This window comes from Melozone crissalis, unplaced genomic scaffold, assembly GCF_028551555.1.
Source record: "Melozone crissalis strain CALT ecotype California unplaced genomic scaffold, PUWL_Pcris_2 ptg000007l_1, whole genome shotgun sequence".
Classification (NCBI taxonomy): Eukaryota; Metazoa; Chordata; class Aves; order Passeriformes; family Passerellidae; genus Melozone; species Melozone crissalis.
The window spans coordinates 16,724,580-16,794,566 of record NW_026535785.1 but is presented as its reverse complement, the minus strand read 5'-3'; the positions used below and the strand labels follow the sequence as shown (position 1 = coordinate 16,794,566).

The 69,987-nt window shown below is 49.5% G+C and overlaps 2 protein-coding genes across 3 annotated transcripts; one reads left to right on the top strand and one right to left on the bottom strand.

The window, feature by feature from the left end:
* Nucleotides 1–27,502: 27,502 nt before the first annotated feature.
* LOC128932730 (peroxisomal coenzyme A diphosphatase NUDT7-like) lies at nucleotides 27,503–32,315 on the top strand. 2 transcript variants are annotated; one of them, XM_054269414.1, is made up of 4 exons: nucleotides 27,503–27,772; nucleotides 29,148–29,306; nucleotides 31,153–31,581; nucleotides 32,186–32,315. In XM_054269414.1, the coding sequence occupies exons 1-3, from the start codon at nucleotides 27,503–27,505 to the stop codon at nucleotides 31,534–31,536; spliced, it is 813 nt and encodes a 270-aa protein (XP_054125389.1). In that variant the 3' UTR covers nucleotides 31,537–31,581; nucleotides 32,186–32,315. The 2 variants fall into 2 exon arrangements, with proteins under 2 accessions (XP_054125389.1, XP_054125388.1); XM_054269413.1 differs by lacking the exon at nucleotides 32,186–32,315 and having other exon boundaries at nucleotides 31,153–31,869.
* Nucleotides 32,316–40,048: 7,733 nt separating this feature from the next.
* LOC128951051 (hydrocephalus-inducing protein homolog) lies at nucleotides 40,049–59,585 on the bottom strand. Its single transcript, XM_054296207.1, has 22 exons — nucleotides 59,517–59,585; nucleotides 58,293–58,418; nucleotides 57,921–58,040; nucleotides 57,652–57,786; nucleotides 57,262–57,461; nucleotides 55,290–55,414; nucleotides 54,518–54,719; nucleotides 53,924–54,107; nucleotides 53,468–53,567; nucleotides 52,855–52,973; nucleotides 51,594–51,817; nucleotides 50,790–50,857; nucleotides 49,835–50,070; nucleotides 48,994–49,094; nucleotides 47,708–47,843; nucleotides 47,096–47,260; nucleotides 44,751–44,903; nucleotides 42,655–42,893; nucleotides 42,054–42,309; nucleotides 40,920–41,063; nucleotides 40,609–40,752; nucleotides 40,049–40,066 (listed from the first exon to the last, which is right to left on the bottom strand). The coding sequence occupies exons 1-22, from the start codon at nucleotides 59,583–59,585 to the stop codon at nucleotides 40,049–40,051; spliced, it is 3,264 nt and encodes a 1,087-aa protein (XP_054152182.1).
* Nucleotides 59,586–69,987: the final 10,402 nt, after the last annotated feature.

Below are 69,987 nucleotides of genomic sequence, written 5' to 3'. Positions count from 1 at the left end.
GGGAAGGGGAAGGCCACGCGGCCTGGGAGAGGTGGGCCTGACCCTGAGGGGCCCAAGGGTGGAAGCATGGAAGAACTACTGAGAGGTATTCCCCTCCACACACTTCTGGGAGGCAGAGAGAGAAACAGAGCCGTGCCTGACAGTTACCCTGAAACTTGATAAACATGTGTGGCAGCACGGCTGAGAAGGAGGAAAGGCGAGGGAGGAGCCAGCGATGTGTCCAGCTGCTTGTGGGAGCTTCTAACCCCTTTGTGGACAATGAAAACTTTACAGAACATTAACCCTTCCTAGAAGAGTGATGAAGGTCTGGGCAGAGAGAGAGATGTTGGAAGAATGGAGAAGATGTAGTGGCATTTTTTGCTGGACTCTTTTTTTTGTATAGCCATGGACTGTTTCCTTGTGATACAGAGACTGCTTCCAGGGGGGGCAATGCCTCAGAACCAGGAGGGATCAGTGTGGGTACCCCTCGGCACCAGGGGGTGCAAAAAACATGGGGGGCACAGATGTCCCTAAGTTGAGACTGTGCCTTTTTGGAAAGAGACAAGGCATCCTTAAAAGGAACCCCAGAAGCAGCCCTGGTCCATGCACAGTGGTGAGAGCACTGGGCATGGAAGGAAGATGTCATGATGGCAAAGGATCTCCGGGCGGTGCCACGTGTGACAAGAAGTCCATGGCACAAAGAAGGACTCCTTCTCATCTTGATGAACTGCGGATTGAGTATTCTAAAGGGTGGTGCCGGACCAAGAGTTGGTGATTTGGGGGAATGTATCGTATTGGAATTTGGTGGGAGGAGGAGGAAAATGTTGGCCTCAGGCTCAAGGAATGAAGTGCAGGGCCAGCCAGGACTGGTGACTCTCAGCGATATTTTCTGTTTTGTTTGCTGAAGGGAGCTGAAGCGGCTGGCTCAAAAGCTTCAGGAGGAGGCAAAAGCCTTAGAGAGGCGGAAGGAGGAAAAGAAGGGTGTCTCCGTGCAGAAGCAACCTCCAAAACCAGCGAAGGAAGAAACCAGATCACCTGAGGGGAAGGAAGCCCCAGAGAAGGGGGAAACCAAAGCCCCTGAGACCGGAGAAACCAAAGCCCCAGAGAAATGGGAAACCAAAGCTGCAGGGATGGGGGAAACCGAAATTCCAGAGGACCCAGCTGAGATGGAGAACTTGATCCTGAGGTTTCAGATTTATGATTCATCACAGCAGAATGTTGCACAGGTTTTCTCCTGCTGGGACAGGGTTCAGGGTACCGTGCAGTTACCTGTGATCCAAAAGGGAAAGTCTCCAGCTGAAAACAAAGGTCAGAAGACCAATAAGCCTCAGGAGAAGGTGGAGAAGAAGCCTGAACAAAAAAGTGGAGACCAAAGGAGTCTTCAGTCATCTCAGCTGGGGACGCGAAGCGAAGCTGCCGAAGGAGCAGTCGGAGACGAGCACATTGGGGTGCCGTGCCTGGACATTGAGGTCTCAGATCCAAAGGCCATGATTGGGCAGATCCTGAGGGATGGGAAGCTGCCAACGGAAGACCAGGTAAAACCTTGCAAGGCTCAGATCTTGAGCTTGCTGTGGTCTTGGGCCCCGGAGCATTGCGTTCCCCCAGGTGATAATGGCACAGAGCCATGTCCAGGTCCCTGATGGTATTCCACAAAGACTCTATCATCCGTGTGGATGGGGAGGTTGTCACCATCCCTCAGATGGGCAGGAAGTGGGAGGGCTCTGTGTACAAGTATCCCATCTGTTCAGAGTTTCCCATCCTGGAAATCATAAACCCTCCCAGGACATGGCCATTGTTTTCTTCAGCTGAGTCACTCTCCCAGTCCTGCTTGTAGCTCTTGTGTCTGCTCTGGAGCCTGCTCACTCCACTGGGCATAACAAAGCACTCGTATTTCATGTAAATTAAAAACCCCATTGCCAAAAGCTCAGTGCCTTCACAGAAGGAGTTGTGAGGATGAAGGTGGCAGAAATATAAACAGGATTTTCTCTTCTGTTTTAGCTGCTGAAACATCTGGGACTGCATCCTGATGGCCCCCCCCTTCCCCCTGCTGCTGTGCTCTCCATAGTCGAGTACCCAGAGGAGAGACTGGGCTCTGCAGAGCGTGTGGAGCCCTTCAGCATTGTGGCACCAGAAGGTGCTGCTATAGAAGAGGATCTGGTGGGTGCTCCAGTGGTGCTGGCACTGAAGGTGCCAGGGCAGGGACCAGGCTAGACGGGGACAGGCGGGACAGGTTGAATGGAAAGGGAGCATTGTGGAGTGGCAGTGAAGATGTGATGGGGTCCCTTGTCTGCAGGTCTCCTTTCTGTCAGGGATCACAGAATCACAGAATCACAGAAATTCAAGGCTGGAAGAGACCTATAAGATCATCAAGTCCAACCCATGTTCTAACTATTCAACTAGATCATGGCAGCAAGTGCCACATCCAGTCTTTTTTTGAACTCCTCGAGGGATGATGACTCCACCACCTCACTGGGTAGATGATTCCAGTATCTGACCACTCTTTCTGTAAAATACTTCCTTCTTAATTCTAACTTGCATCTCCCTTGACACAGCTTGAGACTGTGTCCTCTTGTTCTATCTGTTGTTGCCCGGAGAAAGAGACCGACCCCCAACTCACCACAGCCACCCTTCAGGAAGTTGTAGAGAGTGATGAGGTCGCCCCTTAGTCTCCTTTTCTCCAGGCTAAACAACCCCAGCTCCCTCAGTCGTTCTTCATATGGCTTGTGCTCCAAGCCCCTTACCAGCCTCGTTGCCCTCCTCTGGACACGCTCAAGCATCTCAACGTCCCTCCTAAAGTGAGGGGCCCAGAACTGGATGCAATACTCCAAGTGAGGCCTCACCAGTGCCGAGTACAGGGGAAGAATGACCTCCCTGCTCCTGCTGGCCACACCGTTCCTGATACTGGCCAGGATGCCATTGGCCCTCTTGGCCACCTGGGCACACTGCTGGCTCATATTCAATCGACTGTCAACCAGCACCCCCAGGTCCCTTTCCACCTGAGCACTGTCCAGCCACACCGTCCCCAGCTTATATCGGTGCAGGGGGTTATTGTGGCCGAAGTGCAGTACTCGGCACTTGGACTTATTGAAGATCATCCCGTTTGATTCTGCCCATGCATCCAACCGTTCCAAATCTTTCTGCAGAGCCCTACGTCCCTCTAGCAGATCTACACACGTTCCCAATTTAGTATCATCAGCAAATTTACTAATAAAAGACTCTAAGCCCTCATGCATATCGTCAATAAAAATATTGAACAGAACTGGCCCCAACACAGACCCCTGAGGGACACCACTGGTGACTGGTCATCAGCTGGATGCAACACCATTCACCACCACTCTCTGGGCCTGGCCATCCAGCCAGTTCTGAATCCAGCAAAGGGTATTCCTGTCCAGACCACGGCCTGCGAGTTTGTCTAGGAGTAAGCTATGGGAGACAGTGTCAAAGGCCTTGCTGAAATCCAAGTAAACAACATCTACAGCCTTCCCTGCATCCACTAGCCTGGTTACCTGGTCATAAAAGGTGACCAGGTTAGTCAGACATGATCTACCCCTCCTAAATCCATGCTGGCTGGGTCTGATACCCTGGCCATCCTGCAAATTTTGCATGATGGTGCATAATATAAACTGTTCCATTATTTTGCCAGGTATAGAGGTCAGGCTGACTGGTCTATAATTGCCAGGATCTTCCTTTACACCTTTTTTGTGAATGGGTATCACATTGGCCAGCTTCCAGTCATCCGGAACCTCACCAGTAAGCCATGACTGTTGGTAAATGATGGAGAGTGGCTTTGCAAATTCATTTGCCAGCTCTCTCATTACCCTGGGGTGGATCCCGTCTGGTCCCATAGATTTATGAATATCCAAGCATTTCAATAGTTCTATGACAGCCTCCTCTTGGATAATGTGGGGACCATTCTGCTCCCTAAAACCATCAACCAGCCCAGGCGGGCGGGTGTCTTGAGGGCAAGTCATTTTCCCATTAAAAACTGAGGCAAAATAGGCATTAAACACTTCTGCCTTCTCCTCATCTGCAAATACTAACTTCCCACCTTTGCCCAATAAAGAACAAAGGCTGGTCTTACCTTTCTTCCTACCATTAATATATTTATAAAAACATTTTTTATTATCCTTAACAGTAGTCACCATTCTGAGTTCAAACTGAGCTTTGGCCTCCCTAATTTTTTTTCTGCATACTCTAGCAGCCCTCTTGAATACCTCCTTAGAGACCTGACCCTTCTTCCAACGCTGATACATCCTCTTTTTATTCTTGAGTTCCTCCAAGACCTCCTTTCCCAACCAGACTGGACGTTTACCCCGTTGACTGATCTTTCGGGATACAGGGATGGTCTGTTCCTGCGCCCTCAAGATCTCTGTTTTGAAGTAAGCCCACCCTTCCTGAACTCCTTTGTTTTTAAGGGCTGCTTCCCAAGGGACGCTCTGAATGAGTCTCCTGAACAGGCCAAAGTCCGCCCTCCGGAAGTCCAGTGCAAGAGTTTTACTGGTGCTCTTCCTGACTTCACCAAGTATTGAGAACTCTATTATTTCATGATCACTCTGCCCCAAACGACCTCCAACCACCACATCTCCCACCAGCCCATCTCTATTTGTAAATAGCAGATCTAACATAGTCCCTCCCCTGGTGGGTTCATCCACCAGCTGCAACAAAAAATTGTCCTCCATACATTCTAAGAATTTCCTGGACTGCTTCTTTACTGCTGTATTAAGTTCCCAGCAGATATCTGGTAGGTTGAAATCACCCACAAGAACGAGGGTTGATGATCTTGAAACAGTGCCTAACTGCTTATAAAATAATTCATCTACTTCTTCTTCCTGATCGGGTCGACGATAACAGACTCCCAATATGGTGTCGGCCTTGTTGGCCTTCCCCTTAATTCTTATCCATAGACATTCAACTCCTCCTTCCTTTGTTTCAATTTCGATGACGTCAAAAGTTTGCTTAATATAAAGTGCCACCCCACCTCTTCTTCTTCCTTTCCTATCTCTTCTGAAAAGTTTGTATCCATCCAGTGTAGTACTCCAGTTATGTGAGTCATCCCACCACGTTTCCGTGATGGCAACTACATCATAGCTTTGCAGTTGCACCATGGCCTCCAGCTCTTCTTGTTTATTGCCCACACTGCGTGCATTGGTATACATGCACCTCATCTGGGCAACTGAGTTCACCCCTATCTTAGCCTTGCCATTCTTGGGCCTGTTTCCAGATAGCTCAGCTGGTTCCCCTTCCCCCTTCAAACTTAGTTTAAAGCTCTCTCAATGAGGTCTGCCAGTTCGTGAGCTAAAATCCTTTTGCCCTTAACAGAGAGGTGTACCCCATCTGGTTCCAACAGAGAAGATGCTGTAAAAGTTTCACCATGATCAAAGAATCCAAAATTTTGCCTGTGGCACCAACCCTTAAGCCACTTATTGATGATACGGATTCTTCTGTTTCTTTCATCATTTTCCTCCGCCACCATTGGGACTGAGCAGAACACTACCTGTGCTCCTGCCCTGTCAATTACCTGACCCAGTACCTTAAAGTCCTTTCTAATTGCCTTGACACTCCTCTTCTCAATCTCATCACTACCAGCCTGGAGTATCAGCAGTGGGTAATAATCAGAGGGCTGAATCAGTCTAGGAAGTCTCTCAGTGATATTTTGTACCCGGGCCCCAGGGAGGCTACAGACTTCCCTGTGGAATGGGTCTGGTTGACATATAGGGCCTTCAGTTCCCTTCAGGAGGGAATCACCTACGACGATTACCCTTCTTTTCTTCTTGGTGCTTGAGGTAGTGATTCGTGTTGCAGGTGAATCATAATTGGGGGGTTCACTAGGAAGACAATTCACTCCTAAATCATCTAATTGTATCTCTAGATCCAGAATGTCATACCTATTCTGAAGTGGTACTTGGCTGGATGATGGTGGGAGGGGAGGTCTTTTCATTTTTACCACCCCGCACAGGGACCCGTTTCGACTCCTCTTCATCCACCAATTGCCCTTTTGTTGCCTGAGAGTGGGAGGCATATAAGTCCTCAGTCTCTTGATTAGTAACCTCCCTTAAAGATGGTAGGGCTGAACTCCACCAGTCTATTTCCCTTTCACTTTCCCTAATACTCCTTAACCTTTCAACTTCCTCCCTAAGCTCAGCCACCAGTGAAAGGAGGTCATTCACTTGTTCACAGCGCAGGCAGGTTTCCTCCACAACACTCCCTGATGCCACCGATAAGCTCAAACACTCTGGGCACGGATGGGTCTGTACACTCACGTCCTTTTTGGAGGGCCCAGCTTGGTCACTTGTACCAGCCACAGCTTTTGACCGTGTAGAAACCATTATTAACAAACACCTCAAAAACAACCAGACAGCAGGGGATTCAAAATCCAGAGGTTCGGGAATCCGGGGATTCAAGAAATCCGAGGGTTTAGAAATCCAAGGATTCCAAATTCCGGGGTTACAGGAATCCAGGGGTTCAAGAATGCGGAGATTTGGAAATTCTGGGATTTGGAAATCCGGGGTTTCAGAGTTCCAGGAATTCTCCAGCAGCAGGTCGGCGCTGCAGGGCTACTAAGGAGGTAGCAGAGGCTCTGCGAGGGATGCAGAATGCGGGGAAGGGAGGAGCAAAGCACAGCTCCGCGGCACAGCTCCGCGGCACAGCTCAGTGCAGGGACACAGTCTTGTCCATCACATAAGGCTTCTTAATTCCGCCATCTTAAAAAAAAAAAAAAGAAAAAGAAAAAAAAAAAAAAGATGGGACAAAAGAGACTGTTCTGCTGGAGACAGAGCAGTTCTGTAAGACAAGAGGGGGAAAAAGCACTTAAAACCATGAACTTCCTTTGAGGAGAGGGTCCTGAGTGAGCAGGGGTGTCCTAGGCAAAACAAACACCAATAAGGGAGACCAAGTCCATGGGCAGGTGGACTTATTTATTTTTTCTCTCTTCCGTTGGTGAACAAACCCCCCTTTTGCTTTCCAGGATGGGGATGTCTCAGGGCTCACCTCTCTCTCCCTCTTCTCTCTCTCCTTAGCCCAAGGCCCCAGATCCAGATGTGAAGGGCAGTTCTTCCAAGGGCCATCCAAAGACAGGTAAAGCAACCAGCAGAGACAGCTCTGCCAAGGAGAAGCATATCTCCACACAGAGAGCAGAAAGTCCCCGGGATTCCTCTGCAACAGGATCCAAAAGTACAGTGGGAAGTGCCTCAGTCCCCACAGAATTCCTCAGGTGAGCTGCACGGGAGGAGGTGATGCCTCTGCTTCTTGGTCCTCTTGCCAAACAAGGTCCATCGTCCCCAGCTCCACAGTGACCCCATGCCAGTGCTGGGGGATGGCGAGTGCACCCTCCTTGTTCTGTTGGCTCCTCAGCAATGTCTGAAGCCTCCTCTTAAATTGCCAGGCTGAAACGGTACCGGTGGATAGTGCCTGCCCACGGTGAGGTGGAACTGAAGGTCAACTTCTCTGCCAAAAAGCCAGGGAGGTTTGAGCAGACACTGAGGTTTGAGCTCGTGCAGTCAAAGCGCCAGTACGAGCTGCCCTGCTGTGGCACCGGCCTGTACCCCAGCATCAGCCAGAACCCACGGTAAGGCTGGGCCCTGGCAGCCTCCCACAGCACAGCTGCCCTGAACTCACAGCCAGGCTGCCCCTTGGGGCTTCTGGCCTGGGCAGACCGTGCTGCCTGAGGCTGCCCAGCCCCTCTTCCTGTGCTGGGAGCTGGGAAGGCAGATGGTACCTCAGCCACCAGGAAGGGTTATGGCTTTCTGACTGCATTTCCTACTTGGAGCATCTCATAGCTCCTCCTTCCCCACTTTCTCTGCCCAGGGTGGTGTTTCCACAGTGCAGGAAAACCATGAAGGAAGACGAAGTCATCTTCAAGGAATACGTTGAGAGCACAAAGCAATTCCACTTTGGACCGCTGCTGTGTGGGAAATCAAGAGAGTGGTATGTGCTCCCTGCCGGGCCTTGTACTTTTCTGGACGTGCCTGGAGAGACATGCTGTCCTGGTGGCACAATCCCATCAGAGTCCTGGGTTTGAAGGACCAAAGACACGTGGGCTTGAAGACACATGGGTTTGAAGGACCACAGATGTGTGAACTTGAGCAGATAAGAGGCAAATGAGCCTTGGAGGAGCTGCTCTGCCTACCCAGTGGGTGCCTTGGTGGCCGCCTTGGTGGCCAGAGCCGCGTGCTGCTGCGAGTCCAAAGGTGACTTGGGGGGCAACTTTTGTGTCCCCCCACATGTCAGCTTCAACCCATAGGAAATGAACTTTATGGTGGTTTTTGAAGTGCTTTGAGCTCTGCAGGTAGCCTGATCTAGCAATTATTCTGTAGATGGTTTTGTAAACCTTTCATTAATCTCTAATTATTAATAAGATTTTATGGTTGACCTGCCAATAGGTGTCGAGGGGAACACACTGCAGGAATTACATTTTCCTGCAATGACATTGCGTGCTCACTGCTGGATAAAATCTGCATAAACACACTGTCATTGAAGCTATTGTGTACTTCTACTTTTACTGTCACTTAAAAAAAAATAAAAATTTAACATTAAGTTCTTATCTCCATGGGAGATCTGGAGGGCTAGGTCTCTTTTGACAGCCCAAGGAAATGAAATTGAAATACATACAATCTTTTGCCAGGTTGATGGATGGTCTGGGATCTCTCTTTGCCTCTTTAACCCTTTCTCCAAATTCTTCTCTCTAACTTTCACTCCAAAGTCATTTCCACACCTAAGAGAAGGATCATTTGTTATCTTTTTGCATTCCTCTTAGGAACTGATGCTTTATATTTATTTCTCAGACTCTGAGCTAACCCATGAAATCCAAAGTACCTTCATGACTTTTATGAAAGAGATTAGCTAAACTCCTTTTCCAAAGGCCTTTCCTTGTACCCTGCAGGGAAGGCATCCCAAGAAAGAGGGGGGAAAAACCCATGTGTCTGGTGTGCTGTTATTTTTCTAGGCACCCTTGAATTAACGTTTTGTTAAAAACTCTTGAAGTGGCCTGAGCATGATCAGCCTTCTGGGCTGGAGGCACCAAGTCCAGGGGAAGGCATCAGAGTTAGGCAGGGATGAGTACACGCCCATGCCCCTGACTGGGATCCATTTCCCTCACTTGTCTGTTAGAGCAGGGTCTCCCAGCACCACTTCCTCGGGTGCATACGGTGCTCTCCTCGGTGTGTGGCAAAGGCAACAGTCTCCTCTGCAGCCTTTTCCTCTTTTGTGGACAGGTACAAGGCCCTGAACTGTCCCGGCAACTTGGAGAAGCTAACCATCCTCAACATCTCCCCCATGGTCATAGAGGTCCACTTCTCCTTTGAGAATGATGGGGAAGCAGAAACATTCCTTCTGGACCCTCCCAGCCTAACCCTGAAACCAAAGGAGAAGCAGGTAGGAGAAGGGCAGGTAGAGCAGGCACTGTAGAAGTGCCCAGGGGCTGCTCCTCCTGCTCACACTCAGAGCTCCTTTAATTTCTTCCTGTGGGGCCATGTCCAGGAGCTGACCATTTGGGCATACCCCACTTCCCTTGGCTTCCTGGAAGACAAGCTCATCTGCAGCATTGAGAAGAACCCGGAGCCAGTGGTCTTCAGCCTGTGCTGCTATGGGGTGCATGTGAAGCTGGAGGTCAGCCCCCCAGAGCTCTCTTTTGACAAGCTGCTTCTGCACAGGTCAGTGATCCCACAAGCACTCCGAGACTTGTGACAAAGAGAAAACGTTTGACTCTGGTTTCTGGGGCATGGATGGAGCTGCTCCAAGTTGCATTCAGTGGCGAGGCTGGTGTGACCATCCAGCAACTGATGCCAAGTGCCTTCCCTTCCTCTCTCTGCAGGACTGACAGCAGGACCTTGGTCCTGAAAAACAACAGCCTGCTGCCCATGGCCTGGCAGCTCAATGGGCTGGATTACCTTGCTGAGAACTTCTCCTTGTCACAAGATAATGGCATCCTTGATCCCCACTCAGAGTTGGAAGTGACAGTGCATTTCAAGGCTGAGCAGATTGGCATAATGGAGAAGATCCTCCGACTAGAGGTGAGAGGAACTGTGCTCTGCCTGGCAGAGCAGGGCACAGTGAGCAGCCATGTGCTCCTAGGGACAGAGTCACGAAGAGCTGCACCTGCCAGACACGAGGGTGCTGTGACCCCAACTTCTGCCTCTGCACAGCATTTGCCAGAACATGCAGTGCATCCACATCCCCCCAGATAGCAGACACTGCATCCTGAGCCTCTACCACAACCACCTTGTCCCTGTGAATGGCTGAAGGCTGTTGTCTGGTTGTACAGACTGTAGCGTGATCTCTACATTCCTCCTGGACTTTGTCTGAAGCCCTTGCATTGTGCAACAAACTCTCCCCCTGGGATTTTGTTCCCCATGGTTTAGGGGCTGCATTTCAGACAGGGTGCTAGGTGATTGGAGAGGGTTGTCAATGCCACCTGCTCTGAGACACCTCACACTTTTTGTGGTTGTTCTTACCCCCCTGTGCCTCTCAAGGAGGCTTTAGCAGCAGCATTCCCTGCTGCAGGAGTGCAGAGTTGGGCTGATAGGGTTTTTTACTGCAGCAGAATCTCACTGGGGCAGCCCCTGAGAGGAACAGGTTAGCAAAGCTTGGGAGTCCACCAACGCTTGTGAAGCCAGGGAGGCCATAGGGGAAGCAGCCAGCAGAGACAAGGACTTTTCAAAAGAATAATCTGAACAGTGTTTGTTTCTTGCTGCCTCAGGTTTCAGATATAGAAAATGTCCTAGGGGTTGTCCACACTGAAAACATCGAAATCTCTGCAGAGGTCTACGATGTTTCTCTGACCATTGACTTCATACCTGAAGGTCAGTGGATGCCTCCTAAACAAAGCAGTCCAGGTGCACTGTATTACCTTGGGAGGTGGGCAGCCAAAGCACTGGGATGGGATGGGATGAGATGGGATACAAGGATGGCATGGACACATAAAGCATGTACCCTGCAACCTGCATGAAATAAAGGGCTCTGACAGCCTTAAGTCTCTCCCCTCTGAACTTTGAAGTGTGCAGCTTCATGTGCAGACTGGATTTGGGGGCTTTGAAACAACAGCGACATGAACCGGCAGTTGGCAATGCCCACAGGCGTGGCACAGCAAATAAAGTAATTGGATTTGTGCTTGGGAGCGAGGAAATGGAAGGCGAGCTCTTTAGCTACTAAGCCTGCAGATATTTTAAGTGTGAAGAGAAAGGGCAGCTGGAAACACTTTCAGGAACAGAAACTTGCTGGAAGGGGGTTTGCACCAAGACCTCTATGTAGCTTGTGGCCTGTTGTATTCTGCAGCAGCTCACAAATACCATGTTTGATCCCACTCTGTGGGTTTTCTGCAGGTCCAGAAGGAAGCTTGGAATTTGGAACCGTTAATGTCCTGGATAATGTGAAGAAAGTCCTAAGTTTAAACAACAAAGGGGTATACAACATTGAGTACAGGTAAGTCCTGCTGCCTGGTAGGGAGCATTTCCTTGGGTTCCCAGGCCTGCATGCTCTGTCAATGGCTAGAACCATTTCCATGCTGGCTACCTCATGGTAAATACAAAACCTGGACTCTCTAATCTCCATTATTCTACCAGAGAATCCAGCCACAAACCAGCAGTTCTTCACAGCTCAGCAGGAACCCAAAGGAGAGCCCCAGAAATTTCAGCCACTGGAATGCTGAGATTCATTGCCTTTCTTTGATGGTCACCTCCTTTCCCTTTCTGAGACTCTGTAAGGAAGGGAATGAAAAATGTTGGTGTCAAGGTTTCTTGCAGTAACCTCATGATTGTCTGCACTCTCTGTCAAGATCCAAGATTCCTGAGCAGAGCTGGACTCTCCCTTTTTTTTCTGGTCCTACGCAAAGTCCTGGCTGTGCTGGTGGCACCTGTACTTTTAGCTGCAGAGATCTCCATTCCTTCCCTTTCTCCCCAGGTTCATGCTGAAGGGTGCAGGTCCCAGGATGCGAGACGCGGCATCCCACTTCACTGTTGCGCCTCAGTCGGGCGTGCTGATTGCCTCCCAGCCTGCTGTGAATGTTGAGATGCTCTTCCACCCCACCAGTGAAATGCTCCTCAAGAACAGACCCATCCTGTACTGCCAGGTGAGCTGCCTGGGCCAGGCTGTGTTTTCACACGGTGCTTTGGGAGTGTAAACAGGATAGATGTCTAATGGAAGGAGGCCTTTAACTGGAGAATCCTCTCTCCTACATGCACAAAGTCTTTCGACACCATTTGGGAGGCTTCCTAAGTGGAGCTGAGAATGTGACTCTGGAGGAGGTGCTAAACAGGGAGGGGTAAACTGGAGGCTGGGGAGGGAGCCTGGGGACTGGGGTAGAGGCTGGCCTCTTTGCATTGTTTACCTGCCCTTCCTGTGGACACAGGTGACAGATGCCAGATTAGGTCAAGGAGGCCAGGTTGTGGCTGACATCCCACTGAAGGTGTCGGCCAAAGCCGTGTACAGCAAGTACAGCATTGAGCCTGCCTCACCCATCAACTTTGGGGCCATGATCAAGGGCACCAAGAAGAGCCAGACTGTGGTGCTGGAGAACAAAGGCATGCTCCACTTCAAATTCTGCATCCGCCAACCACCCGAGGATGCATCTACATCAGAAAGGAAAAGGTACGAGCAGCCCTGACCACCTTTCCTGTCTGAGGAGGCACCACCCCACGGCTGGTATGTGGCAGGCAGCCAGGGGACCTGGGCTGTTGTGGCTGATGTGCATTTGCATCCCTGGCTTGAGGAGAGGGAGCAAAAAAAGGCCTGGGTATCCACATGTGTAGTATGAAGCTGGTGGTAGAGCTGCTCAGTCCAGCAGGTGCTCTCAATGGGTGCTGCTGGCTGCTCTCTGGGAGCCAGCAGGAGCACAAGGCTTTCCTCTGTGAGCAGGAAGGCCAGCTTCGGCCTCAGAGAAAGGCAGGGGAGCTCAGATGACAGATACCTCTGCTTTCTCCTCTCAGCTCAAAGGAAGGGGAATCTGCTCCATTGGCTGCTAGGCTCTCAACAGCAAGGAAATCAAGCTCCTTCACACAGGTGGGTGACTCCTGCTGCCCAGCAGTGCTGCTGCAGGGGATGTGAGAAGATGCTGCTGTGCCCAGGCTACGGCTCACTGCAAGACCAGTATCTGCTCAGTCCCACTGACAGTCCTGTAGTCTGGCTCTGACCTGGAGTTGTGGGGTCAACAGAGGGGAGCAGGTCCTGTGTTTGGTAGCTGCAAGCCAGCATAGGTCTGTGAACACCTCAGAAGCAAAAACATCCCCCACTGAACTCCCAGTCCACAGAGCTCAGACAACATTGCTTTTTCTTCTTTGCAGTCCCCTACCTCTCTCCCATCATTTCTCAGAGGTAGTTCTGCTCTCCTCTGTTACCTCTGGAGATTGAAGGAGCACAGCTACCACCTTAATTCTTTACACTTAAATTCCTTTCTCTCTGCCCCCTGGGACAGATTTGTAGCTCTTCTTGGCTTGTTGCTCCCAGCCTGGGGCTGCCTTTGGGCCATGAAGTCATCCTTCCCTGCCCTGGGACTGGACATACTCTTTGGTGGGGTGCTCAAGGCACAGCTATCAGCCATCAACCTCTCCTGGAACTGTTTCTGCAGAGTCACCTCAATCTTGGCATGTTCACGGTGTCCCCCTGCTCCGGCTCCATCGGTCCGTGGGGCCAGCAGAAGATCACAGTGGACTGCTTCGCGGGGCAGGAGGGGAAATGTGAGGAGCAGCTCTACATTGACATCCCGGGCAGAGACCCCAAGGAGAATCCCCTGGGCATTCCCTTCACCCTGATTGCCGAGTCCTGCCTCCCAGGTACCTACTGGCCACAGTGCCCTTGGTCACACCTGCTGCTGAGCAGCACCTCAGTGCCACAGTGCCGGATTATTCCAACCAGCGCCCGGCACCGACAGCACGGGTGGGCTGCCCCAGAAAGCTGCCCAATCCGGGCTGCAGCTGCAGGGCACGGCCGCTCTACGGCTGCCATGGACTGCAGACTGTGCCAGGGTAGGGACAAGGATCAGGGAGAGGCCCTCTGTATGGTTCCCAAAGAAGTTGACTCCCGCAGGTTCAGTGACAGAAAGGGCAAACTCAAATGCGTACATCAGATGATAAGGGGGAGGAGGTCTCAGGGGAGCATACAATCTTAGACCAATAGGGAGAAATTGGGGGTGGAACACAAGGCGGGGAATACAGTGTTTAAACCAATAAGGGGCTGCAGGGGAGGAGAATAATTTAAACAAATCAGTGGGGTTTCAAAGGATGCAAGATTGATAGGGAAGTGTCTAGAGAAAGAGGCAGGCTTGGGGAGGGATAGACATTCAATAGGAGGAGGAAGAGGGAACAGAGGGGCAGATCTTTGGAGAGATGGGCAGCCAGGGCAAACCCAATAACACAGGGCAGAAAGGAACAATCCATCAAGAATAAAATATGCTATGACAGTACAAATTAAGAAAGATTACAAAACTGACTGCTAGAAATGCATTACAATTAAAAAACACAATGCTACACCTCAACTTGCTGCTTGGATAGAGAGGCATGCTAGCCCTGGTGTCCCACCTTAAAATCCTCAGAGGTTCCAGCCCTCTTCAAGTCCACCAGTGGACTCACGCCTCCCAGGCTGAGAGGGATGCATGGAAGGATAAAAGGAAAGCAATGTTCTCTAAGACTGAGGTGGACTGAGCTCCATCCTCACAGCCAGTTCCCCCAGCCAAGGCTGGGCTTAGCAGTCACCCGGGCAGAAAGGGCTTATCAAGCCTTCTGAGAGGCCAGCAGGGTCCAGATAAACTCATCAGGGAGGCTTCTCCATGTTCATCCCTCTGGTGTGTCCCCAGGACTTGCTGAGGACGTGCTGTTAATCTTTGAGGAGTACCTGATCTGCAGCAGCACCAACCTCGACCGCAAGATGCAGTTGGTGAAAGGCACGGGCCTGTTCGTCAGAGATGAGAACAGGTTCATCTTCAACAAGGTTCTGGTTGGCCAAGAGGCAGAAGCTCATTTCAGTATCTACAGTGCAAGCAGCCTGCCGTGTGATGTGGTCCTTTCCATCAAACCCCTGCCTGGAGAGGTAAGAGCAGGAGGCCAAGGTGGTGGTTGCCCTCTAAGGGCCGGGTGAGAGCCTCTTTTGTTCTCCAGGTGCATTGCTTCCTGTGGCCCAGACTAGTCTTGATCAGTGCAGGTCAAACTGCAGGGGAGAGCAGCAGAGGCAGGGAACAGTTGTGTGGAATTCTGCATGTCTCGGGCAAGGTTTTGGCTCACACCTCTGGGTCTTCAGAGGGAGAAGTGAATCCTTCGGAACCTCTCCTGGAAGCACACGCAGAGAGGGGCTCTTATGAGCTGACATGCCAGGGCTCAAAGCACAGCATTTCCTCAGGCTCCCTGGCTTTTCCTTCTCTTTGAAGGCCAGTTCTGGGTTAGTTGCAGGATCTTCCATGCAGTGCCCATCTCCCATATAGGCTGGGGCAGCTGCCAGCACTCCAAATACACAATGCTTTAGCACAAGGTCAGGGAAGGAGGGAGGAAGACACAATGTCTGGGGCTGTTCTCAGTAATGCATTTATGTATAAAACTGTGTCATCTTGAAAGGTGTTTTCTCCTAACACTGCTCTCTGGATTCCCCCAAGGAACAAATCCCTATCAACAACGTTTTCAAGTTGGATCCAGTCAAGATGTCCATTCCTGGCTCATCCTATGCTGTTGCTACAGTGACCTTCACCCCGCCAGATGAGCAGAACTACAACTGCACCTTCAAGGCTTCCCTTGTCATCCCCAAAGGGTAACTGACCCTGTGAAATATTCGGGAGGCCTCACTGATAGCTGCCTCTCCCCTGGAAAGGCACAGACCTCTTGTTAGCTCTAATGCTTTCAGTAGCCTCAGGAAGAATACTTGGCATGAGATGATCTGGGAGGCAGTAACTCTTAGATAGAGCAGAAAAATGAGGCTGATGGTTTAGCCTGTATGAGGAACTAAGAAGACAGGCAAATATTAGGTAGCCAACTGGAAGTTACTGAGATGTGCTGCAGCTGAGCTGGGGGTTCCAAGGACAAAGGCTTGGATGAAGCAGTTTCTGTACCAGCAAGTCAGCAGTCACACTTTCCTCTTTGTTTCTGCAAAATTAGGTGATCCTCTGTGATTCCCTGGCATTCATTAAGCTGTTTTATGTGAGTGATTGGAGCTGGTATGAAAGAGGAGTCTGGTTCCTCTGCTCTGGGACCTGTGTACTGGGGCTTTGGCCTGCTCTTCCTCAACCCTTTAGTGGCTGAATTGGAACAAGAGAAGTCTAATTGCTAATAAGCAACTGCTTTTTTACTGTTCATGGAAATGATATTTACTGATGGTGATGATGATGTGTTTTTGCCTTCTTGCTTTTGTACTGCTTTCATGCTGTGCTTTTGATTGTTGCATAAGTTCATCTCAGTGCAGCCAGGGGATTTGCCATATCTCATCTGGTGCCTCATTATTTACCTGCTGTACTGCATGATTCAATTAAATGAAATTATTTTTAACTGTTATTGTGGAAGGCTCTGGCTCTTTGGAGCAGATTCCTCTTGTGAATGGCCCTGAATGGATTGGGAGGAAGCTGGTGGGGGGCCGTGTTGTGGGGTACAGGAGCACCAGGCAGGGAAAACGCTGTGGCCTGCCTAGTGAGAAATGCGTTAGTGCCAGCCGAAATTGTTTCTGTGCCTCTTCTGCAGCCCTGTGAAAATTAAACCCCAAACCGTGACCTTCACCATCAGTGGGAAGGCGCACGAGGCGCAGCTGACGGTCGTGTGCCCCAGCGCTCGCAGCAAGAGGGGAACGGCCGTGCTGCGCTTCAAGAGGCACCGCGTGGGGACATCCCAGAAGCTGCCCCTGGTCGTCCGGAACGATGGCATCATACCTCTCAAGGTGGGGAGGACCTGCTCAAGGAATGGTCTGGTGTGGGAACGAGCGCTTGTGGCACAGGGGAAGGGTCCCAGAAAACACGGCAGACCTGGGAAGAGGTGTCAGAAATTCTTTTGAAGCAAGTGACTGACATCTGTTCTCCAAGAAGGGAATTCTTGGAAATTTTCCATCCAGTCTTTCTTCTTTAAGTTGAACACAAGAAAGGTTGTGGAGTATTTTCCCCCCGTCTCTCAGGTCACCTTTTGTTCTCATGGACATGTGTGATTTTCTAGTTCCATTAGATTGTATTTGATCCCAGTTTACTACATTTGAAGTAGACTTAGATGTGGTTTAATTACATTCTGCTCATTACTTTCTGTCCTGTTTGGTTCTCTGTCAGTTCTACCCAGATGCCTCTGAACGCCCTTTTTTCTTGTCTGGTTTGACTTCACTTTTGTGCTAAGTGCTGTTAGTAGTGGGAGAGGTGCTGGGCTGCCATGTGGGACCAGCAGCACTGTGGTGTCAGTCCCTGTGCCACCCTGTACTCACACCAGCATCATTGTGCTCTGGTTTCCCTTTTCTCAGTTTATGTTACGCCTGGAGCACGAGTACGGAGCGTTCTTCTTGAAGGGCAGGGCCTCCACACTCGAGGTATTCCGCACTGAAGATGAGGACTCCCTCATAAATGGTAAATTCATTACCCGTGAAATGTGATCATGCAAAGAGGGAAAACTCAGCCAAGCCTGCTCTTGGCTTCTCCGAGCAGCAGCCAGATGTTAGGCACAGTTTTGTTCCTTGGGCTCTCTGTCCCCCAAGCTTTTCTTGGGGCCTTTTTGCAGGGTTTCCTCCTAGCAAGTTGTAGGAAGTTCTTCTGTTCTAGATGTGGGGCGTTGAGTTGTGGGGGACTGTCACTACCACAGTGGACCCTCTGAGGTATTTGCTGCATGTAGGAAGGTACCAACCTGAACAGACACAGCCCTTGAGCACACAGCCAGCCAGCAGAAGCCAAAAGCACTCTTTGGCTCAGCTTTGCATATGGCTGGAGCTGGCTGGAAGCAGATGGAATGAGGGCTGGGCATCAGCCTGAGGTTAAGCTGCTTAAGTGGTGATGTGTCTGGAGGTGGCATAGGCACAAGGTGTCTTGTGAACATAGGAAGAAGGTCTGGAACTACTGGGGGTAGAACCTGTGCTTAGAAGGCAGCTGGCTTCAACCTCTTATTCCTCATATCTCCTATGGAAATATTTCCTCTGTACAGCTGTATCACCTAACTCTGATTTCCATTGCTGTGCAGGGAGCAAGCCCACAAAGCCTTTCTTCCTTCTGCGTCACGGGGAATCAGCAGAGTTTGATGTCATTTTCAAACCCACCCTGGCTCAACGTCTGGAAGGGGAGATTCATCTGTTGGTGGCGGACGCCTGCTCTAACAAGATCCTAGTAGAGCTGGTGGGTGAAGGCCACAGAGACAGATTCACCTTCAGAGGACTAAAGGAAGACACAGAGGAAAGGGATGCTAAGAGCAGCCTGAATAAAGACATCATTGATGGTAAGAGAGGAGAGGCTGCCAAGGTGGAGCAAGGAGGAGGACAATGTCTGATCATGTGTGTCCTCCCTCTAGCCAGGCCTGGGCTGTCACCCACGGGACTTGGTGGCCTGTGGGCGTGGCAGCCATGCATGCAGAGCAGTGTGTGCTGTGCTGCCCGTTGCTGGCTTAAGGATGTGTCAGGGTGTTTCCCTGGAAGTGGTGGGATGGGGAACTCCCTCCAGAGGGAGGAAGGCTTGGAGCAAGGAAGCACTGAACGTGCAGGTGTCTGTGCACGTGAGGGGGTGTGTGGAGCTCCCTGCATGCTGAGATCTCTTGCTCTCCTCCTTTACAGCTATCAGAGTGAATCACATGGACTTTGGGCACTGTCCTGTCGGGAAGTGCTGCCGCAGGACCTTCGCCATCAGGAACCGCACCCGGCACCAGTTCCTGCGCTTTGAGTGGGAGGCAGACGGCCCATTCCACATCTCCCCCAAGGTGAGCGTGGACTGCTCTGCCTTTCCCCACTGCTCAGGCCCTGCCCTGGTGTTCCCAGGAGCTGGCAGGGAGTCCTCACATGCCACTGATAGCCTGTTCCAGTGCCATGTAGGAGATGCAGTCCCTGGCTTGGCTGGGCCAAGGCTGCCAGCCTTGCAGCAAAGGCTTCATGTTATGGCAGGTGGCACCTTCTGTTCACACTTTTGTCTATCAGACTTTGCATAAATCCACTCTGAGGTGCAGATTCCTGGCACAGCTGCTTACCACATCAGTTCCTTTTGCTGGCAGTCCTGCCCTTGGCAGTGCTTCAAGTTTGGTCTTGACTCCCTGATTCCCCCTAGGTGGGACACCTCCGTCCTCGCCGTTCCAAGGAGATCAGAGTGTCCTTCAAATCAAATGTCCCAGTCACCTACAGGAGGCACCTTGTGAAATGTAAGGTGACCAAGATCGAGTTTCAGCTGCCACCAAGGAAGGTTCCGGACTGGGATGACCAACAGTGCATTGTCACGTGGAAGAGTACCCCCAGGAAAGACCCAGGAGACAAATTCTATAAAATGCAGAAGGTAAGAAGCAAAATGGCAAAAAAAGCCAACCCAGCTTTTACAAAAAGAACCACCATAACACCATCACTGCTGGCTGTGCAGCTCCTGCTTCCTCTGACATCAGACAGCTGTGAGGTTCACCAGCAGTGCAGTCCAGGGGAGAGGTGGATGCACAGTGACTGGATGCACTCACACAAGAGGGGAAGCCTTTGGACCAGAGACCTTTAGCTACACAAACCATCAGTCTGTGCCACAAGCACAAGTGTTGCAGCCCATGTTGAAGGGGGGCAATGTTTTATGATTTTATCCCATTTTATGGTGTTAGAAATGTCTTCATCTCATTTGGTGCCTTTTCACCAACAAGGACTTAAGTCTGCTGCACTCTGTCTCTTCTTTTGAAGCAGAGAGAAATCCACTTCTCCTGCATATGCTGGTGAAGTCCAAGTTTTGTCTGCATGGATACCAGAGAATTTGGTTGTAGTCTCTGTATTGTGTGGGATATCTCATCATGGAGTAGCTCAGGCACTGTGTGACAGTATGGAGGAGTCCAGAGAAGGATCATCTCCAGAGACTCCAGGTTTTATTTTCATTATTGCCACGCAAACTCATCTTGGGCGAAGGTTCATTCTGAGTTTCTGGACCATTTTAAGGCTTCTAAACCATCCTCTTTTCTATCAGAACATCTGCAGTTGGAGACTTTCCTAGTGAGATCTCTCACATCCCAAAATGCCCATCCCCAGCTCCCAGCAGTGTGGCTGTTGCTCCACACAAGAAATCTGGAAAGCACTTTCTCCTAAGATAAGGAAAAGGTGCTTTCTAGAACTCTTCAGTCCTGGGGTTCTTCATCTACAGAGCTCCAGCAGGGGAACTTAAACCAAATTTTGAGACCTGCTGGATTTATAGGGGACAGGAAGAGAGTCAGTCCCTCTACAAGGTTGAAGTACAGGGACTGGAACACAGCTATAGTCTCCGTGGGGATATTAACAGCTGTGGTAGTGACTGCTTGGATCAGTGGGTAGAAACAACTACTGTAGCAGAGCAGTCCCAATTTTGTCATCTTTCCAGGGAAGTAAAAGTGAATGGTCCTTTCTAGTCCCGCTATGAGGCTGACCTTGGAGGCCAGAAGATTCCCTTCCAGGCCTGACCTTCTGGGCTCTGCTCAGTGACCCCTCCCTCCTGTGTTTGCAGGTGGTCGAGCCAGTCCCAGAAACGGATCACACTGAGGTGGAGGGTAGCACCCAGGAGGCCGAGGTGCGCCTCAGTGCTGCTGTGGCCTACACCCAGCTGAAGACGAACACCATCGTGGTTCAGTTCAAGAACACCTTGCCCTTCCACACAAGGACAGCCACGTGAGTGCTGGAGGCCAGGCACTGCTCCTCCTGGGAGCAGGAGCTGCCTTTGCCCAGGGCTGGCCCAGTGCCTGCTTGCCACAACTCTGCCCCAGCCCCAACCAGCACAGGCCCATTGTCGTGCACACAAGGCCAAGCAGGAGATGGTGGTCAGGAGAGCCTCAGTGCTGCCAGACCTTTCTGCTGAGAGCAGCCATGGGTTTGCTCTCACTGCATGTCACCTGTCCTCATCTGCTCAGGAATAAGTTTGCAGTCAAACCAAGACCTAAAGTCCAGAGTAAGCCCCTTAGCTTCCATGTCCTGGGCACCATGTTGGCCCTTTCCTCTTAAAGATCCAGACTTGGAAATACTGTTTAGGGCCACCCAGGACAGCAGTCTGAGCAGCAGGGTTGCCTGGGGAAGAAGGTGCTCCTCAGCAGAAAGTGATACCAGGAGTTCCTCAGACAATGTTACTGTACTAATTGCTTTATATTTATTGGACATTTTTTTTTATTCCTCCTTCTTGCTTTTCAGTTTCAGAATTCACAACACAGGGAAGGTACCTCTGGAATACTACTGGGAGGAACCTACAGCTAGTAAACCAGTGAAGAAGGGATACTCGGTCGCTCTGATGCGTAAGGGCATTTCACCCCAAAACATGAATTGCTTTTTCATCCTTGTCCACACGTCCACTTTCATCAGCATCTTCCCAGCCGCAGCTGGAGAGTTTTCACCTTGTCCCTCTCTGCCTTTCAGCCTTTTCTGTTCTTGCTCTGCCCCTTCTGCTCTGCAAAGGAGCTGAGCCAGGCTCTGGGGAGAGCCACGTGCTGGGTCAGGACTGGGAAGGGGGACATCAGGTCATCTCTTTGAGAAGTCTGAGACTGGGAAAAGCAGTGATGTAACAAGTGACCTGCCCTGGAGCCACTGTCTGTGTGCAGTTCCTCACTCCAGGGCAAATGCAAAGTCACTGTCTAAAAGCAACTCTCCTGCTTTGGCACAGGAATGTGTGCTGCAGGCAGAGACCCTGCTCCCAGACACTATTTCCTGCTAGAATAAAGGACTTGGCCAGAGATGCTCCAAGTGCATCCCAGCTCTCTTCCACCTACGTGCAGCAGGAGGCGGAGTTGCTGGGAACACAGGTCTTTGAAAGGTGTTCTCTTGCTCCCTTGCAGGTCGGCTCCTCTCTTCTAAAATTATAAAGCATCGCAGAAAGCTGCTGCGTCGTTACTGGCGGCGGCTGGCCCGTCCTCCTAAAGTGCGGCGGTGGCCTGACAAGAAGCAGCAGCATTCCAAGTGGTGGCAGCAGCAGCAGCAGCAGCAGCAGCAGCCCGAGCAGCCAGCCCCTTCCAAGAAGAAGAAAAAGACAAAGCACGTCTCTCTACAGCATAGCAGTTCCTCCATGGAAATCTTCCCAGATCTGACCGATGAAACACCGGCGGCACTGTTCTCCATCGACCCCTACCGCGGCACCCTCGCTCCTGGCCAGATGCAGACCTTCCACGTGCGCTTCGCCCCGAAGGCTGTGGGCAAGTTTAAGACCATCATGGTGTGCAGGTGGGAAACGTCTCCACCAACTCACGCTACCGATGGGTGTCACTGAATCACAGGGTGGGACAGAGTGGAAGGGACCACAGTAGGTCATCTGGTCCCACTTCCCTGCTCAGGTGGGGTCGTCGCTGAGCACAGGGTTGTGTCCAGAGGGCTCTGGAATAATTCCAGTGAGGGACACTCCACACTCTCTCTGGGCAAGCTGTCACCTACACAGGAAAGAAGTTCTTCCTCAAGTTCAGGTGGAATTTCCTGTTCAGGTGCTGCCATTGCCTCTTGTCCTATTGCTGGGCATCACCAAGCACAGCCTGGTTCATCCCCCCTAACACCCTCCCTTCAGTCCCTCTGACTGGGATGGGGAGGTGGGCATGGAGTCAGGCAGCCCCAGAGAGGCAGCAGAAACACCCACAGGAGCACAGAAAGATCTGTGGAAGGCCAGATCATCTGGCCTTGGAAGGGAGGCACTGGGAAAAGACACCGTATGAAACATCACGCTCCCGGAAGGTTGCAAAATCTGGAATGAGAGATCTGGGCACCAGCCAGTCCCTAGCTCTGGTTCCTTTGGGGACAAGCAAGGCCTGCTTCTCTACATGGAACCCTGTGTGCTGTAGGTGGTTCCCAGGCACTTAACAGGTCATGGTCCTGCCCTTGCACCTCTGTGCAGTGAGTGCAGTTATTTAATGTGCTGCTCACTGCTTGCACAGAGAGAGGATGCAACACTGTGTGCTTTGCAAGGAGGCAGAAAAGCAGCTGGCTGGAAATGTTCCTCTGGCTAACACCAGTCCCCTTCTTCCTAGGATTCCTAAGCTGAGGCCAAGTCAGAAGAAGGTGCGGCTGATTTTGAGAGGCAGGGCCCGGGACAAGAAGAAGATGAGGTTTGGTAAACCCAAACGCTCGGCGTTACGGCAGGCAGAGGAGAGCCCGAAGCCCAAGAAGAAGGTGCACTGGAAACTGCCCCCTGAGTGAGAGCGTTTGTGTCAGCTGGAGCCTCCACAGGAGCCAGCAGCACCGTGCCTTCTGCTGCTGGTGGTCTCCCACCCTTCACCAGAGACCTCCGCAGCTACCCTTCCAGTGAACGCCTCTAGCTTATCTTTTAGTTACCTAAGTTAATTCACTAACTGTTGTTTAATTGTTGATTAAACAACTGGCAATAAATCGTTAGTTGTCAGCTTGTCTTGGTTGGAAAGACAGGTGTCTGCAGGACCTCTCTGGAATGGAAAATGTGACCCCCTTCCCTCCAAATTATTGTAACTGAAATTAAGGGGCTTTCAGGCAAAGATATGGGAAAAGGAGTAACAGTTCTTTACTAGCGTGTAAGGCAAACAAAAACAACACTGGTAGCAACAACAAACAGAACCAGATACCCAACCACGGCCTTCCCTTCGCTGCAGGCACTTCCCCTTTGCTGTAGTTCTGGTCACAGCTGGGCAGGGAAGGGAGGCAGCTAATGAATAAAGCAATTACTGAAGAAATTTTAATTAAGCTACACCAAGGAATACGCTGGCGAGCTCAAGCACTGTGTGATCAATTCGGAAGAACTTATTGCTGTGAGGGAGTCTATACAGGAATCAAACAGAGACTGAACAATGCTCAATTTGTTAAAAGGTAAATAAGAAAGTGATGAGAAAACACCCTGGTGAGGGAAGAGCCCTAGCCCTTAGATCCTTTCAAAATATGCAAATAAATTACACTGAGTTCCCCAGAATACAGAGGTGGAAATACCTTCTTGTAATAGTTGATCACCTCACCCACGGGGTAGAAGCCTTTCCCACCTCACCTGCAACTGCCTCCAAAGTGGCTAAGATGCTATTAGAACAAACCATTCCCAGATATGGCATAGTGAAAGAATAGACTCAGATAAGGGAACACACTTGAGAAATTTTACATTCTATATGTGTGGAATTAGACATAAATTGGAGATTTCATACCCCGTGGCACCCTCAAGGCTCTGGATGTGTGCAGAGAATGAATGCTATCCTTAAGAACCATATTACCAAATTAATGGTTGAAAGCAGATTAGCATTATTAGAGATCAGAACTGCTCCAAGAAAGGGCAGAGGAGTTTCTCCCAGTGAAATGTTACTTGGGTTACCTTATCTGGGAAGGGAGGAGGGGTTGCCAATGGCTGAAACTAATGACTCGGCTCTCAGAAATTATTTGCAGGCAATTGTACTCTCTCTCATGGATCTTAGAAGAAAAGAGTTGTTACCCCAAACATCACCTCTAGACTTTCACATACACCAGGTAAAACCAGGAGATTGGGTTCTAATAAACTTGGAATGATGATGCCTTAACAGCAGCATGGGAAGGTCCCTTTCAGGTACTTTTAACAACTGAAACAATTACCAGGACTGCAGAAAAGCTCTCACGCCTCTCAAGTCAAAGGGCCAGTGGAAGCTCCTCCCCAAACTTGCGCAGTGGTACAAGGAAGTGACCCTTAAAAGTTAATCTTCAAAAGATGATTTAATAGTGAACAGTCAAGGGCAAGACTGGACTGACCTCTGTATTTGCCACCTGAGAGCCTTTTGCTCCTCTGTGGGCTGCAACCCCTTGGGCGTTGAGCAGTGGGAATATAAGGCAAACCAGACTTTGACAAAAGAGGAATAGGAGATTATGTTCTAAGCCTCTGCAAATTGCTGGATGGAGTGTCATGGCTTCTATGCTTCACCTCTACATCCCTGCAGTGTGCTGTTCTAGTGCACAGAGCTCAGGAAACAGGTATGGATACCGAGGAAGGCAACCTTTGGTGCTACAGTCACCATCTGAGGTTTGCATCATCCCAGCAAGCACAGATGGAACTGCTGATGGCAGACACTGCACACAAGCGTATCTACATCCTGCTTTGCTTGAGTTGGAGGAGAACTATGGACAGCAACCAGAACTGACAAATCAGGAACTTTTAAATAGACTGAATTTAACACTGACCTCAGAAAAGACTAATCTTATTTATAACTGCTTCACAAAAGGAGCCAGTTAGTGCTGACCAGACAGGGTAATTAAATCAAGGGGTTCAGCAATAAAAGGATAATAAAAGGAAAGGGTGGATTGTGAGAGATGAGGTGAGATTTTGCTGAAGCCAGAAGGTTCTTAGGTTAAAGAATGAAAGGTGTTGGTTCTATGTGGTGTTGTTTGGATTTGTTCTGGTTGGTTTGTTGAGTGTTTGTGAGCTGGGAGGGGGGCGGAGTTGGAGACCTAAACAGAAGTAGGATGAGAGGGGAGGGGACCGTAAATTTGCAGATAACAGCAAGGTGGGAGCATGTGTCAACTTATTGGAGGGTAGGAGGGCTCTGCAGAGGGACCTGAACAGGCTGGATAGATGGGCCAAGTCCAACAACATGAAGTTTAACAAGTCCAACTGCCGAGTGCTGCACCTTGGCCACAACACCCCCTGCAGCGCTACAGGCTGGGGACAGAGTGGCTGGGCAGCGGCCAGGCACAAAGGGACCTTGGGCACTGGTCAGCAGCCAACTGAGCATGAGCCAGCTGTGTGTCCTGGTGGCCAAGAAGCCAGTGGCTCCTGGCCTGGATCAGGAATGGTGTGGCCAGCAGGAGCAGGGAGATCATCCTTCCCCTGTGCTCAGCACTGCTGAGGCCACACCTCGAGTGCTGTGTCCAGTCTGGGCCCTCAGTCTGGGAAGGATCTTGGGATGTTTGAGCATGTCCAGAGGGGGCAACGAGGATGGAGAGGGGCTGGGAACACAAACCCTGTGAGGAACCCCTGAGGGAGCTGGGGGTGCTCAGCCCGGAGAAAAGGAGACTCAGGAGACTTTATCACTGTCTACAACTCCCTGAAAGGTGGTTGTGGTCAGGTGGGGCCCGGTCTGCTCCCAGGCAACAAGTGACAGAAGGAGAGGGCACAGTCTTAAGCTGTGCCAGGGGAAGTTTAGATTAGATGTTAGAAAAAAAATTCTTCACTGAAAGAGTGACGGCACACTGGAATCGCCTGCCCAGGGAGGTGGTGGCGTTGCCAACCCTGGACATGTTTAAAAAAGAGTAGATGTGGCACTCAGTGCCATGGTTTAGTTGATGAGGAGGTGTTAGGTCATGGGTTGAAGTAGATGACCTTAAAGGTCTTTTCCAATCTAATTCATTCTGTGATTCTGTGAAAAGTTGGCAGTCGGGAGAGAATGGAAGTTCCTGAGTACCCATCCAATGGCAAAGGGGATAGGGACAGCCCCGACCAGGAAAGGCTACAAAAAGAAGCCATTTCCTCAGGGGGGGCAGTCTTGGTCTGTCAGGCAAGGGCAGCACACACCTGGCTCATTACTAATAGAGTATTCTTTTGCTTCCACCATTTGTCCCCACTGAATTGCATCTAAAGGTCCGTGCATTTCCAACACCATGGAGGTGGAATAAGGTGATCATTAAGGTCCCATCCACATTCTGTGGAAGGGACCTCCTGTGGTTCCTCCTCTCCCAACTATGGTTCTGTGACTGGTCACAAATGCAGCCCTTTCACGGTCCTTCTCCCACTGGGAGCTGCTCCAGTGCCGGAGTTCAGGCGGGACTGGACGGAATCCACGGAGCCTCCGCACATCTGGGGCAGCGCGGCCCCGCAGCTCCCGGCACAGGGACAGCCCGGAGGGGGAAAGGGAAAAAGGGAACTGTGGAAAACGCCAATAATTTGTTTTTAAAATTTTAAAAGTTTAATAGTAATACAATGGTTATAAAAATAGCAATACAATTAGAGTAATAATAATTTGGACACTTTGAATTAGGACAATATGAGACAATAGAGACAAAGAGTTATGGACGTCTGGGTACCTTTTTCTGGGAAGCACAAGCTCGAAAAAGGACACCCGTTAACAAAGGATTAACCCTTAAAAGCAATAATAGCCTGTTGCATATTCATATATTTCATACATGATGCATAAATTCCATTCAAACACAGGATTCTGTCTGGTCAGTGCCACCTTCTTCCTCTGAATCCTAACAGCGCCTTTGAGGCAGGAAGAAGTTCGTTTCTTGTGATAATGGGGCAATAATTTCTTTTTCTGTGAAAGATTTAGGTGTCCTGTGGCTGCTGTATCGCTGAGAGTCCTTTCTTAAAAAAAAAAAAAAAAGTATCCTCCATAGCATAGTTTCTATTCTAACATTTTTTAGCACTTAAAACTATATTTAAGAGAAGTAACACAGCATTACTTTCTAACACAACACATGTAATATCCATTTTAACATTTGCGAACAGCCAATCATGAAAAGCACGCATTTGTCACAGGAGCGATCGAGCGCCGAGTGGTGGGGCCGCGTCGGGGCCGGGCCGGGGGCGGTGCCGGAGATGGCGGCGGAGCGGGAGGAGCCGGGCCCCGCTCCCGGTGCCTGTCCCGGTCCCGGCCCGGGGCATGAGCGGGGCACGGCCCGAGGGTGCCCGAGCTCCGCTCTGCCCGCTCCTGGGCACGGCGCCATGGAGAGGGCCCGGCACCGCCTGAGGCAGTTCGATATCGGGGACAGGTTCTCCGGCCTGCCGCTGCCCAGAGCCGCCGTGCTGCTGCCGCTGATGGTGCGAGCGGGGCGGCTGCACCTGCTGCTCACCGTCCGCTCGCTGCAGGTACCGGGGGCTCCGGGGACCATCGGGGCGCGATCCCGGCAGCTGCGCCACCCAGTGCCCCCTGTTCCCGACCTTGTGCCCAAGGGCACGGCCGGGTGTTTTTACACTGATGTGATTCTGGTGTTTGCGTGCCAGGAACACGCCGGGATCCCGGAAACCCGTGACGGGAAATTAACATTTGCACAGCCGGCAATGGTTGCTTACTTAAATAAGGAAACTGACCACGGAGCGCAGCTTTGTTAAATGAGGTTTTTCAGTCTGCGGTTAATATTACTCTTCTCTCCCTTTACTATACAAAAGACAACAACCCAAGGGTGACAGAACTCTTTCTCCAGCATTTTGTTTTCTTCTACAACTCTTGTTTTCCGTCCTTGTGTCACATCAACTGCCTGTGCTCAGGAATTACTTTTTTCTGTTGCTGGGTCTTACTTAAAAAACAATCACAGTTACATAGCTGTTAAATGTAAATGTGTTTGTTACTGATCCTTGATGCACAAGCCTACTACTGGAATGTATTTAAAGCTGTCTTAGAAATAACTCACTTTTTGATACAGTCAGGAGGGGACACAGTCTTTGAAGCAATAACTAAATAATTTAATTTGCAATGAGTCAGCTGAGTCGGGTGTGTGTCTCCCTCCCCAAAGGCAGAAACACACACACACACACACTGACAAAATGGCAATCTTTTATCCTCTTTTGCAGTTGGGGCTCGTCCCATTGAGTGCCTACTCAGGAACTCAGGCTCTGCCGACTGCCAACTTTTCTGTCCTTTCTCTTCTCACCCTTCTCCCTGTTCTGGTTATGTCTTCAACCCTGCCCCTCTTCCAGTTCTCAACAACACCCAACAGATTAAACAAAACACATTTTAACCATTTTCCAACCATTTCCATTCTTTTGCTCTGTAATCTTTTTGGGCTGAAGCAAAATGTTATTTCCTCTCTCATGGGTATGTTATTTAATTGTGTCTTTCAAAGGTTTTTGCTCTTAGAGTATTTTGATCTTGCTCTACAAGTTGTCTGTCTGGATTAATCTGTCAGTCATTTACATAAACAAGATGATGCAAAATGTGAACTTTGGCATACTAAAGCAGAAGTTCCGGTATGAATTACACAATGGTGTACAGGTACAGGGTATTTTTTGATAGTGAGGATTTATGGATTAGCAGGAGATAGCTACCTCGGCATTTTCTTAGCTGGCTACTCTTGCTAAGGCATGTTTCTTCTGGTCTGCGGAATCCTAAACCACCATTTCCAGCTTCTTTGACTGGAAAGATAAACACAAAGGGATGCTGCAATACCAACACGTATCAGTGTGGATCCAATGAGAAACATAAACCTTGTTCTATTTAACAGTACTTTACTCCTTTACATTCTAGCTGAGAAGATCACCAGGGGACGTGTGTTTTCCAGGAGGTAAAAGGGAAGACACTGATAGAGATGACATTGACACTGCTCTCCGAGAAGCTAAAGAAGAAGTGGGTCTTCAGCCAGAGAAGGTGGAAGTCATCTGTAGGCTGATGCCTGGAATTGATAAAGTAAGTCAGCCTATCAGTACAGAATAAGTTTGGGTGGTTTTCACTTGTGTGGTTGGCAGTGACCTTTTCAAGCCTGGAACTGTCAAGAGGCGCCACTTCTTCGTGTGCCCAGCCCGTGTGTCCAGCAGAGGCCAGGGAAAGGGTTCTTGCCCAGGGTTTGGTGTTTGTGAGAGCAGCTCTGGGGCACCCCACAGCCAGCGCTGCCCTGTGAGAGCTCAGCAGAGAGCCATGAGAGCAGTCACAGCGAGCGGGTGATGGATGAGCAGCCAGGCTGAGAGAGGGGGGCTTGCTCAGCTTGAAGGCTGCCAGGGGATTTGGCTGCTTTCTTCTCCTGGCGTGTCAGAGAGGGGACGATACCAGAACTCTTCTTGAGGCAATGGACACAGCAGCGGCATGGACATTGTGATGAGATGCAAGAAAGAAATTCTCTTCACCATGAGGTCAGCCCAGAAGCAGAGCAGATGTTGCTGACAGGCTGTACAGTCCCCATCCCTGGAGCTGTGCAGGGCTCACTCTCCCAGGCAGGGTGGCTGCTGTAGCCTCACAGCTGCCCTGTCTGGTGTCTGCTGACTCCAGGGCTGTGCAGACAGAGAGGGGATGTGCACCTGGATTGTGTGCATCATCTTCCTCTAGCAGGGAGACTCCCAGAGGTGTCTTTGGAGTGTAGGTCACCATTTGTAAATTAACAGGTTCTCAATTTCAATAGCAGTGTTCAGTATTACATAGGGTCAGTTTTCCCATAGAACAGAGGCATTTCTGTTTCTGAAGATTATTTTTGTTTACCAGGTAGCACTTTATCACTATGCCTCCTGTTCTTCTATCTGATAGCAATATCCTCTCCCCATTAAAAATGGAAACAACTACTTTTGAAATTTTATTGCAAAAAGCTTTATTTAACTTCTTAAATTATTCTACATTTTTGTACAGATAACCTTAAAGCCACATAGCTCCATAGCAGTGTGTAAAAAGGATCATATTTTCCCTGTTTTCCAGCCAATTACTTCAGTCAGTAGGAGAGATGGTGAGGGTTTTGGACCATGAGCATTGTACATGTCAGATGACACTCTGTCTGCTCAGTGTATACATTCCAGGTGCTTCTGACTTGGACGAAATCTTTCCAGACTTGAATCAAATACCACAATCACTGTTTTGCTCTTCCTCCTTTCTACAGGACAGTGGTCTTTGTTAGTGTGAACAAACCGAACTAGCAATGTATCCTAAAGAATTTTGGTGTTCTGTTGATGCAAACTATGATTTCAGTGATTTTGCCTTCCCATGGAAGCAGGGATTACATTTAGAATTAAAATGTCCATAAATGATGTGTTTCAAAAAGTGTTACATTTTATGGCTAAATACATTGCAATAATATTTCTGTACCTATAGAAAAATAGTTCCATATTCTGGAAAATTCCTATATCCTGGGAAAACAATACAGAAATATGATCTATGATAGGGAAAATTTGGATTAAAATCAGAATTAAAAACGTCAGTAAGGAAGAGCCATGGGAAAGCATGCATGCTTTTGTACTTCTGTAGCAAACTGGCAAGCCTTTTTAACTGCTCTGTGATTATACAGGATGAACAGAGTATTTGTAAAGTCATTTTTGACAATACAAAAATATGACTTCAAATTCTTCAAGTCAAATTACATAGATTGCCATTAGGGGGACTAAATTGCATTGCAGTTGAAAACAGTTCATAGGCTTCTTGTACTCATTTTGTAACAATGAAATGTTTTTTTTAAGTAATGAACATTTTTACTCGGTACAAACATAAGTGTATGAGGGTTTTGTTGATTTTTTTAAATTTACTTATTTATTGTTTGTTTTTTTCTGTCTCTTTTTAGATGAATAACTTGGTGACACCAGTCGTAGGATTTATAGAGGAAACATTCCAGGTCACTCCTAACCCAGATGAAGTGAGCGAGGTTTTTGTTGTGCCTTTGGAGTACTTTGTCAAGCCCTTAGATTACAAGACCTTCTCTTATAAAACCTCCTCAGGGTACTCAACTCGAGTACACTGCTTTACATACCATGACCAGGAACACAGAAAGTCATTCAAGATATGGGGACTGACTGCACACTTTGCTGTATTTCTTGCTCTTGTAATTTTTGGAGAGAGACCTACCTTTGAAGTGGATTATGATCTTGACAACTTATTTTCATCCTCTGAGAATTACTTCACTAATTTGTATGCATCTATACATGAAAGGAAGAAGAGTAATCTGTGACAACATGGTCTGGTCATGAATTTATTTTGAAAGAGGAAAAAGGAGGTTGGTTCATTTCCTTTGTACCTACTTTTTGAAAGCTACACTTGAATTTCATCGGAATTGGGAACTTTAAGATGACGATCTCTAATTAGATTAATACAATTTTTAATCTAAGAGCTGTGAGAAGCACACAATATTTTTTTATGAAACAGACTTGAAAAGGTCTGTTTCAGTTCTTTCTCAGTTTCAGTGCCTTTGTTCTGTGTGATCAGAGATACTTTCTGTGCTTTGTTTTGTCTGTAATGAGATAATACTATTTGATGGAAATTGTGTCTGAGTTAGCCTAGGAAAGCTTTCAGGGATCTGTCTGCCTCTTACATGTGCCATGCATGGACAACATGATCCATACAGTCTTGTGGGGTGTCTTTGAGCACTTACAGAATGCACAATAAAAGTACAAAAGGTTTCAGGTGCTTTCACAATCTTTTTTTGTTTTGTTTGGGTTTGTGGAGGGAAGAGGGCAGGTCAATATGTGCAGTGAATTTTGGTTAATTTAACATTTCTCACAAGGCAATTCCATAGGCTATGGAAAACTCAGGATACAGACAACAGGACTGAAGTTTGTCCCTCACCATCTTGTTATCAAATCTCACTCAGCTGCTGGCAGGAGCCTTCTGCAGGACAGAAAAGTGGAGGTGAGGATTCATGAGGACAACCCACCAAATAAACAACAACAGAGAGGGGTTCAGAACGTACAAAACAGCCCCTGAAGAATCGTCAGAGACCAACACTGCACAGCAAGAGCCTCTGAACAGTTAATGACTGAATGCTCCACGCCAAACACACTGAAACCTGAAGACAAGATAAAGCAGTATAAATTTGAGTCAAGAAGTTGTTAGGAAAATTAATCCACAAACATCAGAGGTTTATGTCCAAAAAGGAGCCAGAGGAGTCCTTTTACTTTATTTGAATAAAGGGAGAGGCCATGGGGCATTCCCCAGGGTCTCTCCAATTTTTGGAGGACACAGCCTCCTTTTTATCCCAATTTCCAGCCACATTTCCCTTCTCTCTTTCCCCCTTGGCTGAGGTACTTGAGAGCTTCAGACTCCCCAGTATGCCTGATACCAAAGATTTTCCTCTAAGGTATAACCCTCCCTTTTAATTTTTAATTCTTATGGAATTTAGGGGGGGGGGGGGGTTCTTCCCCATTGTTTTCTTTCATCTTTCAATGTCCAATTTAATTTAGCGGCAAACCTAAAGTTTATTTGTAAAAGCAAATCTCTTTTTCCATTCATCAATCAGTGGAATCCTTCCCATTGTTTATCTCCTAGTGCTGGTTTTATCTACCAGCAGACCCACAGCTTGTTTGTAAAGACAAATCTGCCATTCCTCTCAAAATCAGTTACCATGATAGCACAATCTGGCCAGTGTGTGATCACAGCTAGAATCCCCATTGCTTGGCACAGCTGGCACCTGTGCAGTTAGTTGGGAGCCAGAGAGCTGCAAAAAGGGGTGCTGCTGGGGATGCTCCTCTTGTTAAACTCAGCAGCAAAGTGGCACAAGTTAGAGCAGTGATTTTCACTTTAGAACACCTTTGCCTTTGGGAGTGCACCTCACAGAGGCTGCTCTTCTGGAGTTTGAAATCCCATTTTGGATGGGAAAGCATCCAGAAGGCAGAGGAAGAGCATCAGGGGAGCCCTGCAGGGTTCCCTTGCATCTGGCCAGGAGCAAGGGCTGAAAGGCTCCTGCCACCCTCCCCTGTGCCACCTGAGCTCCTTGCATGCCCCAGCAGCTTCCTGGTGCCTCTGGCTGCAGATCCAGCTAAGATCCAGTCCTGTCCAGAGATAAAATCCTGAAGCAGCTCCACAGGTGCTTTGTTGCTTTGTCCCTGTGAGTTCTGCAGTTCCAGTCTGTAAACCTGCAGGTTTCTAGCCTAAGCTGCTCATGTTATATTAGACCTGCTTATATTTTATACTGCACTGACAATATGTAGATACTGTATTGGCAATAAGTTCAGTCATAATGACCCACACGATCAGTGCCACACATCTCACACCTGACCAAGAGTGCTCTCTCTGAGCCTGCCGCAATCCCCAGGGTTATTGGGCCAAAGTACCCCAAGGTAACGTGGCTGCTCTCAGACTGTCATCCATGACCATCCTAAGGGTGTCACTGCCTTCATGACAGGGGTTTAGAGCATTAGCTCTCCAATTCCAGTGGCAAGGGACAGGTGGGACTTCAAGTAGTGGTTAAGGGTGGCTATAAAAGCTCCAGGTGCTTCCCAGAGGTGGAAAGGATCCAGTTCTCTGTCCTGAAGAGCTTTACTGGGAGAAGAGGAAGACAGTGCAGGATCTCATGGAGTTTGCACCATGCCTGGGCAGGGCTCAGCTTTCACAGATTTCTTCCCTAAGAGATTCCTTTCCCTCCTTTATTGGTAAACAAGATGTGCCAATGCCAATCCTCGAGGTTCTTATGGCTCTGTAGGTTCTTCAAAGAGCTTCCCAGTTTCCCTTGGTCTTCTCAAGGTTTGTCTTCTGAAGAATATTTGGATGATTCAGTTTCTTTATCCTCAGCTGAAATCTCAAGGTTGGCAGTATCACTAAAGAAGAAACCACATCATTCCCATCATACAGGTATAGAAATTGCCTTTTTTTTAAATAGTATTTTTTTCTGCTTAACCTCTGTATTCCAGAACAGGAGAGAAATACTTTATGGAATCATACACCAATAAAAAAAGTAAATGAGGGCTATCATGAATAAGGCCATTTGGAGATCACAAAGTTCACCAGTTCAGTTGCCCTTCTTGCCATTTACACAGCAAATGAAGAAGAGTTTGCTGGTGCTTGGCCCTTCACTGACTCTGAATATTCTGCTCACTTTCTAGGTAGAAACCCTTGAATACACATATTTCTCTCAGTCACAAAAGAGAACACACCACAAGCTCTCCAAATTCAGCAAGTGGCCCAGAAATGTTGCAATCTGATTGTGGCAGTACCTATCTGAGAGCTCCAAGTGTGGAGGATGGGCTGGCCACAAGCAAAGGCAGCTCTGGGAGGGAGCACAGCTGCTACTCCTCCAACTTCCCAAGTGGGAATAACCCTCCCACCTGTTCCACCAGACCCAGTGTGCTGCTGGGGGAGCCCTCAGCTGAAGGGGCCTGGGGAGATGTTGGACACTAGCCTGTTGTTCAGGTGTGACAATCAGTGACCCATCAGTGACTCCATCATCACAGATGGTCACAGACGATTCATCCTTTTCCTTTTCTTCTTCCTCTGGGTTTTTTTCTTCCTCTTGCAGTATCTCCTCCTCTTCTGAAGGAAAGAATTATCCATAAATAGAAGGCAAGGCACATTGCCAATCCCATTGAAGCTGAGAAGTCCCACTTCCCCAACACTGGCCTGTCCCAGAAACAATGGATGCTGCTGCTCCTCTCTGAATCCTCATGTTCATTCTCACTCACAGGGCATCATCTCATCCCCTGCAATGCCACGCACATCCAACCCTGCCAAAAGCCCTTCCAGCCTCTCTCACAGCTTTCCCAAGCTTTTCTGCCTGGCCATCATCTTTCCAGGCCTACAGCAATGTGCTGGCAAGATCCTGGGAAAAGGATCCTGGGAAAAAGCCTAAATGGACTCAACTGCTCAAAACTCAGGAGGCAACCAGAGAGGCCAAAGTGTTGGTCTGGCAGCTCTGCAACTTCCAGGCTTGTGGAGATGGGTGTGAGCTGCCTGATGTGTGATGGCAGGGGGAAACCAGGGGATCTTCCTGGGAGCCAGCAGACAGTGCTCACCTTTCAGCTTCCTGGGCCGGTACTTGGTAACCCCAGGGAAGGTCCCCTTTCCCTTCAGGGTGATTTCTGCCGGTTCCAGATGAGCCACTTGGACCTGGAAAGTCTTGTGGAAGGCTCCCAGCTTTCCTGGCAGATAATAGACCTTCAACACTTGCTTCTGGCCAGGTGCAAGGGAACCCTGCAGGGACAGGAGAGGAGGAAGGGACTGCATCAGAGCTTTGCTGTGGGATGGCTCAGGGGACAGACAGGCTGAGGGGACAGGTTCTCATCCAGAAGAAACCATCAGACCACATCACTTTCTACCTTCCTTGTGCCCAAAAGCTGGCATCTCCACCCCTGGGGTGCAGTGTGTGCTCCTGAGCCTTCGCAGGGCTGCAGCCCCAGCATGGCTGGGGGGTTTCCCCCATTTTTTTCCCTCTTTTCCCCCCTTTTTTCCTTTAATTCTCTCCTGGGCTGCCTGACAGAGGGCCAGAGGCAATGACTTGTGCTACTCACTGTGGTGGGCACGACCACGGGCACTCCAGGCAGAGGCTTTGCTGCAGTGCCAGTGCTGCAGTTTGGCACCACGAAGGTGAATTCCATGACGCCGGTGTTCCGCAGGGTCACCTGTGCTTTGAGGGCTTTGTTAAACCTCTGCAGAGAGGACAGAGCAGGGAGAAGTTACAGACACAGGCCTGATGCTGGCAACCTCCTGCCTCTTTCATGGCACTGGAAGCACACAGCCACAGTGCAACCCCACAACTACAGAGAGGTGTTAAAGCCTCGGAAAGGCCAGCAATAAATGAACCAGGGGACCAGGTCCTCTGCACTCTGAGGGGCCACCAACAGCCAGGAGAAACAGAGGAGGTGGCACTGAGATGTGTGAGATGAAGCCAAAAGCTTATGGAGCTAAAGAATGGAAGTTGTTGGTTCTGCATGTTGCTGTTTGCAGTTTGGATTTGTTCAGGTTGGTTTGTTGGGTGTTGCTGTGAGCTGGCAGAGGGACAGGGTTGAAGACATGACCAAAAGGAAGGAGGATGAGAGGGGAGGGGACAGAAAAGTTGGTGGTCAGAGAGAATGAAAGTTCCTGAGTGCCCCTCCAAGGGGAAAGGGGCCAGGGACTGTCCCAGCTAGGTACAGAGGGGATACAAAGATTGCCTTTTTGTTGGAGGGTGTGTTTGCTCCTCTCCGGGGACAGGGAGACACACACCCAGCTCGGCTGAATTGTTGCTAATGAACAGTTTTGTTTTGCTTTGACAACTTTGTCCCCATTGAATTGTATCTAAAAGTCAGTGCATTTCTGAGAGGCATTCCAGAAGAAAAGGCAGCTGCATGCAAATATTGGCAAGAAACAGACAGGTGACAAGAGAGACACACAGGACAACACAGGCAGTGCCAGCAACTGGAAGTATCTGTGGACTTTAAAGTGAAAAGAAGTAAAGTGGGGATTATTGTGGGACATTGTTTTCAGGTACTGAAGTGACTGAAAGCCCAAGTTCCTCCCTGGACGATTTTGTGGATCAAGCCAGAGCATTTGACAAGAGCATCTCCTTGGAGCTCAAGCTTTAGGAGCAGATCAGTGGGGGGGTATCCCAGGGACAGGTCCCTCTGGACATCTTCCCTGGGAGCCTTGTGCTCCCCAGGAGGCAGGGTCAGGTGCCTTGGAGAGGACAGTGTCCTGTCCCTCAGCCAGGGCAAGGGAGGGAGGGGTGGGGATGGCCATTTCAAACCAGCTGGGATGCTGGACTGTCTCTCACAGGTTGTGTTCCCAGCCCCAGAGCCAGCAGAGGAGCCGAGAGGGGGACAGAGCCTGGGATGGAGGTGGCCACGACGCCAGCCAAGGCAGGAGCAGCCTGTGGTACCTGCAGCCCCCAGTCAATCTCCTGCAGGTCCAGCTGGTAGCTGGGGCACGAGGCCTCCCCGGTCAGCACCACCTCGTAGCTGGGGCCTCCCTGCACGTGGCACAGCGCCCGGACACGCGCCACCACGTTGGCGTGCCCAAAGAAGGTGAAGGTGACCTGCTCGCTCTCTCCTGGCTGCAGCTCACCCCACAGCGGCCGCACATCAAAAACCTGCAGGGAGGGGAGATGGAGATGGTGAGAGTGGAAATGGATGCAGAAGAGCAGCTGTGTCCTGAAATAAAGCAGAATCACAGCCGGAGGGGCCTATTCCCCAAACACAGCCAGAATCACCCTAATCTCATCCTGTGTCCATGCCACTGACCAGTGGAGAGACCATGGGGAAAATCTTCTCCCATAATCATTTATCCATGAGTATAGACTACATTAAAGTCAACCAGAATGTCTCCTGGCAGCAAGAAATTCTCTCTGCTGCAGAACTTGTCTTTGGAAACACTTCTCACTGTCTTCAGAAAACCAGGAGACTTGGAGGTGGGAGCCCTTGGAGCTGGGGGAAGGCTCATCTGACTTCTGAGGCCTTTCTCCCTCTCTCTGACTTTATGTGTTGTTCTCTCAGGCTGCTACAGCCAAAGTTCCTACAAAAATGTCCTGAAAACCACCTGATGAGGTAAATGGGAGCAATGCCCTCCACAGGGGCTGCACAGGGAGCATCCTGGGGCAGCCCTACAAAACATCCCACATGGCCTCTCCAGCAACCACTGGCTTCAGCAGAGCTTTGTGATGGACTGGGAGGGATGTGAGGCCCCTCTGTGAGCACTGCTGAGGGCCACCAGTGGCACTGGGGCTACAGAACCACCTCCCACACTGGAAACATGGATGTGAGACAAATTCCCACTTACCTCCTGCATTCCCAGCTTGGGGTGCTCCATCTCTGAGAACCAGCTCAGTCCCCTCATCCTCACTGGCCTCTGAGACGCCCCAGGAGTGGATGACAGCCCCTGGAAAAAGCACCACAGGCTGCAGTGAGCTGGCTGCTGTGAGCAAGATCACTCTGCTGCAGGCTCCAGCACCTCCCACACCAGGAGCAGCTGGAAAGGGGCCTGGGCACAAACCAAGGGTGACAATGTCCAGGCCATCAGTCGAGTGTGGGTCCAAGGCCAGCCACAGATGAGACCTGGGCTCCATCTGCACTTGGTACATCAAACTTGCCTGAGGGAACTGGGTGCCCCCAGCACTCAGGCAGGGAGGGCTGGAACTACATAGTCTCTGAAAGTCCCTTCCAAGCCAAACCATTCCAGGATTCCAGGATGGCCACTTGAATTTCCCTGGTTTGCTTGTGCATACATGGCAACAACCAGGAAATAGAGATAATTTTTGCTTCTATTTGAAAACATTCAGCCACACTGTTCATATAGGGCTTTGTTTCTCCTGATTCAGAAAAACTGTGCAGTGTAGAAACAACTGGTATTTGTGTGTGAGCAGGTACAACCCTTCTCCAAAAACTTAATGCCAACACTGGGCTTTTGAGAAACTCTTCTGCTTCCTTACATCTTTTTTTTTAATTGCCCCATGAGCAGCCTCTGTTCCCCCTGATGCACAACAAGGGGCCACTTCCCACTCCAAAGTACTAATGTTCACCAGACAGATCAAAGGCCTTTTTCCTTGTTTGGAGGAAGAGACAGTGACTTTGCAAAGTCTTGCTTTACAAAAGCCAGCTCTGGAGCTGTCACTGCAATACCAGCTTTTGGGTGAAGGCACAGATGTGAGTGCCCTAGCTGGGTTTGGAAGGGGCTACGTGGAGATCAGGACTCTTCATGGACTGACATACATGGGAAGCTGGAAGCCCTCTCATCATGATGCAGATAAAGACCTCATTTTACATTGTAAAGAAATTAAGCCAAAAAATCCCAAAGTCATCATAGGTCTGTAGGATCTGAGTGAGCTTCTCGGAGCAAAACTTTCCTATTTCCACCTCCCCAGACCCCCATGTCCAACTGCTACTTTCAGGGCACAGGACAGAAGGGCAGCAAAAAGGGAGGTTGGCATGAGTATGACTTTTTGGTGGCAAGTTGAGAGGAGGCAAAGCAAGTGGTAGGTGCACAAGAAAATCCACCTCTGATTTCAGGGAATGTTCTGCATCTTCTGGCTCCTGGTCAGAGTCCTCCTGAGCAGAATCCTCCTGGTAGGAGTCCTCTTGAGCAGGATCCTCCTGAGCAGGATCCTCCAGGGCAGCATCCTCCTGGGCAGGACCTTCCTGAGCAGGATCCTCCAGGGCGGAATCCTCCAGGGCAGAATCCTCCAGGGCAGGATCCTCCAGGGCAGAATCCTCCAGGGCAGAATCCTCCTGGACAAAATCCTGCCTTGTTTCTGGGGTTTCGGTCGGCTCCTCCACGCTTACAGTCCTGGAGTATCTCCGTAGAAACACTCTCCTCTTCTTTGAAAACCGTGGCTTGAATTTAGGTGGTGAAGGGATGAACCTGGAAAATAACATAACTGTGATGGTGGGCCTGTAGTGGGGGAGAGAGGTGCCTGCAAGAGCAGCTCCTCACTGCGCTGCAGCCCCTGGCTGGGTGCTGGTGTGCTGAGCTCAGTGACAGCCACTCAGAGCCAGGCTGGAGCAGCTCCATGCTGGGAGCAGCACGGGGGTGATGATGCTCATACCTGATGGTGTTCACCTGGCTGTCTGTCAGGAATGACCAGTGGTAGTTGACAGGGAGTGGGCTGCAGTTGGTCATCTCCATATTCAACTCTTGTTCAGTGTCATTTATGATGCAGCCAAAGTCCACGGCCTTGGTGGGGAGGTGGAGATTTGGGAAGTAGACTTCCCCCCGAAGAGGGATCTTCTCCACATGAGGATGCTCCATGAAGCTCACCCTGAGAACCTTCTTTATCACCCAGCTGATCAGATTGTTCTTATAAGCTGGGTTAAAGCGGATGCAGAGATGAAGTTCCTTCCCTACACCCACTGTCAAAGGCTGCAAGGAGATGAGCAGTAATTAATCACCTGTGGGATGATGTCCCAAGGCCTGACAGCAGCAAACAGTAAATGCTCCAAGTGAGCCCAGCATGGGCTCCTCAGTTCATGGTTCATCTCTCTACAGCAGGGGTCTGACTGCAGGCACCACAGTCCAGTCCAGGATCCCTCAGGCTCCCGTTGCTGTGCTCAGCCCCAGTCCAAGGGGGTGGCTGCTGGAGAGCTGGCATGCTTTCCAGGAGACACCTTTACTGCATGCCTTGCCTCAATCTGCTTTCCCGCTCCCCTCTCCTCATGTTTTAGAGCCAGCATGCATGTTACCAATTCAGGTAAGATTTTGATTCCTTCAGCAGCTCTGCTGATTCAGTTCAGGCCAATCCACTGCTGACACTACAGAATGAGCTTCTCAACTTGAGGAGCTCCCAGCAGAAGTGCAGCACCACATCCCTCCTCCTCAAACCCCACTGCACAAGCCCACAGAGGCTCACCTTGCAATTTGCAGGGAGGGGCTTCCGGTTCACATTGCAGACCAGGAAGGGCTGCTCCAAGTCCAGCACCACGCTGAATGGCAGGGAGCTGGTGTTTTTTAATGTCAGCGGCTGGTACTGCAGTTTCAGGACATCACTGGGTTTCTACAGAAACAGGAGACAAGGGAACACAACCTCAAGTGCCATAGACCTCCTTCCCTTTCCAATGCATTTCACATTTTTCAGCCCCAAAAGTGCATATATTTCTATTTACTTCCAGCCAATTTAAGAGTTACACCTTTTAATGCCAGGATGCAATGGGGTGACTTTACCTTTTCCACACGGAAAGCGATGGCTCTGGGGGACATTTGCACTGCAGGGCAGATGAAGTTGCAGATGACATCCGTTTGCAGGATCTGTTTCTTTGCTGTCTCTTTCCCCACCACAGCGTGGCACAGCAGCCGCTCCTTCACCTCCTGCACACAAAATTCCCTTGTGTCCCAGTGTGTGCTGGCAGGCCCTACACCCCACACTGCCTTGCCACCCACCCATGGGCCCCATTCCTGCCACTTGTTATTAGGGACTGAAATTAGTCTCTGCTCTCCTCAACAGCTCTCTTTTCTTTCTGTGCTGCCATCTATTTATTCTAAATATCTCTGCCCAGGGGTCCTGGAGCCAGGGAATGCATACCAGACTTAGCTGGCAGCTTCTCTGCAGAGTTTCATTTCCCCTGGAAAGAACAGTCCAGGTAGGAGAACACTCCCAGACTCTGCTAAAATCTCCCCCTCTGAGTTGCTCTCCAGGGGTGCTGCAGAACCTGGCTGTCCCTGGGACACCAGGGCTGGCTGAGAGACTGGGGCAAGCAGTGATAGAAAAGTTGACCAAAGTCAAATTGTCAATTCTGATGATCCCTGTGAACAGTTTCCTGCCTGGATGGACATTGCACTGATCATTAGAGCTAGCACACTATGTTTTCCCCCTCCAGGACTGATAACTAGAGCAGCCCTGTGCCCAGGTTTGTCTTCAGAGGAAAAGCAATGCTGCTCCCAGATGCTCCTGCTATTCCCAGGGCATTTGTTTTACTGCCTGGGTAAAGGGTTTTTCCCTCAGAAAAAGCACTTGACAGTAGTTTAATTTGCTTCCTGCCTGGGCTTCTAGCCTAAGTGCAACTTCTTTTCTCTGCTCTCCCTTTCTGCCTCAGCACATGACACAGGTAAGCCCTGTTTGCCTAAAGGAGCAGTACTTCCTTCAGTCTGTATTTTGGGATCAGCAAGTTGGGTTTATGGTAGCTAGGGAAACACAAAAGAGCCTTTACAACTGATGGTGGCCAGCAAGGAAAGCAACTGGCCTTGAAACAGTTTCTTGAAGTCACTTGCTCCTTGTGCCAGGCCAGTGTCAAGGGGCTGCAGAAGAAGCTGCAGTGGGGGGGATCTGATGGGAAGGCTCAGCCCTGGGCAGGGCCTCACCTGGACAGTGCTGGAGCAGCCTTCCAGCACCATGTCCACAGTCTGGCCCGGCCTCAGGTCCACCTGCACTGGGCACAGCTTGAACACGGGGCTGCCAGGCCTGGGCATGGGGGGAGCCCCTTTGCCCTGGGTGCCCGCGGGGGCCGGGGCCCGAGCGCTGCGGCGGAAGGTGCGGAACCCTTCCGTGCTCCAGTAGAGCCGCTGCGTGCGGCGGCCTCTGTTCGTCAGCTGGAAGTGGTAAAAGCAGCGACTAAAGCTGCAAGAGAAGAGAGATGGAAAATGTCACGGGAGCTGCTATTTCCCTGGCATCACTCAGCTTCAGCTTCACCCTGATGGCATTCCCTGACTGCGCACTCTGCAATAAAACCTCTGCCCAAAAGGCTGCCCAGGCTCAAAGCTTCAGTCCTGCCAGATCTTCCAGCTTTTCCATTTCTGTGGCTTTCCAGGATATCTTGATATTTGACATATTTCTAAATAATTCCTGTGGTTTCATGGAAACAGAGCTGGGATCTTGAGTACTGAAGATCTAGCCTGAAGGGCTATGGAAAAATTGTTCCTTGCTGAACACACAGGAGATGTGGAAGTTTCTAGAGTCTCCTACCTGAAGCAGGACTTCAAGTCGAGCTTTGGAACGAGAGGTTTGTCCGTGACAACTGTGGTGCCAATGCCCACAGCCTGGAGAGAGATGATGGTCACAGGGTTGTTCTCAATTAACACCTTCACCTTCTCCTGGAATTTCACTGTGTCATTCAGGTTAGCTACGATAGCCACGGACACCTCAGAACGTGGGGGGACCACTCCTTTGCTGGGCTCAATCCTCCAGCAGGAACGTTCCACAGCCTGCAGGAAAAGCCAAACACAAAGTTAGATGGAAGCCATGGACCTCGCTCTGCTGTGAGGTGCAGAAAACGGGAAGGCTAAAGAGATGAGTATAAAAACCATAAACGTTTAATTTCCCTAAATGTAAGCTATGGTGTCCAGCACAGCAACTCCCCAAGAGCTTATACAACCTGTATTTTACCTTCCTTTAACATACTCGGGTCATTAGCCCTGTTTTGCTCAACCCAAGGGAAGCTCCTCCTCAGGAGAAGGTAATTCCCCCTGCTGGCTCTCTTTGGAATGCTTGCCAAGGAAAGCTGTTTACTCCCTGCTGGCTTCCTGGCAGCGGAGCTGGGTGTGCACAAAGGCTCATGGCTGGAGGAAGGCAGGACTGCTCAAATCCCAGCCCAGCAGCCACACAGCTGGAGGACACTGCTGAGAGCCTGTAGAATCACTCTGCAAAGCCAGCTGAGCAAAATCCCAAATCTCCTTTCCCAAGGGGCCATCAGTGCTTCTCAACACCCCTAAAGGACTGAAGCCCTCACTCCCCACCAATCATCAGCTGTAGGGAGGTGCCCCAGGGCCCTCTGCTTTGGAAAAGTCACCTCTAAGTGCTTCTAGCAGAGCAGGAAAGCAGGAAGCAGAAAGAAAACTGGACAACATGTGCTCTGTGGGCATGGCCCACTCTTCCCAAGAGCTCTTGTCATCTGCTTTCTCATGGACTTCATGGACTGAGCAAGGGAGCTGGAAGGTGCCCAAAGGAGGGGGAAAGGCCTTGCACCAGCACAGCTGTACAGACACAGCTCTGCAGGTCTGGCCCTGGCAGGAGCATGTGAAACCCAGCCTTTACACACCATGAGCACCCAGCCAAGGTGCACTGCTCCCTGCAGAGGCTGAAAGCAGAACTCCATTGTGGAGTCAGGAAAAACTGCCCTGCCAGTCCTCCACTTTCAGATAATGTTTAACTCCTAAACAGCTGGAAAAGCAGCAAGAGGAAAATTCACGCCCCTCCTCCTTGGCCCAGGAGGCTGAGCCTGAACTCTCGCACAACACCTGATGATTTATCCACAAATACAAACAAGTCCACTTGATCAGGATTGGCTTTAACCAGCTCCAGAAGTTGAACTCATCCAATACACAGAAAATCAAATCTCTTTTCAAAGCTTTTTTCAAGCCTTCCACAGATGCCCCCTCCAGCAGGGAGCACATCCCACTCAGCCCCAAGCCACGTACCCTTCCTGGCTGCTCCTCCTGCCAGAGGAGCAGCTGCAGCTCCAGCCCTGCAGCTTGTCCCCCTGTGTAACCTCCAGGAATGAAACAACCTTCTCTGCAGGTGATCTCCAGAGCCATTCTGCAGTGCTACAGAGACCACAGGCTCTGGGGGTGCACAACCCTCACAGGTGCATTTGTTTGCAACAGCACCACTGGTTTGACCCACAGGAGTTGTGAAACTTGCCTCCTCGTGAGCAGTTTGAGGGCAGATCTCACACCCTGCTTTCTGCCATTAACACAAGTCTGGCACAAACAAATGCAGATGGAATGGGGAGTCCATGGGGAAATCCATGCCCTCTTAGGAGCAAAGGGCCACAGGCTTCTCTTGATCTCAGAGCTCCAAAAACATGACTTGCACAGCTCAGTATTTTCCATAAAATAAAGAGAGAACTTGCAAACATGATCCAGACTCATTTCTGCTCCAGTCTCTCTGCAAACTATTTCACAGAGGCATGCCTGAGATCCTGGCTCCTCTTGCTTGCACTTGGATGGAATATCTTTCTTCCACTCACACAGAACAATACAGAAACACTACATACAAAAAACAAGTCAAGGGCTGCTGGTAACCAGCACCTGTCCCTGGAAAACAGCCCCACAAACACTTACCAGCTCCACCTGGAAGGTTGCAGGAATCTCACACTGATTGGCGAGGTGGAGAGTTTTGGAACAATCCTCTAGGACTGGGATAGAGCCGAAGTTTATCTCCCTGGGATGGACATAGACAACGGGGCCCTGGCCAACGCACTCTAAACGGATTTCCTGTTCCAGGAAGAAGGTAGGAAAGGTCAAAAAAAAGATGCAACAAAGGCAGTTTTAAAAAAAACAGCCAGCTCTAAGAGCATTCCTAGATTGGGGCCAATGATGGCCTTTGGAAGTTGTCAGTGGTGCAGACTGAAACAGAAGGCCTGGAGCAAGTGTGGGGTCTGCAGAGATCCCACCTGAAAGCCACAAGCCCCCATCATCAGAGGACAAAGCACTGCTGTTTGCCCTGCTTGCTTCTTCACACCTCTTCCACATGGCTCTTTCCTTTACCTCCTGCCTGCTTCATTCAAATGCTCCGCCTTGGCCCAAAGCACCTTCCCAACTTTTGCTGCTGCACAGCCATCCTTGAACACTAAGTTCTTTACAATTCAAAAAGCTGCACTGGTGAAAGCAGCATGAGCCAGAAGCAAGGCAGGCTCTTCAGAGTGGAGATGAGGCAAGTTAGCTGCCTTCAATTTGTGCTGATGTGTAATCTTCATATATATGAGTAAGGGGCATCAATTAGTAGTTGCATCATTCAAGCAGTATTTTGTCCTTAAAAAAAAGTCTGAACTGACTTCATAGTCTGAAACTCAAAAGGATTGTTCTTGCAGAAATGGCACAGATGGTGGGACAAGGAAAATGGATCCCTTTGCTAAACTACCTGCTCACACCAGTGGAAACCAGGACAATTTATTCAGTCTTGTTGTATTTCACTGGTCCTAAATACCCCAACTCTTACACAAGAATTAAATGCATACAACTCACAACACGAACAAGATTCGCTGGAGGGCTTGGAGTATGATTTAACCACAGAAGAAACCAGCCTCTATGATGTAAAACCTTTTGTGATGTCTGACTTGAGGGAATGGCATTGACAGCTGCCAGAATTACCTTCAGTCAGAAGGAGCAGCATCCAGAAATGCACATCCCTTTGGGACATGCATGCCTGTGCAAAGAAGAGCCAGAAACTATGTACCATGGCTGGTACCTCAAGAATAAGGAACTAAAGCCCTGCATGATGAGGGATCTTGTATTCCTCTGGGAGAAGGGAGGCCCAGGGGGCTGCAGCCTGGCTCATACTGCCCAAGGCTCCCTGGAGGAAGAAGCTGGAGGGAGGAGCTGTGCCTCACCAGCTGGCTTTGCTTCTAGGTGACAATGGGATAGAAGCAGCAGAGGCAGGGTGGAGCCCTTTGGAGATGAGCAGAGTAGCACCTGGAGGATGCCTGACCCAGCTTCAGTTGGGGTGTGACAATGGGACAGATCCTCACTGAGGAAAAGGCTTATAAAAACACACAAGCCCTTCATCTACAGGATTCTTAAAAGGGACAAGAGCAGTCCTGCTCAGCAGTGTCACAGGCAGTGTGACACACAGGAGGGAGAATAAAAGCAGACAGCAGCTTTGTCTTCAGTGTTGCTGCTACACACACACATCCACATCCTGCAGCACTGCTGCCTTTGTGGGGTGCTCATGGCACAAAGCAGACTGTGGAGGGATGAAGAGCATCCATGTCTGGCAGACTGGGCCTGTATTTTGTAGTCACTTGCTGTTATGATATGTGCCTCTTTTAGGAGCTCTTTTAGAATCTTCTTTACAATCCTTAGAATCTTCTTCAGAATCTTCAGAGTCCTCTTTTAGGAGGCTTTAGTTCGGGAAATTGCTTGCCTTATCCATTTCCAAACTTGGTGGAAAAAACAAGCAAAGCCTGTGCTCCAGATGCAAGTTGTGTGGGCATTCATTTGGTTTTGGCTGGGCTTTTCTTGAGGAGATATGCTGGGTATTTCTCAGACCTGAGGGACCTGGCTTTCAGAGAAGCCTCAGTCCAGCTCTGCACAAAACATTCCTTTAGCAAACAGTGCTTGCTTTAGCAGGATTCAGGGATGTGATGCTGAACAGCTGTAATGAAGCAGCACTTGTGTTCATCTGATAACATGGTAGAGTATGAGACCCAGGGACTGGTTTGGGTCTCAGCCTGGGCTTGTTATCCCGTCTCCCAGATTTGTAACTCTATGCTGGGTCAGGCACTCAGATTGCCACCTGTGAGGCTTCCACTCTTCCTCTTTCCTAGGCATGAGCTGCTGCTTGTGCCACCAGTCCCCTCTGTCCTTGTCCACACCAGCCATAAATCACAAGCTCCTGGAAGAATCCCTGTGCAGTTTAACCCCACTGGGAGGAGTTGCTCAAGGCACACAAGTCCCCTTGCTCTCACCAGTGGGGATTCTGGTCTTCCAAACATGGCCAGCTTGGCAGTGAGGCTGCACTTTCCCAGCAACTGGGCCTGGAGTGTAATTGAGATCTGCACCGAGCTGTGAGCCTCGATAATCCCAGAGGGTGCAAGGCTGTAGTACCACGCAGCAGCCTCCTCCTTGTGTTCCTGGCAGGGACAGAATCAAAGGCATCTTCAGAACTGAGGAAACTTTAAACTCCTTAACCTCTACCACAAGTGCAACTCCCACACGCTCGTAAAAATTCTCAAGAGAAAGCAAGAAGGCAAAAACCAAGATGCAAGGTGTAGGTGCTCAGCATCCCCAGGGGTCCAAAAGCTGCTGCATCCACAAACACTCCCTTGGCTGCTGACAGCTTCCTTGCATCAGATTTTCACAGCCCTCGAAGCTCTGCCACTTGAAAACTAGTCAAGGACTAGACTCTAAACACCTTCCTCAAGATGTTAAACTGCTTCCTAAAGTTTGTATTTAGGTTCCTGTTCTCAGAAAACCTTTAGCTTTGAATAGAAACCAGCAAGGTCTTATCCAAACCCATTTATTCCCCTAATAACCCCCCCAGTAACATTTGAGGGGAGGAGATGGATGCAAGGCCAAACCTGAGGGAGAAGACAGTAGCAGCCAGGGAAGTCACTGTCATTCACCAGGGTCACCTTCTCATCATAGAGCACCTTCAAGCAGCAGTGCCCCAGTTCCACGACAGGGTTGAGCACTCGCAGTGTAGGAACGATGCACCTGGGCAAAGAAATGACCCCAGGGGAATGAGAGACACTGGGAGCATGGAGAACTTTTGTCCTCCAAGAGCATACAAGGGAGTGTAAGGTATTTGCAAATCTAACAGAGTAGAGTAGTAGAGCAGTCCTACAGTAGTCCAGAGCTGTCTTAGCAGTGTTGCCCCTTCTCTGCCCAAGGATACTTGCAAGGGCTCCTGTAACAGTGCCAGTGGTCCCTGAGCTCTGGGGGAGCCTTTCCAGTGAGGACCAGTGCCCACCAAGGCTCAAGGAACACAAGACTCCAGTGTATCAGTGATAATGACTCCCTTTTCTCCTCCAGCACTGTTGTCCTGCCTGAAAACTGAATCATCTCTTCCAGCGGTGGAGGGCACAAGGCCCACAGTGCAGCTGATCAACTTCTTCCAGTTCCTAGAGCTCCCTCAATTCCTTCCCCCATGGATCTCTACACTGACTGTCCCCATTTGTGCTTGCTTTACAAAAGGGCAGCCCAGGCACTGACTGGATGGCTCTGCCTGGGAGAGGGAACAGCACCAGGGAACTGCATCCCTCTTGGCACTAAACTGACACCCACAGCAGCACAGCAGGGTGAAATTCTGCTGCAGCAAGAACAACTTTTGGTCTCAGCTCTGAGAACATGACTCAATAGAGCCAGAGGGAAGCAGTGAAAGCTGAGGTGACCTGCCACATCAAGGACTACAGTCCTCTTTGTAAGGCCTTTTGCTCTCCCCACTCCTGCCTGGAGCCTCTTCCCCACTGCACATGCACTGCTGAAGGGACCCAGACCCCAGCTCTCAGCAGGCTGCTCACTGTGTTCCAAACCACTGCTGCAGGGTGGTCACAAGCCAGCATAAGTTCACCACTTGCAGGAAGAAGGGCAGGCAAGCCTTTGGAAATTTGTTCCAGCTCAAGCACCAAAGCCCAGGCCAACAATTAATGTTATTCCTTCTCCCTTTAGAAAAAGGCCTAGGGCCATGGCTGGCTGTGAGCAGGGGGGTATCTCACTAAGGGCTGCTTTCCTGGCACTGTTCTCATGTCTAGATGGGCAGATCCAGCTCATGAAGCAGCACTGCTCCTTTGGAGCTGCAGCCAGGCAGTGTGCTGGTGCTGGATGCACGAGCAAAGACAAGCAGGTGCAGGAAAGGTGTTGGTACCTGGCTGTGAGGGGCAGTGCAAACACCTTCCTGCCAACATCTTCCGCGTCCAGCACCAGCTCCAGATTGTAGTCCCCAACAGTGTTGGGACACAGGGTGACCTGGCAGAAAAGAAATGAAGTGCAGCAAGTATTTGCTAACTCCCAAAATTCTCATTACCCATGTGTGCTGTCCTCCAGCTCTTGTTCCATGGTAGACAAAGGGAGAATTGTCCTTTAATTCTTCTGCTGGTCCATAAGTAGAGCAGCAGTCTTTGAGAGTAAAAAAAGCCCTCTGGCAATATGAGATTTGCTAAAGGGACTAATTTTTCACCTGACTACAATGACATAAATGCAGAAGAAGTCTGTTGTCTTGAATGGAACAAGTCCAGCCTTACAGCAGGAAGCTGAGGGCAGAGTGTGGCCCAGCACATGCTGGGCAGTTTGTGGCTGCAGAGTATTTTCTGTCCCCACTGAAGATTCCTGCAGTGAATACAACTCATCTGCTGCCCAGGAGATGAGAAACAAGACCAGGAAGAAAAGAAAACTGCTTTCCACAATGATATCTCTCTCTTTAACAGCAACTTTCTGTTTTCATCCTTCCTCTGCCCACTTGCAATCAAATAAATTGTTCTCAAAAACACAAGAATGGCTTCAGGACTTGACCATATGGTATTGATCTCAGTGCAGGATTTTGGAAACAAAACAGTGCTCCCTGAGGAACATCCTGGGTAACCCAGCTAGCAGAGGCCTCCCAGCAGTGCAGATCTCTCACTCCCAGGATGCTCAAAGCTGGCACCAGAGCTAAAGCCCTCCCACACTCCAGTGAAGCCTCAGCCCCAGCAGCTGGACTCTTCCCATACCTTGATATCCTGGGATCCCAGGGCACGGACGGTCCCGCTGGGGGGATTGATGGTAAATTCCTGTGGCTTTATCAGAACTTGAACTTCCTTCCTCCACAACTGGCTGCTGGGTTTTCCTATCTGAGTAGTGCTGCTAACACTGGGCACTCCCAAGCCATCCCCAGGAATGTAGAGGGAGAAGCCCATGGGTGTCAGGGAGGTGTTAAACAGGCAACACTTCAAGGTGTGAGGAAAACCTAAGAAAATGACACAAATCCCCATTTAGGCATCAATACCTCGTGATTCCTGGTGTGAATATCCTGCTGGTAGGATAAAACTGTGCTTGGATTTTACTTCTTTGTTATCTGAACTACAGCTCATTGTAGTGGATCTACGGCTTGGCTGGCCAGCTATGTGTGGAGCAGACATCTCCCAGCCTGCTTACCAAGAGTCATTTAAACCCAGATGGGGAGGAAAAACCAACTGCAGGCACAGCCCAGGGCTTCTCCATGCCCATCAACAGTGACTGCAGCAGGGAGGCAGGAGAGGCACAAAAAGGATGTCACGCTCTCAAATGCCACTGAGGTAACACATGCAGACAACATTCAGCAGCACAGTTAAAAGAAACAAAGATAAAAGAGCTGCCCCCAGCTGAAGAAACCTTAGGAATGAAATCAGATTAAGCAGGATGAATCTATTACAGAACCATATTCCTGCCTGGTGCCTTTCTTTATTGTGCCACTTACTAAAAGGGAAACAAGAAGTGGCCAAACAGTGATGCTGACTTTTTATTCCTTTGGTCCTGTTGGATCTCATGATGGCAAAAGGGTACCTGAGGCACCAGCAGCCCTGGAATGAACACCCTGAAGAGGCTGTGGTGGAGGAACACGAGTGATGAATGCTCTTATGTTCAAGGGCTCCATTTCAGCACCACAGCAAGCTCTGACACTGTGGTGCCAGCCCAGGGCACACTCACCAAAGGCGATGTCACCGAAGTGCAGGGCGGGCACATCAAAATGGAAAGTGGGTCCCATCACAGAGCCCCTGCAGGGACAAAGGCAGGGAGGCAGTGCCTCTGTTAAAGGCAATCACAAAGGGTTTGGGTGTCCTTAGGGAGAGGGTGGATAAATGCTGCTGTCAGAGCCACCCTGGGTTTCAAATCACCCCAGCACCCTGTGCTCAGCACAGCACCCACGGGGGCAGGAGGCAGCCAAAGCAAAGTGCTCAGCAGCTGACAGATGCCCCAGTCCTTGGCACAGTTCCTGCTGCACAGTTCCTGACTCCCACATCAGCCCTTTGCTGGCTGTGCAAAGGAGGCACCAGAGCCCTCTGTGCACAGGAGCTGGGAGCACAGCTTGTCCCCACAGCATGGCTGGGAGAGGGGAGCTGAGGCTGCTGCTGCCCATCTGGCAGGGATTATGAACAGGAGTTTTTACAAACACTGCTGCTGCTGCAGAATCACCCAGGCTGGTCCATCTCAAAGCCCTGCGGGCCTTGCTTGGTGTTCAGGTGGGACATCCCAGAGCAGCTGCTGCCCAAAGCTGATCCATCCCACTGCCTGCAACAGCCTAAGCAGGAGCCATCCCCGCAGGGAGGAGTCATTGCAGCTCCTGGGTACCACACAGGGCAGCAGGCAGCCTCACGCTAAAGGGATGCCAGAGCCAGAGCCACCTCAGGCAACACCTTTTTTCTCTGCTCCACCACAAAATGAGGCAGATGGAAGATGATTACCCAGAGACAGCTACAGATGTGCCCAACAAGCTCCCAAAGCCCTCCTCACCTGACAGTGAAGATCACAGGCTTAGGGGATTCAGCCACATGGAAGCAGAATTGTTCCTCAAACTCCCCCCGGATGGTGGGACAGAAGGAGACCCGGATGGCCTGGAGCTTCTCTGGTGCCACGATGCCCTCCTGGGGCAGGAAGGTGAAGCAGGAGCCCATGGCTGTGGTTGGAGGGATGAGTTTGAAGGGAGCCTCAATAGGCCCCTTGTTGATCAGGTATGCCTGCAGCAGCAGAAAAGCAAAGTGGAAATACATGAGGAATGTTCCTTTCCTACAGAAGTCTGAGTCACTTTCAGATTAAACTATTAACACCAGTAAAAGACAGAAGATGCCTTGTGCTGCTGCATGGCAGAAGCCAAAAATACAGCTGTGAAATACAGCTTTGTATAGCTTTGGGTGTTTCATTCAAAGCAGTGATAACTTCACATAACCAGAGCCCCTCTGGGGTTTTCCCACTGGCAGAGACAGTCCAGTTTGACCTGCAGCACAGAGGGGCTGCTCAGCATCACCCAGTTCATTCACACCTGGCCCTAAGAGCAGCACTGGGCATCACAGCATTACAGTGACATCACCACAGAGATTTCAAACGTGTCCAACCCCACCATGGGCAGGGCACGTTCAGCTTCCATTGCAGCCCAACCTGTTTACAGCAGGAGTGGGAGAAACCAGAAGCAAAGATGTAGGAAGTTCCTTGGCTTCCTGCCCAGAAACACTTTGCTCTTTCTAGAGCCAGAGGTACATCATGGCTGAAGTGTGGTGAGGGGCTGGTCAGCAAGGGAAAGCACTGCCAAGGGCTTTGACCAGCGCTGAGCCAGGAGGGTGGATGGTTTTCCTCTGACTCCCACGAATATGCAGGAGGGACATGGCTGAAAACTGTTTGCAATGGACTTGAACTCAAATGCAGCCAGTTTGTTCCAGCTGCTTTTGGACAGCCTGAGCACAAAGGTGATTTGTGTCTGGGACTGGAACAAAAGCCTCTGAACATGCAGCTTTTTGACCCAGTGTTGGTTTCATGTGCCAAGTGGTTTTGCAGGAAGCCTCCCAGCTGACCTCCAAAGAAGGCTGCCCAAAAGCAGGGCCTGGGGTCTCACGAACAACAGACACACCTTTCTGACCCCATCCAAAAGATCCAGATTCCAAGAAATCCCCCCAAAATTGACTAGCATCACAACTACCCAAGTTGCCAGGAATTCTACAGGTCCACAAGGCTCACTGCTACCCTAGGAGCCAGCAGGACCCACCCCAACCCTGCTGCTTACCTCATATCTGTGGGTTACTCTGACAAAAACCTCCCCAATGTTCAGTTCCTCAAAGTGGAAATGGACCCGGGGCCCGAGGCCTTCCCCCATGAGGAGCAGGGGCAGCCTGTTCTCACGGCCTGGGGAGAGATTTCTATTTCAGTACAGGAATTCCTTCTGCTCTCCTGCATTTTCCAGACTGCCTTAGTGCTAGTCCCTGACTCTGTGCTGCATGGGACCAGCTCCTGATGTCCCAGGAGCAGATATGGACCCTTCCCTTCCCTCAGGAGATGCATCCATACATGCATAGACACCATCCTTTCTTCTACCCTTATGTTGAGTGTGGAACTTTAGGAAATGCCAGAAATTTTGTTCTTCCTCCTTCTGAGTGCACCTCAGAGTGTTTTCCCCAAGGGAGGAGAAGCAGACTAAATACAGGCAGCATTCAGAACAGCTGAGAGGGGAAAAAATCAAAATAGAGGAGATGCCCTGGAAGCTGCAGGGACAGTGGGCATGTGCCAGCAGTGCCCTGCTGAGCACAGACCCTCCCCAGCCATGGCACAGGAGCCCAGTGATCTGGGGGAGTGTTTGCAGCTGCCTTCACTGCAGAGAGGGGCAGGGGAAGGAGCCATACCTGAGATGTCACAGTAAACTGTTCGCTCATAGACCTGGGCTGCCTGGGGCGTGAAGAACACGCTGATCTCAGCCGAGCACTTCGGCATGATCTCACCCTCCTAAAGCAGAAGGACACAGCAAAACCTTTATCTTCAGACACCACAATTCTTGTTTTCAACCACAGTCCTGTAAGCTGTTATCTAGAGCATCAGTGACAAGCAAGGAGTGAGTAACACTCATCAATAACACTGAGAACAGAGTTTGGAAGCTTTAGTCAGGCTCCTGCTGCCTGCCAGGAGCCCACAGGGCAGAAATGCTTTTTGCAACCAGCTCTCTGACCTCACCAGAATCCCAATGACTTCTCTCTTGGCACACAAAGCCAGCTGAGGCAGGGATCAGTCAAGTGACCTTACTCAGGGATGAGGAGCAAGAGGAAGGAGAGAAGCAGGAAGGGAGGTTCTCAGCCATCATTTACCTTTGGCTCAAGGGAGAAAATGTCATCATCTAACAGCATGGGATCTCCTCTGATCTTTGCTATCTCACTCTGGAAGGTGTGGTTGAGAAGAGCAAGGCGTTCTCGGCAAGTGATGCCCACTTCACGCTCCTTCAGAAAACTATACAACTTGTGCCTTTGCTGCTGGTATATCCTGTGATACTGCCTGCAGGCATAGGAAAGACAAACCCAGCAGGTTGTTTAATAAGCCACGTCTTTGCAGAGAGAAGTGGAAGTGCAGGAGCAGCTCCACAGCAAAGGGCTGACCCTGAGCCATGGGGTCCCAAATGGATCAGAGGGTCACTTGTTCCCTCCACACTTGCAAGCTCAGGAGAGCTTTCCAAAGCCAGCAGCCCTCAACAGAGCCTTCTGGCTCAAAGCCTCTGCCACAGCTGAGGGAGAATCCACCAGCCACCTCAGGCAGCTTTTCCTGATACACAACTGCTTGGGGGAGGCAGGAGAGATGGGCTGGTTTACTTACCCAAAGCCATTTAAAAGCACCAGTACCTCCTGAAGCCATATGTTAGTTTTACCCTTGGGCAAGGAATGTCTCTGAAATGGATCTTTCAAACCCACCTCAGCCTCAGCTGCTCCTCCTGTTCCTCAGTATCCACAGCCTTCCACTGGAAGCGGGCTGTGATGTCGCTGCGGTTGTGGATGACCACAGTTGCGCTGTTTGACATGGTGATGTACGTCTTCTCCAGGGTCACAGTATTCCTGTCCAGCTCGATGTGGGCATCCACAGCTCTGGCATGAAGGCTTGTGTGGGTGTCTTCACCTGGAACAAAGCAGAGGGGAGTCTTTTCTCACCTCACTGGCTGATGGAAGCACAAGGAACAGAGCACACCACAGGCAGCAGAAGAAAGTGTCACAGCTTTTAGCTGAACGAGCAGTTCCATGGATCAGTCCATGGATCACAAGCTGAGAGCTGCATGTGCACAGCATGACGCTGTCCTGACAACCTGCCAGCATTTCACCCTCTAGAACAGACCCCTACCAAGGCTCCCTCATTTCCAGAGCTTTCAAAGCTTCATTATTCCCAGCCAGCTCCTGGGATGCATCTGGGCTCAGACTTCAAGCTCACCATTCCTGTTGCAGGTGAGCGTTACCCAGGCGAGATGCAAACAACAAATACCAGACATGCTCTCTAGAAATGGCATTTACATGGAGCTCTACAATGATCAAGATGACAAACTACATGACTACAAACCAGATGACTAGAAAATGAACCCTATGAAAAGTATCATCATCTCCCTCTTGAAACCCACGGCCACACCAGCCTTTCTGCTTAGAACAGGCTCTGCTCTGAGGGATGCACAGAGTGCCCTGTGCACTGCCCAGCACTCACCTGTGTCATAGTGCACAACAAGGGACCTGGAATGGTCACCAGTCTTCAGTGGCTGAAATTCCACTGCCACCTCCACGGCATCACCAACATCCAGAGTTCCCATGGCCGGAGTGACAGAGAAAGGGCTGCAACACAGAGACAGTAGGACTCTTGGTGGAGATTTGGGGACGTTAACCCTTTTGCAGTCCAGTTGTGCTCACTTGTGCAAGCAAAGAGCAAACCAACCACAGTCAGCAGAAGACAGAACAGACAGGGTCAGAAACAGCCACTGACTCTAGTGTGAGGAGATCCAGCCCTCACAAGATCCTGTGGGATGAAATGACCTCATCTCCCCCATACTCTGTATCCAGCTCTCTGCAATGAGGCTCAAGGGTCATTTGCATCTTGCTTACTCTCATCAGATATCAGCTCCCCTTACTGACAGAGCTGGGCAAAAGTTATGGCCATGGATACCAAGGACCAAGTACTCCTAACATAATTTAGAAACAGAGCTGACCAGTGAGCAAAGCTGGCAATTTTGTGACCAAGTCTCTCAAAGCACCATTCACCTGCACTTTTGGTAGATGCTGTATGCAAGGAGGCTGCAATCTGTTTCAAGTCCCATGGTACAGTTATCTGCTTCAGCCAAACGTTCTTTTGTCCACTGGTGTCTTAAATGCCATTATTAAATGATTTGATTTTGGGAGAATTGATCTCATTAAAAGCTGCCTCCCTCACCAAGGAAGACAGAAAAATTACTGCTAATTGAATTGCCTCATGTGTCCACTAACACTTACTGCAGGAAGAAACCCAAATATGATCTCATCTTAACATCTATTACTTTCAAGTGATGGTCAGTTAATGCTGACGTCTAACAGCATTAACTGTTCTAATAAATTCAGTCTGTTAGGTTACAGCAGCTCCAGCTCTGTGCTGAAAAATTCTGTCCAGAGTCAGCAGCTCACAAGCTCCATCTTTCCCTCTGTCACTGCATCTAGGCTCTATTTCATCTACTTCAAGATTTAATTCCTGAAGTTCAGAAACTCTTTAAATCCCTATCAAGCAGGATCCAACATGCTCTGTAGCACTCAACAGAACTGCTGGCAAGCACATTGTAAAGGGATACCAGACGTTATTGAGGATTTATTTTGGTGGTGACAAAACAAGATCTGGAAATCCCAGAGAAAAACCGTGCATGGATTTACAAGTTCCTGCCTACACGTTTGCCCAGTCCAAAGCAGCAGCCTGTTTGAGCAGCATCTGAGGAGCCTGGATTGGAGCTGCCAATAGCTCTGACAGGCTTTGGTGGAAACTCCTCTTGGACCCTCCTGTTTCACAGCAGAAAAGTCAATTTGCCTTTTGACCTCTGTTTTGCCAGAGAAAAAAAAAATCAAAGCCACTCAGCTGCCTGAGGTTAGACAGCAGGTCTGTGCTGCATTCCTGACCTCAGCTCCTACACCAAGACCTCTGGGATCACACAACCCTCAACACACCACCAGCCAACTGAACTGGTTTCCTTGCAGGTACGGTGTCAAAAATGCATTACCCTCTCCAGTTCAGCCAACAGGAGAAACAGTGATTGTCTTCTGAGACTGGCAGGAACAGCACAGGCTGCCCACAGCACAGCTCATGTTGGGCATCTGATGCAGGGACCACTGGAAAGCCATGTGCCTGTGGCCTCCCAGAGAATGGGTCTATTTGGCTGACAGTTGTGAGTAAGCATTTCAGAAGCTGCTTGTGCTCAGGAGGGTGCAAGCCAGCTACCAACATGTTCCAGCACCCTCCAGGAAATCTGAGACAGAGAAAGCTCAAAGGCTGCATCCTGCTAAGAACACTGAAAGCAAAACACGTTGCCATCCATCCTGCTCACTTCCAGCCAGGGCTGCAGGGCAGCAGCTCTGATGCTCTGGTTCCTTTTGCTGCTCTTTCCCAACTCTGCCATCACCCTAAGGTGACAGATATCCTTTGCACAAGGACAGATGAGCTGCCTCACCTCTGGGTGCTGAGCTCGTAACAAGCAGGCCGGTTTCCAACATTGTGAACCAGCAGAGTCTTCTGGGTGCTGTACTTGACCGGACAGGTGGAGAAGTCCAGCTGGTCAGGAAAGTCCAGGATGGCTCGAGCACCAATGGCCCAAACTGGTACAATGAACTCTTCACTTTCAGTGGTGCAGAGGAGCTGGTGGAAATAATCCTGTGGCAAAAGAAACTGTCTCAGCACAGAGCCTTTATCTCCATCTTTAGCATGGGCAAAGAGTATCTCTCAGTTCTAGATCCTCTGAAACCAGAACAAGTCCTCAAAAGTCAGGCCAGATGCCCTGAATCCAGCCTTTCAGGTCCAGTTTCCACTGAAAACAGCAACCTCTTGGGCCCTCGAGACTGACCTTTTTCTGCCCAGGGGTGAAGAGGATGCGGACAGTGGTGTAGAGGCCCGGTGGCACCTTGCGGCACGCGTCATTGGGACCCACCAGCTGGAAATAAGGTGAGCTCTTCAAGGTGACCTTCACCAAGTGAGGAACCTGCAGGACAGACATGGAATGATGGTTTTGCCACTTGTGATGGCACAGGTGGACATGCCCTGGTGCCATCCTTAACCACCCTTCTCTGCTCTCCTCTTCCAGCACAGTGTTAAACCTCCAGTCCCAGCACTCACCTTGTCCCTGTTCCTCAGAACCAGCGGCACTTCACAGACCTCACCGGGGCTGTAGTTCTGAAACACCACCTCTGGTGGGCAAGGCTGAAACGAGCGCTGCTCTGGGACAGCTGCTGAGAACTGCAGGGAGAGGCCAGAGAGAGCAGAGACAGGTTCAGCTGCTGGGAGGAAGATTCTGCTCTGATCCCCAGTGAAGTGCAGACTCCGGGTGAGCACATCTGCCCAGCCCACACTGGGCAAACAGTGGCTCCTCCACCTCTGCCCTGGGCTGACCAAAAGCTCCTGGACCAGGCTGAGCAGGCTCAAGCCAAGCTGCTCTTCTGGCATCCTCCTCAATTATCACATCAAACAGCAAGGGCAGGGAAAGGCTACCTTGTGATGGGAGGTCCCAGGCTTGTCTTGAGGCTGGACAACCTGAGGCAGACTCAGCTTCTTAGCTCTGGCCAGCCTCTGCTTGGTGCTGAGAGACATCTCCTTCTGGAAGGCAGAGGGAGTCAGCTGGAAGGCAAAAAAACAGCAAGAGTCTCAGAAATGCTCTTGCTCATGGAGGCTTTTCTTGTTCACTTACTACTGATGAATGATTTGTGATCACAGCCACTAGCACAGTTCTGGAAGCCCTGGAAGTTTCCTGCGGAAATACTTAGCACCAATGAGTTAATAATACAGAGTGGAATACACATACTCCAGCCACATGGCTGTGTCCCATGAGTCTCTCTGTGATTTGATGGGACATGGTTGGGGATTTCTGCCCTTTGGGCATTTGTTTCCTCTTACTTTTCCCTGGATTGAGGCAGTGACCTTTCAGAGAGTGGGGAGGAGCTCTCAGAACTGCCCAAACTCCATCTCTGCACAACACTCAAAACTCACAGCCAGGAGATAGCACTGCTGGCTGAGTCCAAGGGAAGCAAGCAAGAAAAGCTGTACCAAGAGTGAGGTGCACAGGAATGTGTCCAAGTTTTAGCTCACTCTGTCAATTAGCATTGGTTTTCTCTGTCTGGGCTGACAGAGCCCTGGACAGAAGAAAACAGAGGGATCTCCTTGGCAGAGCCTCAGCAGTGGGGCATCTTCAGCCAAGTGAGCTGCAGACAGCAAGGGACCTTTGTGGCCCTGGCTCCATCCAGCGCTGCCTGCAGGGCTGCATCTGTGCCCACCCAGGAGCTGGGAGAGAACAGCTGCCTTGGGAGCTCTTCCAGCTGGGACCAGCCGTGGCTCTCAAGGCTTTGGGCAGAGTTTGAGCTTTCCCCCTCACATGCCCAGGTGCCCAAGGGCAGGATGGTCAGAGCAGCACAGGTGAGTGCCCAGCCTGACAGAAGGAATGGCTGTGGCAAAGGGGAATGAAAGAAGCCCATGCTCAGGGCTTCAGCTGTACATTGGTTTCACTTGGCTCTGCTGGCACAGCCAGGCAAGGCGCTGGGCTGTCCCTGACACATCCCACAGTGTTCCCTACTGCACCAGGACAGCCCCAGCAACAGGAGCACGGCACAAAGGGCTGGGGAGGGGCTCTGCAGCTTCAGAGCATTGCTGGACAACAGGGGCAGGGAGAGCAGGGACAGCAGGGCAGTTTCCAGCCTTAACACAGCCCCAGGGGCTACTCACAGAATCAGCCTTCAGTCTTTCCCTGAGCAAAATACGAGGTGTTGGTGTCTTTGGCACTCCAGAAGCCATTGAGAAGGGATGATGTCACAGAGGAGTGACAACGCCTCAACAGAACTGGAAGGAACAACAAGGGAACTCTGAAAATCCAGAACCCAATTCATGGCAGACTCAAGGGATGTACTGGTGCTAAAGGTTTTATATGATTTGAAAGCAGCTAAGTGCTCATTAGGCAGAAGTAGCTAGTGTTGTTAGGCCTCAAGTTGGACTTTATTGCAACTATATGGGTACCTTGGCAATTTAAAGATTGATTGTACTGAAACCTGGAGCTAAAATGCTGAACATTAATAATGCTTAGAACAAACAAAACTGTAGCTTAAATATTATTTAAAAACATCTTGAATGGACTTTCTCTTCTTTAGGCTAAATGACCTCTGCTCTCTCAGCTGCTCCTCACAGGACTTGTGAGAGACTAGAATGTTATGGCTAATGCCTTAAATATTGCTATAAAGGACTTTTTGCCCATTGTGACAGAATTGAATAAAGAAGCTGAGACCCCCCCAAATGCACCCTTCCCTGAAAATGCCTCCTGACTGGAACTTGGCACTGGGAGTTAAGCTGCCTAAGGGAACTTGAGGCAAAATAAATGTGACACTATTGTCCTGTTAGCTCAGGTCTGGGGAGAAGTGAACAAGGCTGAGGGAGAAAAATATATCCCCACTAAAGTCAAATCCAGCAGCTGTCCTGAAAATCAGCTCTCTCTGCCTTCAGGCTGGGGGAGTCATAGCCACAGACTCGTCTGCTGAGGCCAGGTTTGCACACAAACTTCCCATCAACAGAGGGGGAAGGAGGAAATTTTGGGGGTGAAACACAACCTCTGGTAAGGGGCAGTGGACACCCATCCTCCCTCAGACAAACTGGCTCAGCTCTAAAAGCCCCCAGCCCCAGAAGGCCACATCCAGGGGACATTCCCATGAGGGGCAGCTGAGGGGGTGTCATAACCCAGCAAAGACCTCCAAAGTGCCCCCAGAGCCATTCCTGAGGCCTTGCACCAGATGACTGCATGGCATGCAGAGAAACACAACAGATCTGAAAATCCACAACCCAATTCATGGCAGACTCAAAGGACATACTGGTGCTAAAGATTTTATATTATTAGAGAGTAGTATAAGAGACAGAGCCAAACTTGCCCCATCCCAGGGAGGTACCTGGGCAGTCCCACCTTGCCAAATCTGCATTAACCCATTGGAGTCTCAGATTTTGTGAGACCTCACCACAAAGAAGACCAGAAGAGGACTGAATGGGATGGGATCCATGGAATGGTGATATTTTCTACTAAATCTGTCTCTGTCACTCTATTCCCTCCTTCCCAGCTCCCTTCCCCCCCCCCCCCCTTTTCTATTTCTTTCTCCCTCTCTCTTCCTCACATTTACTGTTCCATAAAATCCAAACTATTGACTTTGGCACATGGTCTCGTTTTGCACCTTAATCCAGGGGCATCTCCTTAATAATTTTAATAACCAGATTCATAACAACCCACTGAAACTTGAACATAACTCATTCACCTATAAGTAGTTTAAATACATACTATAGGAAAAAATGTATAGACTAGTATATTTAGGAAATGTTGCATTTCCTCAGTGAGAAAAAAGCACCATCAGCAGACCATGTATTGTTCATCCCCTCAGCTGTACATGCCACCGCACTGAAGACTGGCATTATCCCATCCTTTATTTCCCTTTGGCATTCTCTTTCAGAGCACAGATGTGACAAAACCAGAAAGTACAACTTGAGTCAATCTTTACCTTCAAACGAAATTCAGGACTCTCTGGCAGAAACCAAGGTTCTGCAAGTTTAGGAGTCCCTCGCAGAGCAATGTTTTGCGTGTTGTCGCTCACAGACAGCACTGTTCCGCGAACAACTCCGCTGGCAGTGGCCGAGTGCCGCAGGCTGAGCGCACCGGGTGCGAATGAGCATCAGGGCGGCTGCGGGCGCTGAGGCCGCGGCGCCGTCACAGACGCTGAGGGCCCGGGCGCGGTTACCGGGCAACCGCGGCACCGAGCCTGGGGCCGGGCCGGGCCGCGCTGCTGTGCGCAGGACATTGGCACTTTGGCTGCTGACTTGACTTTAGTGCTTTCTGCAGAGTCTTTCTGTATTTATGAAAGTTTAAAATGTGGTGATAAAGACACCTTTGGCAGGTCTATACCCTGCTCTTTGTATAGCACTAGGATGCTACCCTGGCTGGAGCCCCAGCAGGGGCTGAGGGAGCTGGGAAGGGGCTCAGCCTGGAGCAAAGGAGGCTCAGGGGGCCCTTGTGGCTCTGCACAACTCCCTGCCAGGAGGGGACAGCCGGAGGGTCGGGCTGTGCTCCCAGGAACAGGGACAGGAGCAGAGGGAACGGCCTCAGGCTGGGCTCAGGGTGGGCACCAGCAGGGATTTGCCCATGGAAAGGCTGCTCAGGCCTTGGCAGGGGCTGCCCAGGGAGCTTTGGAGTGCCCATCCCTGCAGGTGGCCCAGGAAGGGCTGGAGGTGGCACTCAGGGCTCTGGGCTGGGGACAAGGTGGGCATCGGGCACAGCTGGGACTCCATGGTCTCAGGGAGCTTTCCCAACCTTGATGATTCTATGATTCTATGATTCTATGAAGGAATGATTCAAAACAGATTTTAACTCTAAATCTATCATACACAAAAATTACAAAGGTCAAAATTCACCTAAAAGAAATTTAAGATTATTCTTTAAGATTGAAATAATCATATGTCAAAGTTGCATATAACATTGTTACATACAATATTGTAAAGCCATATAAAATAAAAGCCTTGTTACCCTTGTAAAATTATGGCTCGGGCCTGCTGCTTCAGCTAAGTACAGCTAACAGCTAGCCTGACAAGTTCCTGTGAGAAAGGAATTTGCACCTGTGAGAAGAAAGACTTCTACCCACATCTTCTATCCAGGAGACGTTAATGGGAGGAAAGGTTTTCACTAAGATGTACTTTAGCAACTACTAACCAATGAACCGAACTGCAGTAAATTACCAACCAATTAAAATGAAAGACAATGCCTTTAGAAAACCATATAAATGCGAGCTGTGAAGAATAAAGATGGGCTGTTGTGCATGAAGACAGCGACGTGTAAAGACAGCATTACATGAACCACCCTTGGGTTTAACATCATCAGTGAAAAGTTAAACTGGACCTCTCTATTAGGAAAGGATTATTCGTTCAAATTTTCTTGTCCTTGAAGAGAATACAAAAGTCTTTATAGATATATTACTGCTTATGTAAATACAAACACCTTCATGTTAACATGTAGAGATACATTCCGATTAACATTATTGACAGACCAATGGAAGAGGAAAAATAATCAGATTTTATAGGCTGACTTCTTCCCTCTAATACCTGGCCATTCTGGCTGAGATGCCAGACTTATGACCACACTGCTTAATTCTTTTTCAGTTAAAAAGGAAGCAGAGTTGTGACAAAAGCTGTGCCTCCAATGATGCCTGGCCTTGTACGCATCTAGTAAAAAAGATATTTCTATGTTTTTGAAGTTTCTCAAAAGGCAGATCTTTGCCTTGGAAATGCAACTCTCAGTCAGTGACTTTGTTGGCAGAAGATGAAATAAAATGCAGCTTGTGCCTTTTCTGTGTTTATCTTTTGTGTGCTGGTTTTAGAGTTTGTTTCATATTGCTGCTTTTCCCCTGCTCTTTTCCCCGTAGGTGTTTTGGGGGAGCAGAGGTGCAGCGGCCCCGGGGGGGCTGTGGTGGCCAAGCCAGGCGAGCCCAGGGCAGGCTGGATTCACGGCCACAGGGCCCTGCTGGGATCCATGGATAATGAGAGGATTGGCCCTCACAATTAAGGGATGACTGTTGTGTGAATATTAAGAGAAGCTTTATTGATGTGTAGTTATGTCATTGTAGTTTAAATGTCCTCTCTTCTCCCCATAGTTTCCCTTTTTGCAGTGCTTTCCCTCTTCCCTGTGAGCACCATAGACCCCTGCTCTGGCGCAGAGCTGCTTGATTACTTCTGCTTGATGGAGCCTTACCTACTGTGTTTGTGTGCCTTGAAAACGTTTTTTAAAGTTTATTTCGTTTTCTGACTAAATTCTGATTGTTTTATATAGTTTTACAGTTACTGGAGAGATTGAAAAGTAGTAAATGCAACGCCTTCTTACCTATCGAATTTTAACATGGTCTGATATTTTTAACAAGAATGCTAACAAATTTGCCATATAAAATGATGCCAGATACAGTCACAAAAAGCTGTTGGGTTGTTCAGCAATATGCTAAATTGCACATTATATTTATTTTTCAGTAACCCTGCACTTTAAAAAGTCTTACTGAATTTCTGTTTCCATGGAATTTGGAGTTCCCATGAGTTTTTCTCATAACTGATTTACTTAGAATTCTAATATGCTTGTTACAACTTTAATCCCTCCAGTACACCATCATGCTGTTTTTTCATTTATGGATTATTCACGTTTTAGTTGTCTTTTTGTATTAATAACCTTAGACTATGTTACATCACGTCATATCTGTAACTTTTAAGGATGTTGATTTTAATTCTGTTAAAATAAGGCCCAATATTGTAATGCTCAGTTACATACTGTTAAATTGTATAAGGCTAAGATTTATAAAGTTAATTTTGGTCGACTTTATTTCTGTTAAGTTTCAGTATTCCTAAGTTTGAACCACGTTCTATTCCAGTTTTTTATGGTTCCAGTTATGTTCAATATTAATAGTAATTAACTTTGAGTTCTCTTGAGTGTGCTTTTTGTTCTACTAAGGTGATAATAAAATTATGTTTATTAATTTGAAATCCTTCTAGGGTGGAGTTTTATTAAGTTCATCTTGTTAAGCTCTATCACTGTCCAAATTTATTTATATCCGGTTTGAGTGTTATTTAATCTGAGGTATCATCAATTTTACTAGTGAGCTGTTCACTGTTTTCCTTTGATACATTTTTGCTGTCATAACTACATAAATGTTTGTATTACTGTTTTTATAGCCAGCTTTTCATATGCTTTACCATCTTTTGGTGTAATTATCTACAAGATGTGTCATTTCAGGATCCTCCTTTTGTTCTCTAGCTGCTTATGTATCTTATGCTTATGGACTTCCTCATAGTTCTCAAGTAACTGGATTTTAAAACAATAGTTTTTTATTTCCATTTCCCTAAGAGACATTGGACATTATTCTTTTCTTTTCTCATGCTGTGGAGCCCTGTGTAAATGACTTGATAGAATTTGCTAAGTTTTGTTGATTGTAATTGGTCTTTTATGTATCTTATCCCATATCTAATAGATAACCAGTGATAACCTTCATGAGATAATAGCCTCAAAAGAATGTGCTGTTTCAACATCAGAACATAGAAGCCTTTTTTAAATGAACGGAAAGTGGGAGATGTCATAGACAGAAGAATTATAAAAGAAAGGCCTTATGAAATCAGGCCTTGTTCTCGTTATAGGTAAAATTTAAGTTAAATTAGGGTACAGTTCAATTATATTGTATTAATTATGTTATATTAATTGTATTATGTTAAGAGGGGGGGGCTTGTTGGAATGTTCTAGAAGGGTCCAGGGTTTGGTGCAAGGGTGGTCTGGCGGGGCAAAGTGAGGGACTGGATGAAAGATCTGACCAATCATTTGAAGCCCTGCAGAAACAATTGGTCCAGAATGAACGGCGTTAAAGCTCAGTGCGAAGCCTGGAAATGGACCAATCATCATGCATATCCAAAATGGACCGATCCTGGACTCGAAGGGGGCTATAAATGGGGGAAGTTTGGTTGGGTTGGGGTTCTTCTTCTTTTTGGATACTTGTTTGGTGGGGAGAACCCAGTGCACTTGGGGTTAGCAGACTGTTGTTTTCGGCTTGCTGTGTGGGTACCTGGGCTTATCCTGGGCACTCCATTCCTTGTAGCTATTTTAATAAACAAGAACCTCTTTCTCCAGAGAAAGTTTGGCCTTTCATCTCTTCTAAGTGCAGCTAAGCAGTTACAAGTTCCCATATGAAGCTATTTTGAGAATGAGAGTTTGTTAACAATCTATTCTGAGGGTGAAAAACAAATGCACCTGCAACAACAAGGGATTTGTCTCATGAGAATCAGTGAAGAGAACAGTTAAACAATACAACAGAGAGATTTGATGTACAATTAAAATATATTTTATTAATCAATAGAGTAATAAAAAAGAAATCTATTAACTAATTAAAGTTGCACACAAAGTCTGAAACTGTATAAACTAAGTAGAGTGAATAAAGAATGGTCTTTCCCTGCGTGAAGAAACTGAGTCCCCAGAAGTGGTAACCTCCCTGTCAACACAGATGATACCCAGTCATTGTGGAACATCATCATCTGACTGCCCCCTCTGCAACTGTGCACCTCCAGCTGAGACGATTAAAGATTCCTTTGGTCTCTACATTTTTTGTTCAGGCTTCTTCACCTTCTCCTGAGGCTTATTGGTCTTCTGACCTTTGTTTTGAGCTGCATACTGGGACTTGTTTCTCTTTTGGATAACAGGTGACCGCAGGGTACCCTGAACCCTGTTCCAGTAGGAGAAATTCTGCTGCAATGACTCATACGTCTGAATCCTCAGGAGCAAGTTCTCTATCTCAGCTGTGTCCTCTGAGATTTTGGTTCCCCCCATATTTGGGACTTTGGTTCCCCCCTTCTTTGGGGCTTTGGTTCCCCCCTTCTCTGGGGCTTTGCTTTCACCCTTCTTTGAGGTCTTGGTTTCACCTGTCTTTTGGGCTTTGGGGGGTTCCCCCTTCTCTGGGGCTTTTACTTCCCCCTTCTTTGGAGCTTTGGTTTCCTTCACTGGGATTTTGGATTCCTTCCACTCTGGGGATTTGGGTTCCTTTTCTGGACGTTTGTTTTTCTTCTCTGGGGGTTTGGTTTCCTTCTTTAGGATTTTGCTTTCCTCCTTCTCTGGGATTTTGGTTTCCTTCTTTGGAATTTTGGTTTCCTTCTTCTCTGGTATTTTGGTTTCCTTCTTTTCTGGAGGTTTGTTTTTCTTCTCTGGTATTTTGGTTTCCTTCTTTTCTGGAGGTTTGTTTTTCTTCTCTGGGGCTTTGTTTTCCTTCTCTGGGGCCTTGGTTTCCTTCCCCTCTGGTGATTTGGTTTCCTCCTTCTCTGGGGGTTTGGTTTCCCCCTTCTCTGGTTTTGGAGGTTGGATACCCACAGAGACACCCTTCTTGTCCTCCTTCCGCCTCTCTTCCTCCTTCTGCCTTTCTTCCTCCTTCTGCCTCTCCTCCTCCTCTAAGGCTTTTGCCTCCCGCTGACGCATTTGAATCAGCCGCTTCAGCAAACTTCAGCAAACAAAACAGAAAACATCGCTGAGAGTCACCACCAGAAACTTGAGCTCACCAGTCCTGGCTGCCCTGCACTTCATTCCTTGACCCTGAGGCCAGGCAGAACCACCAGACCATTTCCGTAAATTTTCCTCAACCCACAGAGGCTGGGAACATCCCAAGTGAGGGCATTGGTGGAAGGGGACTTCCAGGACCAGCCAAACCTGAACCATGCCATCATAAGGTCTTGGCTGTGCAAGCTCCCTCTTAAGGCACAGCCAGACCCCTCCAGCCCCTGCCAAAGGCTGATCCACCAGCTCTCTGTGCTGATGCCTGAAAACGCTCTTTGTCTCTTAATTTCCCAGTTTAAAGCAGAGCACAGATGGCTAACATCTGCTTATCTCTCCTACAATTCTTACTCAGCTCACTCAGCACCCCTCAGGGTACAGCCTGCTCCTTAATGACAATAATCCTATCAGTCAGAAAGCAAAGGCTGCAGGAACTCCTCTCCTGCAAGACAGGCTCTTGTCAGCCAGATTTGCTGCTGGAACCCAGCTGTGACCAAGCAAACCAGTGCTGTCTGCCATGAAAACCATCTGAAGCAGCCTCATCTGTCTCCTCTCCGTGAAATCAAATTCAGCCTGGGCTGAAGGAAGTCCTGATGCACAGCCTTGCTTTAACCAGCCTCCACTCTCAGCTCCACACTTTGCCTATGTGTCCTGAGCTGGGCTGCCTTGCTGGAGCAGAGCTTCTCCTGGGCTTGCCTACTGCTGCAGCTGAAGGGGAGCCTAAAGGACATGAGCTTTCATGTGTGCTGTCCCACCATAAGGAGCACCCTGGCAGATCAGCATTGCAAGGACTTGCAATGCTGTGGCAGGACCAGGACCCAAAGCAAGGTTTGCTCTGTGCCCCACACCTGCCCATACCACAGTCCCACTGTTTTGGTGAAGGGACATGATGAAGAAGGTGCAACTCAACACCATGGACCTAAAGACACCTCTAGAGGCAGTGCCAAGGCAAGCCCAGAGCCCAGCTCCCTGCAGGCAGCATCTAAGGCAGGAGGGCTCACCACTCAAATAGAGAAGAAGATCTTCTGTCTCAACAGAAGAAGGTCCTTCCTCTCTTGGGAGCCAGGGAGCTCAGAGTGGCCATCCCTGTGCTGCTTCTGGCCTTTGCTCTGCAGCACCTCTGAGCTCAGAGTCCTTGGAGCAGGGAAGCCCTCCAGGGATGATAACCCATGGAAGAGCAGTAACCCATGGAAGGCTTACTCACTTTTTCCTCCGTATGTGCTTGCTTCCCAGTATTATTTTATCCATTTCTGCTTTCTTCTTCTCAAGGAGGGCATAATACTCATCCTCATCTCTTTGCAAGATACGTTCTGTGTTCCTCGGCAGAGCTTTTTCCCATTCCAGATCTTTAGCACAAACCAGAGGAGAAACCATGAGTGACTGCAAGCAGAGCTGGGTGCTCTGGGGCAGCTGCAAGGATTCACAGCTTTTCCTGATGCAGCCTATCATCCCAGGAGATATTGGGGAGCTCATATCCCTGCTCCACAATTCAGAAAATCCCCCAAACTATGGCTGAGCAGTAAAGTCCCCATCCCCTCAGATCCCAGGAAAGGAGACTCGGTGAAAGCAAGATGAGATTGTTCTTTTGCTGCTAGGAAGGTGCAAATATAAAAGAGCCAGTGATATTAGGCCTGGTCCTATTGGCTGAGGAACTCATCCAGCCCTAGTCTTTGTGGCTAAGGGACACAAGGAAATATCCTGATTATTTCCCCAGTCTATGGCAGGCAGATAGGAGCTTGCTTTGGCTGCACTCAGGATTGGAAGAGGATGCCACAGCCCTTCAGCCAAGAGTTCCTCCACCAAGCTGGGGAACAGGCAGCTGCTAAAAGCACGGGCTTTCCCTGGAGAGCAAGGTGACAGAGAGTTCAGGGTGTATGGGCTGGAGTCCCTGCTGTGACCACAGGCAAAACAGACACCACCAAACCCTCACTGTTTTTCTGACCTGCTGCTGCTTTGCCCATGGCCTTGGCCTCAGCCTCAGCCCTGGCCTTGAGCTCTGCCTCTTGAGCCTTTGGCCTCCACTGTGCTCCATGATTCTGCAGCACCTCTCGGAACAGTGTCGCAGCTGCAGCACGTGGAGGCAGAAAAAATCTCTTCTGGTACTCAGACCGCAGGATCTGTGTGTGGAGGGAAGAGAAGCCATACACAAGATTCCTTTTCTTGCCTTTCATCACAAAGATTCAACAAACCCATTTTCTGTCTCCTCCCTTCCTCCCAACAACACAAACTATTTAGTTTAGGTCCTCCCACAGCATGTCAGCAGAGCTGGCTTTGCCCTGGGGATTGCCTCCATCCCCCTGGCACAAGCCTGGGAATGCTGAATGGAGACCAGACTTCTCACCTTCTCCTTCTCAAGGAGATGCTCATGAAAATCCATTAAGTAAGACTCAGTGGGGAAGTTGCATGGGTTCTTCACCACCACTGTGGCCTCCACCCCATCGCTGTCCACCGGCATCCCTCCCATCTTTAGTGCTGGGGGCCTGAACTCCAACCGTGGCTCCAGACCTTGTCCTGAGAGGTGCAGCTTTAAGCGATTGCTGCTCCCACAAATGATAAGCTCCAGCTCATTCTTGTAAGACCTCTGAAAAGAGGAAAGTGCAGAAAACTCATCCATGAAGTCTCAGATGACAGGACCCCAAATACAGCAATGCTTGGTGTTATCAGTCCCTCCAAGGTGAATGGAAACCAGATATTTACTTATGCTAGGGACTAGAGCATCTGTAGTAGTCTGGGTCTGAGTAACTGGGATGAATGCTGGTGTGCACTGTAACTGGGTATCAGATGGATGTACAATGGCCTGTCAGACATTTTCACCTAGTCATGCAGGAGTGCAGTGCTCATGGGAAAGGCCCTCAGGGTTACAGTGTCCAGACACAGTCCTGGCACTGCTGCATCAGGCAAACACCAGCTCCAGGAGAGAGGCAAATGAGCTCTTGCTGGCAAGAAATAAGGGTCATCTTCTCTGCTTAGTGTTTGGCTCTGGTCCAAGCCAGACACAAGATGGTTACATTTCTTGAGCAATTAAAAGATCCCTGGGAGTGTGTGTGGGCACAGAAGCACTTGTGTCCATGCTGGTACACACTGCCACTTTCCAAGACCCAGCAGCCACAGGCAAACCACTTT

Bases quoted from the DNA above. Each gene is read 5' to 3' on its own strand.
- LOC128932730 (XM_054269414.1), top strand. From the start codon at position 27,503: ATGGCGGCGGAGCGGGAGGAGCCGGGCCCCGCTCCCGGTGCCTGTCCC. The intron at 27,773-29,147 runs GTACCGGGGGCT...TTTACATTCTAG, and splicing joins TCACCGTCCGCTCGCTGCAG to CTGAGAAGATCACCAGGGGA. The intron at 29,307-31,152 runs GTAAGTCAGCCT...GTCTCTTTTTAG, and splicing joins TGATGCCTGGAATTGATAAA to ATGAATAACTTGGTGACACC.
- LOC128951051 (XM_054296207.1), bottom strand. From the start codon at position 59,585: ATGGCTTCTGGAGTGCCAAAGACACCAACACCTCGTATTTTGCTCAGG. The intron at 50,071-50,789 runs GTGAGTGTGCCC...TCATTTTCTTAG, and splicing joins CTTCGGTGACATCGCCTTTG to GTTTTCCTCACACCTTGAAG. The intron at 47,844-48,993 runs GTACCAACACCT...TTCTTTGCCCAG, and splicing joins GCACTGCCCCTCACAGCCAG to GTGCATCGTTCCTACACTGC.